The sequence below is a fragment of the Cibotium barometz genome, chromosome 29, assembly GCF_041138505.1.
Source record: "Cibotium barometz isolate CiBa-2024 chromosome 29, ASM4113850v1, whole genome shotgun sequence".
NCBI classification, from domain to species: Eukaryota; Viridiplantae; Streptophyta; class Polypodiopsida; order Cyatheales; family Cibotiaceae; genus Cibotium; species Cibotium barometz.
The window spans coordinates 55,175,927-55,248,015 of record NC_141074.1 but is presented as its reverse complement, the minus strand read 5'-3'; the positions used below and the strand labels follow the sequence as shown (position 1 = coordinate 55,248,015).

Sequence of the window (72,089 nt, the reverse complement as noted above, 5' to 3'; positions counted from 1 at the left end):
ATAAATACAAATTCCAAAATAGAGGGATGCACTTTTTCTATATTTTTGGTATTTTTTGCCTTTCCCAACTAGTGGATCTTCATTCAAGGAGGATGCGCCAATTGGTAGTACTGAATGAGTGTGAAACTTGTCAGTGTGGATGATGTAGGGGATCAATTGTGTGAGAACAACAAATCACGATGGCCCACATCAAATCATATGGTGAATAGCAACCAATGTTGATGCATATCTCTTCAATAAGTGTCTTTAAGGGAGAAACTCTGTGGGAAGCATGGGGGTAGGGTGGTCCTAGTCAACCGGGAGGCGGCTGTAATGTACCCCTAATTCTACCCAATTAATTAAATTAAATAATTCACCATTTCAATTCTAATAAGACAAGGATACAACACATACTGCAAATCTTGTAATCGAAAATGAACAATAATAAATCCCAAAAATAAACTTTAATCATCATCTATCTATTTGTCTATCTATATCAAAATTCATACATCTTGAGTTACATATCAAATATATAAATAGTAAATAAAATCTCTAGAGAGAGAAAGTAAAAATCACCAATCACAACAAAATAGGGTGTTCATCAATGCCTGTCCACCCAACCTCCACACTGGACATTGCGGTCTCCTTGGACGCACATCCATCTCAGTTTCGACCTCTGAGGGTTCTATGCATGCCTCCTGCTGTGCAGAGGTAAAAAATCACGATCTCTATCTAGCAGATCTGATGGCCCAAATCTTGTTCTAAGCATACAAAATCTCTCTCTCTCTCTCTCTCTCTCTCTCTCTCTCTCTATATATATATATATATATATATATATATATGCAAAATTCTTCTATTTTTCTCTTTGTACTCTCTTTTCTATAGTATCACAAAAATAAAAAAATAAGCAAAATTTTGACTTTTTCCAAAAGTAGCCATATTTCTTCTAGACACGTAATAACATGTCTTTAACCCATCAGCCAAGTTTCTATGTTTTCTCTCTTTTTTTTTTATAATACCAAAGGTGGTGTTGACAGTTCTATGCATGGCTCCCACAAGGCAAAAATCATGATCTTCGTCTAGCCGATCAATTTGGATCTGCAGGCACAAATCTTGTTTTAATAACATTTCTCTAACTCATCATCTAAGTTTCTAAGTTTTCTCTTTTTTCTCAATAACACTAAAAAGTGGTGTCAGAATTGTTTCTCATTTTCTGGCCAAACAACAGTGAGGAATCTCACCAGGGTATGAACATAAACGTTTTACCTCTCAATGAGATCTACATCTCCTCTATTCAACCCAAGATCTTATTCTCTCATCTACCTACTCAAACTGTAATGTTCCCCCCCTTCCACAATGGGGGAAACACTTAAGATAGTCCACTAAGTCTTAACTTGGAGAAAATTTCCTATTCATTGACACCTTGACCATGTAGAGATTCAAGGATACGATTCATAGGTAAGACCTAGCTCTATCTCGCAGGGAAAGCATGATCTTCTAAACATCAAATCACCCATAGGACAATTGATCATAAATTGGACAACTACTAGACTTGATTTCTAAAGGCAACGCTTTTTTCCTCATCTTATGCAAGGCACAGCCGCTGGCCTAGTCTTTTAGAATAGAGTTGCCCAAGAACCTATTTATCTAATGTAGGGCTTTCACTTAATCTGTTGGAAAGCTACCCGACTAATCGGGTCCACCCATCCATAGGATAGTGCCGTCGGGGCTTCCATCCTCCCACTTTTCACCCTACTCACGCATCAGTTTGTTTTCTAATTAATCCTACCACACTGTTTGACATAAATAAACATGTTCCTTAATTAAGGCCCTTTTTCACAAGGTTCGTTAAAACAGCCTTCTTACACAATACAATCATACCAAAGACAAGATGTAATTATATAAAAAGTTTATACATGAATCAATTCCATACAAGCCAAACTGGCTCTCTTATTCTTATTCTGCCGATGATCTAGAATTCGGCCTTCCAGTCTCTACATGCTGGGCAAAACCCTACGGGACCATACACCTCATCGTCAGCCGCTGGCAAGGACTCAAGCCGGCCTGTCGCCCTCTCAGACTCCATCGCTCGATCCTCCCGCCCCTCAGAGGGATGTCTGCGTACTAGGGTGGGCTAATTCACCGCACTAGCCTGGGCCCTCAGAACTAGGCAGCATCATCACAATCACTTGCCTCAATCGGCAAACAAGTCTCATCGAGTTTATTTGGACCAAAGAATGTGACCGTGCCTATGAGCTATTAAAGAAGGCCTTAGCGAGTGCTCTAATCTTGAGAATGCCTAACTGGGATTTACTCTTCCATATGCATATTGATGCATCAAACTTTGCTATTGGGTGTGTGTTGACTCAACCTGGAGAACACAAGCTAGACTACACCATTAGCTTTGCTAATCGCTAGTTAAATGATGCAGAGATGAACTACACCACTACGGAGCGAGAAGGGTTGGCAATGATATATGCACATTAGGAACTCAATGGAGTCTTCTTGGGCCCTTTTATTTGGCAGTTTAAGGGAGTCAAACCTTTTCTCTTAAGAAGAAACGTTTTCTAATTAGAAGCTTCAAAACGGCTACTTTATTCGAATTTGAATTTTGGGGGGAAAATGGAATTTAAAATCTAGCGAATAAAACCATATCATGTAACATATCTATGGAAAGCTCTTGATGCGTAGATCACGGATCTATAATATCCGCTCAAATCGGAGCTTGTATGTAGAAGTTATGGAGGTCCGAAAATTGTAAAATTGCCCCCTCCCCTTTTTGGGGGAAAAAGTGCACCCTTTGACCACTCTTACACCTCTCTTACAAACCATTGGTTTTTGCTTACATGGCGGGCTCCTATTTGTCAAAAAGTTAAACGTTTCCATAACCTCATGGCAAATTAAAGGGCCCAAGAAGACTCCATTGAGTTCCTAATGAGTAAGGAAATTTTGTTATTACCTCCTTGCCACCAAGTTTGTTTTCTATGTGGATCATCAAGCATTGTTGTATCTGGTAAACAAACCATGCTCCACAGGAAGAATCACACGATGGTTATTGATTCTTCTTGAGTTTGATTTCACTGTTGTTGTGAGACCTGGCAAAAAACATGTTATGGCTGATCATTTGTCTCGCATACCTAATGGTGAGGCTCCTACGGGGGTTGATGATGACTTACCTGACACTTTCCTATTCATGGTGGAGACAATGCCTGAATGGAGTGAGAAGATTGTTAAACTTTTGGTTAATGGCTTTCTACCCAAGGAGCTTTGTAAAGATCTAGCTTGAAAGCTAATCAAAGAATGCGAACCCTATTGCCTGATAGCCAGGACTCTTTATAAAAGAGAAAAGGATGACGTTCTTAGACGTTGTGCCCGAGAGGATAAGTATCTATACATTTTGCAAGAGGCACATATGGGCGTAGCCGGTGGGCACTTCTCAGGAGACTTAACTGCACGAAAGATCCTACAATCGGGGTATTGGTGGCCCACTATGTTCCAAGATGCATCACTCTTTGTGAAGGGTTGCGATGAATGCCAACGATACAAGAAACCCCTACGCAAAGATCAGATGCCCCTACATCCGATCAAAGTAAACCAACCATTTGAAAAGTGGGGTTTAGACTTTGTAGGTCCAATTAGCCCAGCGGCCCGCAACACACAATCTTGCTATATTATTGTGGCCCACTGACTATATGACCAAATGGGCTGAAGCGAAAGCGACACGTAAGGTAGATGCGAGGACAACAGCCAAGTTGCTCTTTGAAAATATAATCACACGCTTCGATTGTCCTTTTGAACTTGTGAGCGACAATGGTACGCATTTTATAAATGAAGTGATTAAGGAGCTCACAACAAATTTCATGATATCCCATCATAAATCTACTCCTTACTATCAGCAAGCGAATGGCCAAGCTGAGAGTACCAACAAGACCTTAATCTCTATTTTGACAAAGACAGTTGAAGCTCATCGCACGGATTGGGATCTAAAGCTTACAACAGCTTTATGGGCCTATCGTACTGCATATAAAGTGGCTATTAATTGCACACCATTCAAAATGGTATATGGCCAAGAAGCGGTCATGCCATGGGAATTTGTCATTCCTAGTCTTCGTGTTGCTACTCAAGAGAGTTGGGATGGTAATCCCTTAGTAGAGCATCTATATATCCTTGAGCGGCTAAATGAAGAAAGACAATTGGCTGTATACAATGCACTTATGGAGAAGGATAGAAGGAAAAAATGGTTTGATCGCCACCTGAAGGACAAGGACATCAAGGTTGGGGATAAAGTCCTGATGTATGGACAAGGACATCAAGGTTGGGGATAAAGTCCTGATGTATGGAGTGCATAACGAAAAGAAGAAGCTCAAATATGCTGGTAAGGGGCCGTATAGAGTATGTGAAATTACCCCGCAAGGTACCATCAGAGTGGAGACTCTCGACGGAGTTGAAACCATTGGATTCCTTAATGGGAGTAAATTCAAAAGATACTATGACCCCCTGAGCCAAGAGGAGTTACATGCAATCCATCAAAAGAAGGCAGCTAAAGAACAAGCTGAGCTTAAAAAGATACAAGCGTGAGTCAAAGCCAAAGAACGTCAACAGCGTGCTAGGTGACAACGAGAAGCCAACTTGGGAATTACGCAAGTATTTTTCGAGGAAGCAGAGGAGGATGCACTGGAATCTGACCCGCCTCTAAGATACCCAATTGAGTTACAGAGCCCTTACGGGGAAGTGCTGTATAATGCATTATTGGATACAGGAGCTCAACACAATTCGCTATCATATGGCGTGTGGTGTCAACTTGGAAAACCACCTTTATCCAAGAGTGCTATCCAAGTTCAAGGAATCAACAAGAAAAAAACCCCCGTCTTACGAGTTCTGCACACTCCGGTTGCCTATGACAAGGGGACCGTAATTCAAAGCTTTTTGGTTATGCTTGCGGGTACCATGGAAGGGACTATAAACTTAGGGCGCAAATGGATGATGGCCACCAAGTGCAATATCGATTGGGAAACTAGACGAGTCACAATGCAAGAACCAACACTAGGTCTGACCGCTCAAAATCCCAAACCTAAGTCATCCACTCAAATGCTAGATAATGAAAAATCACAAAGTCCAGTGGCAAAACCATCTTTGATTGTTGCCACCCCTCTAACGCTTCAACGCCAACAGTGGAAACATGCAGGGTGGTCTCTAAAGCTCCACTTACTATGCCAAAAAACACATACAAATGGGTCCCAAAAGCTTCATTAATAGCTACTTCCCCTGCTCAATCTCATTCAGCCACCAAGAAGCCTCGTAAAAGGAAAGCAGCTACCCACCCGAGAAAGGGCAATGTAACATTGCGATGGATCCCTAAAAAATTATTAGTAGCCCAAGGGTACTACGAGGGGAATGACCAGATTTGGGTCCCTAAACATAAGCTGAATCCCTCTACATCACCTGTAAAACCTTGCAAACCAATTGTTGCCACCCCAATGACAATTCAAGACTGTGGTAAGGGAAAGGTAACAGAGTGCTCCGCACCACTTCTTCCAGAGTTAGTTTGGATTCCCAAACGATATCGATCATTACCACCTAGCTTAGGAAGGGGGGAGCCACATGAAGCTTCTAGCTCCTCATGCCAGGCACACACTCATATAGAAGTTTCTACATGCTCTACACCTACTCTTGTCAACACCCAACCAAAAACCGATGAGTCTACGTCTCCCCTTGTAATAGTATCGTCAGGAACCATTTCCTCCATTCGTCAATGGGAGCGTACACTACCATCTCTGCAATTGGATGTGGCCCACAAGGGTCATAAAAAGCTATTTGCCCACATCACAACCTATGATCCGCTGGACAAATTGGTTCCAAGAGGCTGCAACATCATTGCAAATAATATGATCTACCCAAGGAAAGGGGGATCATGTACTCACGCTCGACATTCTAATGCTTCCTCCCTAACCTTCTCCCCTGACCATGTAATTGCTAGATTTAAGGGGATGTATACATATAGCTTCATACATAGAAAAGAAAAGAAAAGCAAAAAATAGTAAAAAGAGCAAGAGCACGTTAAGAGTAGAAATATCCGTATATACAATCAAGAACTAGATTGACCTGTCATAAACCTACTGATGCTATATCTCTATTTGCAGATATGGTAGATGCACGATCATCATACACTTCATCCACTCCCATCTTTGATGAGAGGTATCATCTGTACCTTTCTCAGATATTTCACATGTGCTATCCTGTAATTGAAACTGAATGGGATCATATAGATGTACTAGCCAGAGAGGAAAATGTTGAGGAGTTAGAATGGCTAATTCGCCTATTGACCATGACTAACCCCTACTCCGTAGAGGAAATATCCCCGATAGCCCAATGCTTTCCTTTTCCACAAGATGACTATCCTCGCATGGTTACATTCTTGATGAGTTTATGCGGATGGGAAAATGAAAAGGAAATATCTGACAATGATGAATGGACAGATGAAACTCATGGCACTACTGAGGTTGACTTTATTTATTTGGATAATGCGGATAGAGGCTTAGCCTTAGGGCTAGAGCCAGGACTATAACATCCTCTTACCGTATCCTCAGCAGTAGTAGTGTGGTGACTAGTAGGTAGGTTAGTGTTTTCAAGTTTTTTCTAGTTTGGATTTCTTAAACGAGTCTTTAATTTTTCACACTGATGTGCCTCCCGCCGAGGTATAGTGCTTGTTAGTTGGTTGTATAGGTGGAAAAGTTTGAGGTGGGTTTGCTTTCAAGTCCTGAGATAGCCGCAACGCTCATACATAAATATCTCATCAAATTGTAGGCATTTTTCTCATCGAATCAAGGAGATCTCCAAAATACAGGTGTAATTCTTCCATACCCACTCTCTTTTGTTTTTACTGTTCAATTAATTGCATGAACTATAATGCATGACCACATGGAAATTGTCAATGTACTACTTAGTTTTTAAAGTTGCCTGACGTGCTAGTGTGAATCATTAATGAGTTTAATCTTATTGGATATATTCTTGAGAATGCATGCAGTCTTTAGTTAACCTTGGAATACGATTGTCTTAGGTCTAGGGTCACTACTACATGTTAGCCTAATACCGGGGCTTGTACCGGCGCTATTTAACGGGGTCTAAAAAAGCCTCGTCATCGGTATAAGCGCCGGAACCACAGCGTCGGTATAAGTGTCGGGTAATAATACCGGCGCCTATACCGGTGCATATACCGACGCTCACCGGGGGTAATACCGACGCGTAAACCGGCCTCTATACCGGTTCATATACCGACGGATAAACCGGCCTCTATACCGGTTCATATACCGACGTAAAAACCGGCGTCTATACCAATGCATATACCGACTCCGGTACCGGGGCATATACCGACGCTGTAGCAAAAAATTTTTTTTGGGCAGAATAGTGCTGCCTGGCTATTGCCTAGCTGCCTGCAATGAGCAGGATCAACAACAGCAAACAGACAGCACCATTCTGTCTACAATAGAGCACAAAAACAACCGTGCTCGTTTGCATATTTTCCTGATCGACAAACAAGAAATTAAATTAAACATTAATACTCAAGAATGTTTTGATCATATTTCATTAGTTTGAAGGTCATCTTACATCATGGTAATGCCTCCCAATTGACGGTCTCTCCTTCTTCTTCAAGCATCTCAAACAAGGCCACAAGGCCATGTTTGTGAGCGTACTTCTCCTCTCGCCTACTTGGTGGGCGATTCATGGCCAACTCCTGCATATACGATTAACAATTATAACTTTTAGAAATCAACATTTAGCCCACATACATACATTTAAATAAATAAAATTGCTACAAACACTTACGAATTCATAGACACGCTATTCTCTCTTCAAGATTGAGAGGCTCCATCTAGCAGGATAACATGTATATGCAGCTCATTAAACACAAATCAGCTTATCTCCTCTCCATACAAAATTAAATAGAATTTGAACAAGGATGGAGAGAGAAGCTATATCTATTCATAAATAGCTGTTTATAAAGGCCTTATGCAATAATCTAAATGCATATTATAAGTATAAGCTTGCATAATAAGGCTGCAAGACTTATGCATAAGCTCTATGCATAAGCCTTATGCATAAGTCTTATGCATAAGCCATATGCATAAGCTCTATGCATAAGCCATATGCATAAGCCATATGCACACGCTCTATGCACAAGTCTTATGCATAAGCCATAAGCTCGGACCTAATCCCAAAAACCCTAGGACTAAATTAGGGTTTTGTAAATTCTGCCAGAGTCTCCTTTGTAATTGGAACCAAATCTCAAATGAAAATGCAACTTCTTAAAACTTGTATGCAATACTCTTTGTATCCCACAATGTCATGAAAGATCATATGCACTCTTTGTCCATCAAAGCATTTGCAATATCCACACAATATGACGGAAAAGGGGCCCCATTGCCCAAATGCATCCACAAAGTTGATGGTGAGGATTGTTGAGGACGCGCGTTGAAGCTTGCCGATCTCCCGGCCAAGCTCTTCTCACCCCTTCACCGAGTTTTCCTCCAAGGTGAAGGTTGAGGCCATTTCTTCACACCGGTGTACCTAATCCCCCTTTGTACCGCTTTACCAAGCAATCACGGCACAAAGAGTTCAAGCCATTCTCCCCTTGGCCTCTCCAACCAATGCCAAGGTACCCTCACACATTGCTAGATTCTATAGAAACTTGAAGTGGTAGCAATGGTGAGTGTAGGTACAAAATGATGTGGATAATATCAAATGATAGAACAAGTTTGTTGGCTTACAAGTATTGAGCATGACTCATGCCCTTTTACAATTTAGAACTCATCAATAAAGCATGGACTCATGCCTCAATCCATCATCCAAAAGCTTCAACACAAACCAACAATTCACAATGCCCTCACCATGGCATTTGCATAAGCATTTGTTAACCACAATCAAGGCATTTGCAATTGCATTTCAACAATCCCTTTCACATAAGCCTTATGCACACGCTCTATGCAATTACGCTCTATGCAATTACGCTCTATGCATAAGCCTTATGCACACGCTCTATGCATAAGCCTTATGCATAAGCCATATGCATAAGCCATATGCATAAGCCATATGCATAAGTCATATGCATAAGTCTTATGCATACGCTCTATGCAAGACTTATGCATAAGCTCTATGCTATATGCCTTATGCACTATGCTAACCCTTAATCCCTTTCACATAAGCCTTATGCACACGCTCTATGCAATTACGCTCTATGCAATTACGCTCTATGCATAAGCCTTATGCACACGCTCTATGCATAAGCCTTATGCATAAGCTCTATGCATAAGCCATATGCATAAGCCATGTGCATAAGTCTTATGCGTACGCTCTATGCATAAGCCATATGCATAAGTCATATGCATAAGTCTTATGCATACGCTCTATGCAAGACTTATGCATAAGCTCTATGCATAAGCTCTATGCTATATGCCTTATGCACTATGCTAACCCTTAATCCCTTTCACATAAGCCTTATGCACACGCTCTATGCAATTACGCTCTATGCAATTACGCTCTATGCATAAGCCTTATGCACACGCTCTATGCATAAGCCTTATGCATAAGCTCTATGCATAAGCCATATGCATAAGTCTTATGCGTACGCTCTATGCATAAGCCATATGCATAAGTCATATGCATAAGTCTTATGCATACGCTCTATGCAAGACTTATGCATAAGCTCTATGCATAAGCTCTATGCTATATGCCTTATGCACTATGCTAACCCTTAATCCCTTTCACATAAGCCTTATGCACACGCTCTATGCAATTACGCTCTATGCAATTACGCTCTATGCATAAGCCTTATGCATAAGCTCTATGCATAAGCCATATGCATAAGTCTTATGCGTACGCTCTATGCATAAGCCATATGCATAAACTCTATGCATAAGTCATATGCATAAGTCTTATGCATACGCTCTATGCATAAGTCTTGCATACGCTCTATGCAAGACTTATGCATAAGCTCTATGCTATATGCCTTATGCACTATGCTAACCCTTAATCCCATCACCCAATGGTGTAATAAACATGATCTTGTTTTACATGGATAATAGATCTTACCTTGATAACATATATAAACTCTATGAATAAAGAGAATACCTTATGCATAAAAAAACAGAGCATAAGACTTATATGTTATATGTATAAGAGAGTAAAAACATTCAAAAAGCTTTCAACAAGAAGGCTACGCAAGCTCTATGTACAATGTCCATGCAAGCTTTCAAGAAACCTATGCATAGAGATTTTATAAGCTTGTAAGAAACCCATGCATAGAGATTTTATAAGCTTGCAAACTCTATGCATAAAGCCTATGCATAGAGCTTATGCATAGAGATTTCACAAGCTCACAAGCTCTATGAATAGAGCTTATGCATAACGCTTGCAAGAAGGCTATGCATAGAGATTGCAAGCTTATTATAGGTTTTATGCATAGATATTAAATTAATCCTATGTGTAAGCTTACAAGAACCCAAAACTAACCCTAAACCATAAAACAGGGATGCAAAAATTCATAGAAAATAGCATAAACAAGAAAAATCGAAAGAGGATCTACCTCTTTTTTGCAAAGCTGAAGGAGAGGATTGGTGAAAGATTGGTGAGGTGAAAGAGTTGCAAAACAAAATATTAAACAAACTAATTAGTAAATTAAACACAAGAAAAAGAACTAATACAAAACCCTAAAATCTCTATGCATGCATTAGGAGATCTATACATACATAGAGAGCTCTCAACATGCATAGAGAGCCAAAAAAACACAAAACCCTAAACGTCCTAATTCTTAAATTAAAAAGTAAAAGCAATTGCAATAACATATTAGGAGAAGGAGAAGAGGAGAAAAGAAGAAAGAAGGAGAAAAGAGGAGAGAGGAAAAAAGAGGAGAGAGAGAGAAAGAGAAGAGGGAGAGAAAGAGAAGAGGGAGAGAAAGCACCTTCTTCGCTTGTTCTTGCGTTTCTTCTGCGAAAAAACCAGAAAATTGGCTCTCGGCTATGAAAAACTTACGAGCGCCGGTATATACTACGGAATATGCGTCGGAATATACGTCGGTATATGCTACGGAATGTGCGCCGGTATGGGCGTCGGAATATGCGTCGGTATAGGCGTCGGTATACGCGACGGGACACAAAAATTTAAAAAAACCCCGCCATGCTTGTCTCCTCCAACATTACAACGGACATACCGACGTTCGACATTTGCATCGGTATTTTAGCGTCGGCATGCCCTCAAGCTCTTGTAGTGGGTCAAACCATCTTAATGTTTGACACCTGGCCATGTGTGTGTTGACCTCTAGGACATAGCTTTTACCCCTTGTCGAAAGAATACAAGAACACATTACAGTTCAAGAGCGAAGATCAAAAGAAATTAAAAAAAAAAGGCCTACAATACAAGTCTATTATGTGCTCTAATGTTGACCTATCGCCTTATTGATACTTGGTAGGCGAGGAGTATTCTACTCCACACCGATGCCTTGGTTGGTAGGGGGTAGCCTTGCCTAAGGTGAACTAATAGATTCTTGGATAATGCCTTGTGTTAAACATAGTACCAGGATCGATGTTAGTTTTGCCTTAGGAAGGTCGCCATTGTGTTTAAAAATTATCACGTGCATAAAGAAATAAAGGCAAAAGGCTCCTGTAACTCTAATGTATCTTGTGTCCCTAGGCTCGTGGTATTAACTTGTTCTTAGAGTAGACACAAAGTGGTCATCTGTTTATTTATTAAGCTTGGTTATTTTCCTTGACTTAGGCCAGTTATAAACCTTGATTAACCTTTCACACCTTGCTAACTCTTGATTTACTTTCAATAATTTTAAACTCATGTTAATTTGATACACTAGCTCATTCATGTGACCCCTTAAACTAATTCTCATAGCAACATCCATTGTGGTCTAACATGCTTGAATTTATACACTTTATATCTTTTGAATTCCAGCAAACTTTCACTCTACTTTCCTGTTTTGCAGACGGTCTACCACAACAACCCTATCGAGCTTACCATACCATAGCTTCTGAGGACGGAATCTACATCAGGAAGGGGGGCATGTTAACCTATGATGGACAATGAGACGTACTGTGATGGACAATGAGACGTACTATGTTTTACGTCATGTAATTAGTTTAACTATTGTGAGTCATGGGCCGGGCTTGTCGGCACCATATGCAAAGGATAAAGGGATTGGGTGATCGCCGTGAGAGGCGCACCTTGAATATCAATAGGATAAGTGTTAGGATCGGCCGGCCATATATGGGCGCCCATGTGTGAACGGCCAAGTCACCTATAAGAGTCAAATGTAACCCTAAAACTCTCATTCTCATGTGTTGTGAATACAAGAGTGCTCTTGCCTTATCTCGTTGGTTTCCTTCTCCTGCGTGTGTGTGTGTGTGAGAGAGAGAGAGAGAGAGAGTGAGAGAGCGATCGAGCATTGTGTAGCGGCACGACGGCGGAGAGGCGGTAGAGCAGTGACGGCGGCTCCTTCTTCACTGCGACACGGGAATCCTTCAAGGCGGCGGTTGAGCGGTGATGAGTGACACACCTTTTGCATTCTGTTTGAGCTTGCCTTCCTGGTTGTATGCTTGCAGCCATTCGGTCGTGGCTCGCATACGGTGTTCGGTAAGTCCCCAGCTACGACCTGTGCAGCAAAAGCGCACAGATAGCCCTTGCTTTCACTAGAATAGCCAATAAAGATGGATTATATAGCCTTATCATCTAGCTTGTTCTGTTGTTGAGATGGCACATGTGCGTATACCAAACAACCAAACACATGCATGTGATCAACCGTAGGTTTATGATTGTACCAAGCCTCATAAGGTGTGATTATCTTCAAAGCCATAGTGGGGTACTTGTTTAAGACATAGGTAGCGCATAGAACTACTTCCATCCAAAATTTATGTGGAAGATGCTCACCTTTGATCATGTTTCCATGAGTGTGCGATTACACATCTCTACAACACCATTTTGTTGAGGTGTTTATGGCATGGTACATTGACACATTTTTTTGCCAAAAATGCTTTGACTTCATTAGGCATAAACTCCTACCTTGCATTAGAACATAGAGTCTATAAGTTGCATCTGGACTCGTTTTCCAGCATAGCAAAAAACTTCTTAAAATGTGAAAATACTTCTGATTTTGCTTTCATAGGGTAGGTCCACCCATGCTTACTATACTCATCAATGACTATGAAAAAATAAAAATTACCCCCAATGGAGGTAGTGCACATGGTTCTACAAACATCACTATGCACAAGCTTTAATTTACTATCAGATCTTAAAGTAGCATTCTTTGGAACAGGTTGCTTAGAGAGGTTACCTAGAATGCATCCTTCACACTTATATTTTTGTGGGGGATCCAAATGAGGCAAATCCTCTAATAGCCCATGCCTATGTAAATTCATGAGTCCACCAATATAAGTGTGTCCATTTTCTGATACTAACTCTAGAGGGGTTTCAAACCTGCAAAAAATATGTGTCTAAATAAACCTATGCACAACCTTACTAGTGATCCTGGATGTAGGCATATCTTCAGCCCACCTCGTCATGTAATCTACTCCCACCAAGATATAAACCTTGCCACTCTAAGTCCTAGTAGGCAGAGGACCAATAGCATCTATCCCCCACTTCTCAAAAGGTCCCATGGCTATTATGGGTTGCCTAGGTCCATAAGTCAACCTCCTGTCACCTAAAACTTGACAAGCATGGCATGTCCTACACCAGTGTTGTACATTTGCATGCATGTTATGCCACGCATATCCTGTTTGCAAGATCTTCCTCACTGTAAGGTCATGGCCAAAATGACCACCACAGACTCGGGGGGTTCACCTCAAAAAATGTTAATGTACCGCGTGAGTTCAACATGAGGTTTTTTAATTAGATACATTGAAATTTTTTTAAGACGATTACATTAACAAGAGGGGTTTTTTAATTCAACTTTAGAAAATAATCATTTAGTTCATAAGTAAAGAGGGGTTGTTTTATTGGAGGAAAATTTTTAGTAATGGGTTTTTTTAATACCTCTTGAATGCACATGATACCTAGGGTTTTCCAGTAGTGCACCCCTCGAGACCACAGACATCCTCATGTACACCCTTGAGTATCCTGGGAATCCTAGTAGCAGTAGGACCTCGTCTGACCCTTTCTGATATAGCATATCTTCTATCTAGATAAAAGACAAGGCCTTCTTTGCAAGCTTGTATCTCTCCAACTTGGTATAGCCATCTGGAAACTCCCCTATCTATAGATAAAAGACTATGTTATGTAGTTACTCCATCCCCTGATACTTGGGCTCTTGTAAAGTCACCTTAGACAGCACAAACTTTCTTCTTCCCCTTCTCTATGGACTATTTGGCCAACTTATCTCCATGAGGGTTGGGAATCCTTCAAAACAGGGGGCTATTGTATCATATTTTCAGATTTGGTATTCTTCCTCTCAATCTACCCTGGCTTTGGTACTGTCCTCCACCTATAGGGTATATTTATAGGTCTGCAACTCCATGAACCACTTGGCAATCCTAGAATAGGAATGGGTATATTGATGCATGATAGAAAAGATAGGCTCCACAATAACGATAACAAAGGGTCTGGGAAGCAAGTAAGATCTAAACTTCCTGACAGCAAAGATCAGTGCCAAGTAAATCTGTTTCACCTCAGTGTAATGCTTTTCACATTCTATCATGACTTTTGAAGCAAAATAAATAGGCCTAAGCATGGATGCTACCTTATCTTTTTGCAAGAGGTCTACTCCAACAGTGTTTGGGCCAGTACTGGGATTCACAAAGAAGCCTTGTGTCTAGTCTGGGGGCATGATTGTGGGTATCTATGCCAAAACCGACTTAGTCTCTCTGAAAGTCTCCTCAGCTTCTTTAATCCACTCGAACTCCACCTGGTGACTAAATCTCTGAAGAGGATATAACAACTGGGCCAACATATAAATGAACCTTGCCAGGTACTCGAGTCTTGGTCTTCTAAATGAAAGAAATAATCTCCCTACCTATGGTTGGTGAAGGCAGATCCAACAAAACTTTGATCTTGGATGGGTCCACATCTATACCTACTTCTGAGACCTTATTTTGTGGTAAGATAACCTTCTTCTCAGCAATATGGCACTTCTCAAGGTTCAACTAGCCATTCAAACCATCCAGTCTCCTCAGTACTTCTTCCACCTTAGAGCAGTGCAACAACCTAGAACTGTAAATACAAAAGTCATCAATAAGTATTCTGATACTCTTACCCAAGAAAGGATGAAAAACCATATTAGTGTATTCTCTAAAAGGTAGTAGGGGCATTGATCAGGCCAAAAGGCATGAGTCTGTAGGCAAAACATCCCTAGGGTGTAATGAAAGTGGTCTTCAGCTGGAGCTATACTGATCTAAAAGTAGCCTGAATATCCATAAATTATGATGTATCTCTCATATCCTACAACTTCATTGAGAATTTCATCCTGGAAAGGAAGGATAATGATCCCTCTTGGTAGCTGCTACATTCAGGGACTTGTAATCTACACGGACCCTCCACTTCCTATTCTTCTTGGGAGTCACAACCATAGGAGAAACCTAGTCACTGTTCTCCATTGTGTAGATAAAACCAGCCTCCAAGAGTCTTGTCACCTCCTTCCATAGGGCATCTAGTTGAATCACATCTAACATTAGTAGGTTTCAAATCTATATGATGCTGGACCACTTCAACCCCCTAATCTGAGTATACTCTCCAATAAACAAATCTGGAAACTGGGACATCATGTCTATGTATTAGTCCCTCTCCTATTGCTCCAGGTATTTTTCCACTGTCTTATCTGACATGGCTCTGTACTCCTCTCTATCTACAGGCTCTGTACTCCTCTCTATCTACAGGCTATAAATTCAGGGTAGCTTGCTGGGCTGAACCTAAACTCACCGCCATAACCTCTAAATCCGACTCTTCTTCAATTCTAGAATACTCTTCCTCCTCCTTAGATGATTCAATATCAAATTAAACCTCTTCCTTTGTCTCATCCAACTCATTGTAGCGTACCTGATCCTTCAAATCATATACTACTTTGTGATCACCCCTCCTCATGATAAGTTGTCCCCTAGGCCAATTGTGGATAGCTCCATCTACCAGTAGCCATGGCCTTCCCAAGATAAGGGAGTAGGTATCCCCCTTGCTTGTCATGACATAAAAATCCACGTTTTCCCTTATCCCACACACTTCCACCTTTATATGCTTATTAACCATTGCCACACAGTTGGCTTTATTATTGTTTGCTATCTTTACTCTCAGCCCAAGCTTGTACATAAGCTCCTCATACATAATACATATATGTGCTCTCCAATCAACTAAAGCCCCAGGTATCACTGTACCTTTGATGATGGAGTCTATCAAAGGATGGAGGTCTTCATAAACACCAACTGGGGACACCTCCACCTCTATCATTGTCTGTGGAATAGGCTTGTGGGACCTTACACTCACACACCTGGAAAACTCTCCTTAGGGCTGGTACTAAATCGAGGAGCTGGGGAAGAGAAATATTTGGGCATGAACTGCTCGAGATCCTGTTGAAGATTATAGGGCTCTATCCCTTCTCCCAATGAGAAACTCTTTGCTATGATCTTTCTTATTCTTCTCGAGATCCTGTTGAAGATTATAGGGCTCTATCCCTTCTCCCAATGACTCTTTGCTATGATCTTTCTTATTCTTCTCGAGATCTTGTTGAAGATTATAGGGCTCTATCCCTTCTCCCAATGAGAAACTCTTCGCTATGATCTTTCTTATTCTTCTCCTAGTACCCGACCTCCCTTCTTCCTAGCTTCCCTCTAGTACTTTTGGCACCCATAATATCCATAACCATAGCCTTACCTGGCTTCTCCAATTCTACCATATGTACTGTTCTTTCCACTATCTCCTACTTAGGCCTTTGAGCCTGTGGATCTGGGCTTGGAGTTGCACCCTGAACATTGCCTCTGGGTTGAGGTCCTCCCTGTACCTGTTGGTTTCCTCTAGCTCAGAGTTGAGGTACCTATGGAACATTTTGGGGATAAGTAGGAAAACCTCCTCTTGGCTCCATCCTTGGCCATGGACAGTTGTACATTCCATGCCCAATCTCTCTACAGTTCTAGCACTGCAACCTTCCTACTCCTCTGCTGTTGAGATATCGAGCTCGTCTAGTGAGGCGGTGGACACTAATGACCCGCTTGGGGAAAGGCCCCACACTTACACCACTGGCATGGTTGGTGAGATCTTGGGTGATATGCGGCCAGTGGGATCACAGGCTATGTGACAGCCATTCTAGAGACTGGCATAGTTATAGCGCCAGCTCATTTTAGTTGGGTTCACACTATAGAGAACCCGTGTATGTATTGGTTGAGTACCTTTCATATTAAGTGTACTCTTATCTTTGTATATGGTGTTGAGTGTTGAGTGAAGAAGGAGAAGATATTCAGCCTCTCACCTTGTGTGTTCTCTATTAGGGTTTTGTGATTGTGTGTGTGCTTGAGCTCAAGCTCTCTTCCCCCCTGCATCTTTTCATGGTATCAGAGCCTGGTTCGTGCTAAGGGCTGAGTTGCAAGCAAGAGAACCACAGGAAACGGTACGAGGGTAAGAGCTTCAACTACTCTTCCCTATTTGTGTTGGTGACTACACCCTTGTCGGGAGCTCTACGGGAGGCACCGGCAAACGATCTCTGATTGAGGAGCTTTCTTCGCGGGAGCAAAGCTATAGGGTAACTATATTGTCCTATTAGACATCATTTTCTAGGCCGAAAATGCGTTTCGGGCGCGTCTGGACCTACATTTTTCAAAAAGCAGGCGATTTCAAGCACTGCGGGTAAGTCATCGATTCTCTGCAGAACTCTGTTTTAAGAACTGCAGGAAGACAGATTGACTGTGCAGACACTGTGGGTGCTGCAAAGAGGTCAACAGTTGCCATTGGGTGTATGTATGCACATTGAATTCACTGGTTGTGACATTTGAGAGTACTACAGTACCGCTGCAGAAAATACAGCAGTTTGTGCAGAAAAACCAGAGTGCTGTTTCTGGTAAAATTGTGTGTGGCTGACAATAACTTCCATGCTTGGAGGTTCAGGTTGACAAATTTCCTGATGGGAAAAGGCTATTGGGACTACATAGAAGTTGAGCATGAAGAGGCACCAGAGATATCGGACATAAATTCGACTACTGCAGATGTGAAAGAGTTTAAAGACTGGAACCAAGGAGCCAAGAAGGTTATGTATTAGCTCTCCATTTGTATACAGGACACCATGATTGGGCACATTCAGGATGCCAAGTCCCCCAAGGAGACGTGGGACACCTTGGTTAAACTCTATGAAACAAATACCAAGGCACGCAAGATACAGTTGAAGAATGAACTTCATACTGTGGAGAAAAAGAGCATGTCTGTGAATGACTATGCGTTGAAGATAAAGGGTATTGTGGAATCCCTTGCATCTATTGGGGTGTCAGTAGATGATGATGATAAGGTGGAAGTCTGTCTACGTGGCCTCGGGCCACAATACAAGGCATTCAAGACGTCTATTCAGACTAGGGAAAACATTCCCAACTTTACAGATTTGGAGTCTATGCTGATTATAGAAGAGAAGAGCTTGGGTGAAGACCAATAGTCTTCACAAAACAAAAACAGTTCAGAGCAACAGGCCTTTTACATAAGTTCAGGAAGAGGATGAGGTAGAGGAGGCCATGGACGTGGTCAAGGAGGTGGCTGAATAGGTAATCAGAATTATGGCCAGCAGCAGCAACAACAACAGTCCCAGAATACACAACAACAACAACAACAACACGCAGGTGGAAGAGGAAAATTCAGAGGCCGGGGGAGTCAAAGAGGCCGTGGAAATTGGCAAAGGCAGTATAATGATGCACGTGAATGCTATTATTATGGTAAGCCTGGACATGTGCAGGCAGAATGTTATAAAAAGCAGGCTGACATGCAAAATGGAAAAGTGCAGCAAAACAACTATGCATCCTCAAGCAGAAATAATGAGGATAATGAAAGATTTTTTGTTATGCAGCATGTCGTGAATGCCATGTCTGAAAATGTTGAAGCAGCACAAAAAGATGATGTATGGTATATGGATTCAGGTGCTTCGAACCACATGACAAGTCATGGGGAGTGGTTCAAGGAGATGAAAAACCCGAAAAGACCAGGTTTTGTGGAAACAGAGGATGACACTCCTCATCCAATTGCCCATGTTGGAGATGTGCCATTGTCTATGCAGGATGGCAAAGTGAAGTACCTTGCAGATGTACTTCACGTTCCAAACATAACAAAGAATCTGGTTTCAGTTGGCCAGATGATTGAGCAGGGTTTGCAGGTTCGGTTTAACACTGATGTTTATTATGTTGAAGACTTTAAAGATAAGTGCAGGTTGGTTGCAAAAGGCAACAGAGTGGGCAGAATGTTTACGTTGAATGTAGACATGCCTGAGATGAGTGCTGCGATGTTTGCAAATGGTTCAAGAATTGTTGCAGACACAGACATTTGGCATAAAAGGATTGGACATGTGAATGTGCAAAGATTGAAGTCTATGCAGACTAAAGGAATTGTGACAGGGCTGCCAAAATTTAAAGTGGAAGGTATGCGGAAAATATGTGAAGCATGCCAATTTGGGAAGCAAATAAAGCATGTGTTTCCACGTAACAGATATGTGAGCAGAAATGCACTAGATATTATGCATTCAGATGTATGGGGTCCTACGAAGACCATATCTATGGGAGGCTACAAGTATTATGTGACGTTTATTGATGACCACAAAAGGAAAGTGTGGGTATATTTCATGAAGGAGAAGAGTGAGGTGTTCACTCACTTTCAAAATTTCAGAGTTTTGGTTAAAAAGCAAATAGGGAAATATGTAAAGTGCCTAAGGTCAGATGGAGGGGGAGAGTACTTCTCCAATGAGTTCTCTGAATTTTTGAAGAAGAATGGTATTCGGAGACAGTTTACATGCAGATACACTCTGCAACAAAGTGGAGTTGCTGAGCGGAAAAATAGGCACATTGCTGAGATTGCGCGAGCATTGATGGAAGAGAAAAATATGCCGCATAGCTATTGGGCTGAGGCTGTTTCTACAGTAGTATACATCATGAACAGGACTCCAGCTGTAGCCATACATGATGTAACTCCAGAGGAGAGGTTTACTGGCAGAAAACCAGGATGCATTGCATATGTGCATGTGCCAAATGAGTTGAGAACTAAGCTAGATCCAAAAGCTGAAAAATGTGTGTTTATTGGATATTCCCTTGAGCAAAAGGGATACAGGTGTTATAACCCTACTACACGTGAGTTGAGGGTAAGCAAGGATGTTTTTGATGAGATGAGTAGTTGGTATGCTGCTAAAAAAGAAGCTTTTGGGGCTGATGTGAGTGGAAGTGTGGTTGCACAGAATGCAGGTCAGCAATCACAGTCTTTGAGTGGTCCAGAGGAATCCTCATCTAGTGGGTCTATTGATAGACCATGAAGTGGCAGGCTGCGTCATAATACCAGTCCTGCAAATGTGATTAGTACATCACGTAAAGGGAAAGAGAAAGTGGTTGAGCCCCTTGGTATGCCTGACATTTCTGCAGGACATTCTCATGTTGATGGAGAGTCTAGTGGCTCAGATATGAGTGAGGAGCTTGGGATCCCAGCTATGAGAACACCTGGAGTAAAGAAGGCTATGGAAGCCATGAATGAAAAGCTGCGAAGATCTGGGAGAGTGAAAAATCCTGTGCAGAGATTTACCTATGATGGTTATGTGGCACATCACTATGCATATATGGCAAAGGTTGTGCAGGTTGTTGAGCCCACATGCATTGATGAGGCTGTTGGAAATGTGTGTTGGGAGAAAGCTATGGATGAGGAGATGAATGCACTATATGGAAATGAAACTTGGGACTTAGTGCAATTGCCTGAAGGCAAGAAAGCCATTGGATGCAAGTGGGTGTACAAAGTAAAACATAACAGTGATGGAAGTATAAACAAGTATAAGACTAGGTTGGTAGCCAAAGGATATGTGCAAACATATGGCATTGATTATGAAGAAACTTTCAGCCCAGTTGCCAAGATGGCAACGGTGAGAGTTGTGATAGCAGTGGTTGCATCAAAGCAACGGTGAGAGTTGTGATAGCAGTGGCTGCGTCAAAGCAATGGTGAGAGTTGTGATAGTTGTGATAGCAGTGGCTGCGTCAAAGCAATGGTCTTTACATCAGATGGATGTAAAGAATGCATTCTTGCATGGGGATTTTCAAGAAGAGGTGTATATGTTGCAGCCACCTGGCATTCTTGCATGGGGATTTGCAAGAAGAGGTGTATATGTTGCAGCCACCTGGCATTGATTATGAAGAAACTTTCAGCCCAGTTGCCAAGATGGCAACGGTGAGAGTTGTGATAGCAGTGGCTGCGTCAAAGCAACGGTGAGAGTTGTGATAGTTGTGATAGCAGTGGCTGCGTCAAAGCAATGGTCGTTACATCAGATGGATGTAAAGAATGCATTCTTGCATGGGGATTTGCAAGAAGAGGTGTATATGTTGCAGCTACCTGGCTATGAGGATGTGAATCACCTCGAGCATGTTTGCAGGTTGAAGAAAGCCTTGTATGGCTTAAAACAAGCACCAAGAGCATGGTCTGACAAGATTTCTTAATATCTTGTCACTATTGGCTTTCATATAGCCAATGCAGATTTCTCGCTGTATGTGAGACATGGTGATAGAGGGGTTGTGCTTGTTGTCATCTATGTAGATGACTTGATCATTACAGGGGACCATGATGCAGAGATCTTTGATGTAAAGATCTTGCTTAGACAGAAGTTTGAGATGAAGGATCTGGGGGAGCTCAGATATTTCTTGGGCATTGAGGTGATTAGGTCACCACATGGTATTGGATTACTGCAGAGACAGTTTGGACATGTTGTCCAAGTATGGTATGACAGGCTGTAAGCCTATGTCCATGCCATTGGATCAGAATGGCAAGTTGAGTGCAGTCAGGAGAGATCTTGGAGGATCCTACTATGTATAGACGCATAGTAGGAAGTTTGATCTATATGACGATCACCAGACCAGATTTGAGCTATGCTGTTGGGTTGGTGAGTCAGTTTATGCAGGTTCCACGAAAACCACATTTGGATGCAGTGAGACGCATACTGAGGTATGTGAGGTCTACTTTGCATTGTGGACTATTCTATGAGACTGGGACAGAGATATGTGTACATGGGTACACAGATGCTGATTGGGCTGGTAGTATCTCAGATAAAAGATCTACTAGTGGATTCATGTTTTCTTTGGGGAGTGCTGCTATGACTTGGAGCAGCAAGAAGCAGCCTACGGTTGCCCTATCCAGTACAGAGGCAGAGTACAGAGGAGCTGCATGTGAGGTAGCTTGGTTGAGAAAGCTACTTGCAGATTTGGGTCTATCAGTGGATAGACAAGTTGTCATTTTCTGTGACAACATTAGCAGTATACACTTGGCCAGGAACCTAGTATTTCATGCTCGTACAAAGCATATAGAAGTCCACTACCACTTCGTCAGAGAGAAGGTCTTGGCAGGAGACCTTGACCTTGTTTATGTCACCACAGAGGATCGGGTAGCTGACATCTTCACCAAAGCATTGGGTACAGAGAAGCTCCGCAGATTCAGAGCTTCACTTAGTGTACATGAGATGGAGTTGAGCTCGAGGGGGAGTGTTGAGATATCGAGCTCGTCTAGTGAGGCGGTGGACACTGATGACCCGCCTGGGGGATAGGCCCCACACTTACACCACTGGCATGGTTGGTGAGATCTTGGGTGATATGCGGCCAGTGGGATGACAGGCTGTGTGACAGCTATTCTAGAGACTGCATAGTTATAGCGCCAGCTCATTTTAGTTGGGTTCACACTATAGAGAACCCGTGTATGTATTGGTTGAGTACCTTTCATATTAACTCTTATCTTTGTATATGGTGTTGAGTGTTGAGTGAGGAAGGAGAAGATATTCAGCCTCTCACCTTGTGTGTTCTCTATTAGGGTTTTGTGATTGTGTGTGTGCTTGCAAGAGCTCAAGCTCTCTTCCCCTCTGCATCTTTTTATTTGCCCATACTAGCTCTTCCTCTACCTCATCCTCCACCTCCTAGTTCTCTTTGCTCTCCTCTTCTGGTTCTCAGTCCCTGGGCTAATTTTATGGTGACCACATTCTCCAAGAAGGTCTGTGCATCCTCCCTTTCTTCTCCAAAAAATAGAGGAATCCCCAAATATGTGGGCATATACATGTTCTCCATATCTATTGCTACTCCAACACAAATCAAAGACTTGATCTATAGCCCTACTGAGTGGGGGAACCAATCTAACCTGCCCTCTGAGGAGAGACTAGTCTTGTGTGTATGACTTCTGATAGGAAGTGATAAATATCCAAAAGCATCACCCAACTGTGCACACTAGTCTATTGAAGATGGGCAAAAATCTTATTTTTCTCCCATGTCTTCAGCTATCCAAAACAGCCTATGGGCCCACTACTGTAGGCTATAGACATGGTTAATCAACTCCAAAACCTCCAAGATTTGATATGGGTGTATTATATTTTTTCTTCTACCCACATGAAGTATCAGATCCCCAAAAGAACCCCTCAGCTACACATAGCAATCAGCAAAAGATGGCCCAAAATCAAGATTTGCTAATCCAAAACAATGAAAACCTCTCCCTTCTGTCCTACTGTAGGTACTTCAAACCCTAAACCAGGGGTTTGCTCCCTTCTCCCTTCTTTGCTCCAAACCCTAATCCAGGGGTACAAATCTGAAGTACAAGTGATGTACTTGCCACAAGTGTAAGGGTTCCCTACTCTCTCCAGATCAGGTGCTATAACCCTATAGTAAGATGCAAACCAAAATGTTTCAGAGATGCAAACAACCCTTCAGGCCTTCTTTCGAACCTTCTATAGATCAACAAAAGCATCTAGATCTACCCCAGAACATGTATACATCATATATCATGTGCAAACGCCAGGAAAAAAATCACAAAACTGATGAAAAAGACAATTCACAGGAGCCACACAGCCCTCTTGAAAATAGGGCAACCAACACTTTCTTGATAGACAAGACATCTTGCATGAAACACCAGTAAACTCCACTACTTTTGGTGAAAACCCTAAACACAAATCATCTCCCATACACCAAACATCAGAAACACAACTCTCTCAGAGCCCATAGGCTATTGTCCACTACAATTACCAAAAAGCAGGGAGAATATAACACACCACAGGAAAAATTGAAGAAACTTATGGAAAAACCAATGAAAACAGATGAAAGCCTGATGAATTACGTGCTCAAAATGAAGACCTCAGTGCTCTGGTGGGTTGATCTATGGTTGAAGTACAAATCTGGCTTGTTCTTTCAAGTGTGGGGATTTTTCAAGCTCCATACTCAAAAAATAGCAATTTTTTATAGTAATAGGAGAAACTTTTGGACTTCTCATCTAATATTTTCCACTTGGACTAAAGTGAGTGGACAACGGACTTTCACATGGGTAGGGACAGTGCTTGTGAATATATTCATAAAAAACAGACTAAAACTAATAAATATTAGCTAGCCTAGATACATGGCCATAAATATGAGTATGAAATGATGACAAAAAACTACTAGATGGGTGAGGGCTAGACTATAGCCACTGTCTAGGGAAAAAATAGGGTATTAGAAAAAATTGCATCAATGTATGTATGTATGTGTGTGTGTGTCTGTGTGTATGCACACACACACACACACACACACACACACACACACACACACACACACATATATACTTATATACACAAGGGACTATTGACAAGTTTCTATATAGCAAATGCTACACTATCTAGCAAAATTTACCCAATTTACTATTTAGATATTATCCTAAATAGGAAACTCATTGTACATTTAGAACCTAGGGACTAGCTATATAATAATAAATAAAAGGATTCTCAAAAATTTACCTTCTACTACTAAATAATTGACAATTTCTTTGTAGCAAGAGGTCAATTTCTCTTTACAATATATTTAACAAGTACCCATTTTTTGTACTATCAATTAATTAAGTAATGGATATTTGCCAAAATTTAGTATACTTTTCTTTTGAAAGTACCTTTGAAAAAAAACTAATTCGAAAATATATTGTGCCATGTTATGTGAATCTAGTTATGCTTGCATTGATTTTCATGGAGGTGCTCCATCCAAATTTTCCACGGAATGCTGCACAACCATGTACATCTGCAATGGATTGCAAGCATACTCGATTAGACAAACGTTGAACTGTCCCTAGGCCATTTTCACGAAGCAAACGTCAGGATAGATAAATAGAAGATAACAATGAAACGCTAGTTTCCACTACCTAGGTCCTAGGCTTCAGCGTCTTCTCATCGTCCCTGGATGAAACTTGAAACTCTGTTTCTTTAGGGTCTTTACACATATGTACTTGGCCAACTTTATGGAGAAATCAATAGCATGTCCAAGGCCCATCCATCCACAAATATAGGTTAGGTGTGTAAAGAATCTTATGACATGTTGAGTTTTAAGTTTTAGTCAATGCTCACATAAAACAATTTCTATATTGAATCATAAAACATAGAATCTACACAAGAAATCCACCAAATTGACGAGTGATGTGATTCCCACCAGGCATATATATTTTTTGTAAAAGAAATCATTAGGGGGTAGCAATCAGAGTTGGTAAGTTGCCTATTTAAGAGTTAGGGGAGAGTCGTGAAAGGAGAAGAACTAGAGGAGGAGTCGGAGGAGAAGAAGGGGAGAGGAGGAGAAAGAGGAGAAGGGGAGGTCAACAATGGGAGGGCCCATGGAATAAACTAAGGTAATCTCTACTTTAAGTATTAAGGTATCTTGTAAATTAATTGAATTTAATTTTAATGAGCGACACGATTTCCATGGGGTAGATATATTTTTTCTAAAAGCAATCATAATCACGGGCTAGCAATCAAAGTGGGTAAGCTACCTATATAATTAGTGTGAGGGGAGAGTAGACGAACAAGAAGAAAGAGAAGAGGAGGAGTAAGAGGAGAAGAAGGGGAGAGGAGGAGCAAGAGCATAAGGGAAGGTCGGCAATGGGATGGAAAAGGGAGAGAGATAAACCTTAGCTATTCTAAGGTAATCCCTAATTTAAATATTAAGGTGTCTTATAATTTAATTTAATTTAATTTTAATGAGAAATTAGGGGGGGATTTAATTATGATCTATGGAATTCAATATAAAACAAAGACCAAAAGTGACATCTATCATACATAACAAAGCACTATCACTAAGCTTTTTGAATCTTCAAAAAATAGAGATATGTCTTTAAGGTTGAGTAGATTTTGAGTGCAGAAAAGGTTCTAGATGAGCATCACTATACTCCACTCAGATTAAATTCTTTTGATGAACACTCATGTTAAGAAATAAATTACACTCTATTGCCTATAAATATATTATACATTGCTACATGTTCACTAATATTCAGCTAGTGACTATATGGTTGTGTCATAACGACTCACCATGTGGATTAACATATCTTAGTTTCCACAAATACTCTAATAACTTATTGCATTTAAGCATTCCAATCAAAATATAGCACTTTAAATAAGAGATTTGTGTTGGATTTGACCCTTATGACTAACACAAAGATTTAAATTGATAAGAAAATACTAAATACATCCATCTCTTTAGGCTCAAAGATATGTTGTTCACTCCTTAAGTTTGTCACCATTTCCATGTCTCTATCATGTCCTCATGTACTCATTGACCATTGCCTTATACTTTTTTTTAGGATTTTCTTACATTTATCACCAATAGATAGGTTGTTAGCATTACAACTTATTCACAAGCAACATACCTTGCGAAACTTGAACAAGGTGTAAAAGTGTGTATAATAACATAACTTGAGCTTGTGATGCCTTGCATATAGCAATGGTATATATGCAAGCAACTAGATGAAGAACTTTCATAGATAGCAAATCGAGGGAACCATGAACCCTTTAAAAAAATTCCAACCATGAAATCATTTCCATTTGGGAATAGGTTTCCAAAGTTACAATAATGGTGCTAATCATTGCATAGCTACATTGCTACATGCGTGCATGAGTTCCTATAGATGTCAAACATGGTCAAACACTCTAATAGGCACATAGCATGCAACTTGTGACTTTAGGATCTAGCCCTTGAATTAAAGAAACTCTTGAAAGAGTGGGTTAATGGAATCTTCTATACTTCTTGTTTGGCATGTAAAAAGTCCACCATTTGATCCTTAAATGTGCAAGAGGATAAAACTTGGTTCAATTACCTTATTAGGAAATAGCCTAAGCGCCTGATTTCTTGATATGCTCATCTCTTAAAGCGGATATCGCCTCACTTCTTTCAAGCTTGCAAAGACATTTTCAAAGTTCCAATTCAAAGATATAAAGTTACAAATTGCACCACGCAGGGGAGCATGAGAAGCCCATAGGTGAATGTTCCTAGCCCCACCATCTTCTTTCATAGCAATGTGGATCCACAAAATTTTCATTTTATGACTTATTCGATCTATCCAAAAGGGCATATTGAATTGGATATTTTTAACACAGCTTAGGGCATTAAGCTTTTACCATTTCTCTATCAGAATGCTATTAATTTCTCATTAAACCTTGATGATTATGTTATCAAGATTTATGTTCAATGCAAGCAACCACCCTTTCGACATAGGAATTGGATTTATCCATAGGGTAGATGCCTTACAGACTAAAGTGTGGCCTCCCAAAGTTATTCTTTCTCAAATAAGCCTTTATTTTATTCTTCTTGGGTTTGGATGCTTGTTGCTTTTTGCAACCAAATCATAAAGATTCATATCTTAGAAATCATGTTGCAAAGAAACTCATTCTCCATGGAATTCAAATTTAAATGTTTTGACTTATATGGATCCCTTTTTGTGTTTCCAATTTTGGTGTTTATTTTAAGTGCTTTGGAAATTTCTTTATTGTTTACATTGTTAAGAATGCATCACACATGGGTAAGAATGCATCGATATATCTCTTAATATTGAATTCGGTAAAGTAATGAAATAGATTTGAATCCATGGGTGTCTTCATGATACTTCCTCTTAGGCTCTTGAGAAGTACCTTCTTCAATTAAAACAGCCTTCTCAATGAAGCTAGATAAGGCATTGGTCCAAGTGAACATAGTACCTTATTTTCCCATTGCTATTCCTTTAAGAGTGTGTGGTAGGTAAGGAAGATTACCTATGCCTTCAAAGCTTCCTAGACTTCCCCTTGGAACCATTTTTGAAAAGGTTGCATAGTTTGCTTTAAAGTGTCTTCCTTAAAGAAATCTTCGATGTAGTGTATAATGAACCAAAGGCCATGATCAAACCAAAGGATATTGTTATTTTTGCAAGTTGACTTTTTGTCGGCCTTCTTACACCTACATTTGAAATAGGAGCGATGATAATTCATCACTTGAGAAAGATATAAATCATCCCTTTTTCCTTTCAAGCTCCGCATATTTGTTGTAGCTATAAGGATGCCTTGTGGAATGCCACACTAGTGAGGCTCAAAATTTGTCATCCTAAATGGGAAAATAACCAGAATGGGTCAATTGAAGTTAGTTACATTTTCACTAGCAAGGAATTATAGAGCAACAATGATAAACTTGCACTTAAAGGAGAAACTAGAGCCATATTGTAATAGGCCCATGCTCTATGATTTGTTTCTCCTAGCATGACCTCAAGCATATGGTTAGGGATAAAGATGTCCATATAGATATCTATAAACCATTCGTGAATGGCTTTAGGAATAACAAAGTTGATGCATAGCACCTAATCTTCCTCTTCAATAAGGGATCCAAGTATCAAAGAAGAAGATATAGCTAAGGACACAGAAGAATCCAAAGAGGCATTATAAAAAGCCTAAGCCATAGGCCTAGTAGGATTTCCTCATAATCATGGGGTATTTGGTAGTCCACTCCTTCCTCATAATTGACTAGATTCAAATGGGTTTTTTTAAAATTCATGGTTTCTAAATCTAATTGGATGAAAACCCATTGTTATATTGGTGAGACTGGTCTTTTGCCAAAGCAATACTCCACTCACTCTTTTGTGTGATATTAAGGGGGTAGGGATTTTTCAGGGTTATGAATGTTATTTCTTTTCCATCTCTTGGAAATCATATTCTCACATTATTGTAATCATAATTGTGAAAAATAAAATTAGGCCTCTATGAGATACTCAATTAAATTTACATAGATGTCCTTAACTAATCCCCCTCTACACTATATTGGATATATTTAAATATCACATTGATTTGTGTTCAATGTTTGGCCCCTCGAGCATATACTCCATTGTACTTCAAAAATTGTACTTCACAAGATATATGTGTTGCTTAACATGTTCAAGGTCTTGCATTATTATCTTCAAAGAGGCTTCATCTCAAATGCATTTTACTACCCTAGGAATTTTTTGGCATTTTCGTTGTAGAGGGAGTTAGGCATCCTTGTTTACTATTGTTGCATACACATGGATTTGTGTTCACATCTTTTAATCATTCTAGAGTGGCTTAGCCTTTAGTGTTTTGAGTGACTATATATATAAACTAGTGGTTATATTTAATGATGGGATTAAAGTAAATAATTCATAAAATGAACTCTCCATGAGCATGTAATCTAGGGATTATCAACTCCTATTTGACTCTTATTAAGGGAAAAAATAACAACTCTTATTCTATGATTGATTTCCAAGATCTATTTTCAAAGAAATTGTGAATAAATTTCCTATCAAGTCAAATAATAATATGAAGTGTAAGGTAACAATAAATGTATTAAATGACACAATTATATGAAACAATAATCCCATGTTGTAGAATATTAAAGTGGCACATTTAGAATGCATAAGGGATGTCTCCACCTAGCACATCATCACCATCATAGTAAGAATTATAGAAAGACCCCATCATGTCTCTCCCTTCTCTTCCTTCCATTATATATATATATATATATATATATATATAACTAAAAAACATAGATTTTTTTTCTAAGTTTACTCTACCTCTGACTCCTTATCCTTTTCTATCTCCTCTCTCCTCCTTTTCACTTCCCTCTTCTCTCTCTCTCTCTCTCTCTCTCTCTCTCTCTCTCTCTCTCTCTCTCTAGGCAAATAAGTTCCCCATGTACTATTGTAGTTCCTAGAAACAAAACCCTAGATCATTTGACCATGTGTGTACACTATGAATGTATGTATGTACATTAGGTGTGTATACTATGCAAGTATACACATTGCACATCCATATCTACAATACTATTCATCTAATGTTTGACTAAAAACATGAGTATACACACATGCAAATCTTTATTAACTTAGATACTTACTCACACACATATGCACACATATACACACATACTCACATCCATATATCTTTATTAACATATACACATATACATGAGTATACACACATGCAAATCTTTATCAACTTCGACACATACTCGCACACATATACACATGCACATGTACATAAAGAAATGCATGAAAACACACAGACACACACACACAAACAGACACAAAATCTTTATTAGTTGCACGTGTACACACACACACACACATAGCTTTATTAGCATGGACACATATGCATGCACATATACACATACACATGATGTCTTATTAACATGGTATAGATAATTTGCCAATATCATATACACACTCATACACACATAAAGAAACACATGAACATACATACATGCACACATACACCTTTATTAACATAGATATAAGCACACATACATGCACACACACACACACACATCCATATATCTTTATTAACCTATTTACACACACACACACACATCCATATATCTTTATTAACCTATTTACACACATACTCACATCCATATATCTTTATTAACATATACATATATACATGGGCATACACACATGATCTATGAAAGCACTCATAATGATGTTGTATTTGTGTACTATGACTTCCCCTTTTATTTCACTTGAGAAATTATACTTTCATTCTTGGGATTATTATTTAGAAATAGAGAGATAGATAGATAAATACACAAGGACTTTAAGCATATGTATAATGGATAATTATACTTTCTTTCTTAGGATAATTGTTTATGAATACTAGAACTTGTAATATTTTTATTTGTGTATCATGAATCCCTCTAGTGCATCACTTAAAGAAAACCGTCAACTATGCTTTATGCTTCAGATAATTATCTAGGAGTACACCATATAAAAAGCACTCATAATTATGTTTATTTATGCACCATGACTTCCTCTTGTGTTTCACTTGAGCAATGATACTTTATTTCTTGGGATTATTATTTAGAAATAGAAAGATAAATACACAATGACTCTAAGTATATCTCGAATGCCTCTAGTGTCTAATTAAGGAAAATCTTGAAACATAATTTATGCTTTTGATAATTATTTAGAAGTACTCTAGCATATAGAAGGCACTCATCATTATGTTATTTGTGCACCATGACTTACTCTTATGTTTCACTTCACAAATCATACTTTCATTCTTGGGATTATTATTTAGAAATAGAGAGATAGATAGATAAATACATAAGGACTCTAAGCACATGTATAAAGGATAATTATACTTTCTTTCTTATGATCATTATTTAGGGATACATATATTATACATACACACATTATGCATACTCTATAAATCATACATACTCTATACATACATAATCTAAATGTTTGTATATATGTGCATATAGTACCATATAGACTACTCAATTAATTGCACTTTACTTTATAATTATGACTTGTAAAAATCTCTCTTTGTGAATTGTACCAATCATAAACTTATTTATAAATAAGAATAGAGTGATACATAGAACACATAGAGAGAGAGAGAGCGAGAGAGAGAGAGAGAGAGAGAGAGAGAGAGAGAGAATTTTGAAACTTATTGTTTTGCACATTTTTTAATGTATGTTTTGTGTTACATATATATGGTGAGGATGTCTTTTGAAGTTCTTGAGAATTTGAAGGAGGTTATACATAGGCCACTTTTAAAGCCAACACTCATTTCAAATTGTATCACTTCTTTTCTTCCTAGTGTTCTAGCATGCGCCCAAACACCTTTGAAGCCCATATCCGAGAGCATCTAGGGAAAATTAAAGTTAGTGTTATAGATAAAGTGGGAAAGAGAAATTATATGACCTATAAGAAAGTCTTAGATGGTGGAGAAGAGGACTCTAGTCTAGCCATACTTGACCAAGCCATTCCACAAGGAAATCCCGTAGTGAAAATTCTAGAAGGATTTCCTAAGTTTAGGGATGATGTATATCTTGATTTTCTTCAATGCATTGGGAGAGGAAAGGGTGATTCAAATGTGTGCACTGTTTACACAAACAAAGGGTTCTATAGTGCATCACATGTAGATCCTATGTGCACTATGGGTTGGATGGGGTTGGTTGAAGGGAAACAAAATGATATTTTTGGGACCCTAATGACATTAGCAATATGACTGATTGGAAACAATGTACGCTAGAAGGAAAGCATACATTACCTCCAGCAAAATATCACTTTGTTGTTGGCAGAGGTAGGTTCTTTAGTCTTCATTCCTCCAGGTTGGCCACATGCTGTCTACACATCGGAGAAATCTTTAGGGATTGGGAGCTCCATGCTAACGTATGAGAGTCTTCATCAAATCCCTCATCGATGTAATTGGTTAGTGGAGATCTATCATGAAGATAAGATTCCTTTGTTCAAGGACATTAAGAGCTTGCTTGGAAGATTATGTTGCTTTTTTTTGACTCAGAATTACTGCTTTGTGATGCATTTTTTGATGAGTGGTTGAAACAAGATGATAAGTAATCACATAATGTTGCATCATAAAAGTTTAAGAGAGGACGCAAGCCAAGGAAGAAAAAGACCTTAAGGCCTAAGCTTGTGACTACATTCGGAAAGAAGACACATGGAAACAAGGAGTGCCTAGACCCCGAGCATCATCCTACAAAAGGAAAATCTTGTGGAAGAAATTACTCTTCATATGCTTATGGGTTTCTTATATCTCCTGCTTATGGAGCATGTTATAAAAATAATAATAAAAACATGCATTTTCATGCTTCACAGATTATCACATGGACATATTGTGTTCTTTGTTAATGTTCATTTCTCATTTACTTAATTTTATTTCTCACATGGACATGTTGTGTACTTTGTTAATATTCATTTCTCATTTACTTTTATTTGGAAGCATACCAATGATATATAAATAAGGCATAGTGGAACATCATATGATTAAAAAGGCAATGAACATGTGGGTGTGTGAGTACTAAATGGGTTTATCAATGATTGAGATTATAAGACGTTGTGCATATAGATAGTAGATAAGAGGTGCAATTGAGTTATTATTTTGTTCATGGGAATTTGTTTTCTAATTTTTCAAGTGTGGGGCTTGGGTAGATGTGAAAAATATAACCTAGGCGCTTGTTGATCTATTGACTAGGGAGACTTCACATGTGGTATTAGAGCTGAGGTTGAAAATTGTCTTGAAGCTAGTTCAAAATTATCTTGTACTGCTTCCTTTTGAAAATTGTTTTGTGATATTATACTCTTTACTTTTTAAAAGTGAGAATTGCTTTTGGTTTGGTACATATCCTTCTTGTGTTACACTAAACTATTTTTGCTTCATTTCGACAATTATTTTGTAATGCTATACTCTTTAATTTTTTAAAGTGAGAATTCCTTTTGGTCTGGTATATATCGTTCTTGTGTTTCACTTAACCTTATGAGTCTTGTGATATTTCATTGAAGAATATAGTGTATTGTGAAGTAAGCATGGACTATTGCATAAACATTTGTGACAATTTTTTACTATCATTCCTTTGATCAATGTACACTTGTGATGATGTATGCTTTTTCATCCTCATGAATTTGTCTTGTGTTTCACCTTGACCAAAATTTTCATCCTTATGTATTCAAAAAGTATGTAATCAATTCTATGAGTGGTGGCATATGTTATTATAGGAGTGTCTCAAGATTTAAATCATACATAAGGTTAACTAACATGTTATAAAATATTAAACAGGGTTGTTATTTAACATGGAATCTTCAAGCGGTATTGACCTTATGGCAACTCTTCAGCAAATGATGAAGAAGTCTCCAGAGAAAGTATTAAAAATCCAAGAAGACCTAAAGGATTCTTGTGGAACTTCAACAAGTAACTCTAATGACAAGCTTGCTTTAAAAGAGAGTGACCCCCCTAGGATGTGTCATAATGTAGTGTCTAGTAGTACTCAACTCGATACTCCTACCTATGAACAAATATATCATCCTCCTAGGCGTGTGGATCGCAATAACAATAAGCTATATGGAAAGTCTTATCTTATGAAATTTTATCCTCACCAAAGTCTTCAATAGTAATTATCAACTTGTTCTTCATGGTTGGTTTTGAGATGTCCAAGGCATTGATGATTTACGTCACAATGTACAAGGAAAGGCCTTAATTTGTTCAATTATAGAACAACATTGTGATGAAATTAAACCATTATCTTTTCTGTAAGATTCCTCCCCCAACCCCTTTTGATGTCTAGTATCTTCCCCTATAATCAATCCCTCTTCAGAAATATAAAGACCTTGTTTCTAACTGTTTTAACCTAGAGAGAGAAAATTATTCTAGAGAGAGAATATTCAGATTTTGAATATTTTTGGATAGAAAAATATCTCATATAATTAAGATGAATTCCCCTGAAATAAAAATTCAAAAAATAATTTTTCAATGTACAATTGGAATTAATTAGAAATAGGTATAAAGAACCTTAGTCTAAGGGTCTAGATTTTCATAAATCTTTGGATTATGGTCTAATTAAGGTTCCTATGGGCCAATAGCATCAATCCATGTGTAGGGAGGAGATAAATCCAAATTGTAAAAAGAAGATACCCAAAATGAGTAAATGCTCACATAAGATGAAGAGTTGAAAATGTACAAGGTTTATTAGTAAAAAACTATGAGCAATATTAAAAATATGAAATATTTTGGGAATAATGATTTTATTATGACACATATGTAAGGAAGGGGAGTCCCTTAAATGCTCACATAAGATGAAGAGTTGAAAATGTACAAGGTTTATTAGTAAAAAACTATGAGCAATATTAAAAATATGAGATATTTTGGGAATAATGATTTTATTATGACACATATGTAAGGAAGGGGAGTCTCTTAAATGCTCACATAAGATGAAGAGTTGAAAATGTACAAGGTTTATTAGTAAAAAACTATGAGCAATATTAAAATGATTCCATTATGACACATATGTAAGGAAGGGGAGTTCTTTAAAGGAGGTGCATATTTCACATAAGATGAAGAGTTGAAAATGTACAAGGTTTATTAATAAAAAACTATGAGCAATATTAAAATGATTCCATTATGACACATATGTAAGGAAGGGGAGTTCTTTAAAGGAGGTGCATATTTTACATGCTTGAATAAGTTTTAAACTCATAAAAATTGAGATATTTTATCTCTCCTCTCTCCTCATTCAAGTCTAGTTCCAAAAAGTTAGCTTAACTGACCTAAAAATGGTCAAAAAGTGACCAAACTGACTTGGAAAATTCTAGAATCGGTTTGTTTGGTTAGGAGCTCAAATTTTCCTATAAATAGAAGCCTTCCCTTGTTGAAAAAAATATAGTGTCTTATGCATTGTTACTCTACTCCACCTAAGCCAAGAACTATGAATTCTTTATTTAGATATAGTGTCATGCATTGCTACTCTACTCCACCTAAGCCAAGAACTATGAATTCTTTATGTAGATATAGTGTCTTATGCATTGTTACTCTACTCCACCTAAGCCAAGAACTATGAATTCTTTATGTAGATATAGTGTCTTATGCATTGTTACTCTACTCCACCTAAGCCAAGAACTGTGAATTCTTTAATAATTCACTAGTTTTTGATACTTCTCTCTTTCTTCAATCCCCATTGGTGGCTCCATCAACATACTAAACCAATTGATTGGTTGGGGGCCTCTACCGTGAACAAAGAATCAAGCAAATTATAAGATAAGTATAGTGAATTATGATCTTTTCTATAATTTCTCAATGATTCTCTCTTCTCAACCCCTCTCAAGCTTGAGAAGCTTAATTGGTATGGTTTTTGAAATGCTATTGAAGTTAATTAATTAATGATAGTAAAGAATTACATAAAGTTCTATTTATATTTAATTCTAATGGTTTTTCTCTCTCTCACTTAAGAAATGGTCATACTCATGACCCTTTTCAATCCAAATGAAGCTTTTCATAAGGCTTTTCCTTAATCCAAGATTAAGCTATGCTTGAGGCCAAATTAATGGTTTTTTTCTATGCTTTTAGTTTATGTATAATGATGATTCAATCCATTATGGATTGATGATCCAATTAGAGACCATTCTAATTATTTCCTTAATGATAAGCTTTATCCCTTAGAAAAAAATTGAGATTTATCAGTCATAGTAGCGGAGCTATGGCAAAATTTTTATAGAAATTACGCATAAAATAAATTCATTCAAAGCATAAAAAGAGGACTTCCTACCATATTCTAGGAACTATCATCCTAGATTAATTAAAATAATTTTATTATGCATGGAGATGTGGATGTTTGCATGTAGATGTAGATGTATGGATGTGAGTGTGAATGTGAAGGTGGATGTATGCATGGAGATGTGGATGTATGCATGTAGAAGTAGATGTATAGATGAGGATGTAAATAGAGATGTGGATGGATGCATGTAGATGTAGATGTATAGATGTGGATGTGAATGGAGATGTAGATGTATGCATGTAGATGTAGATGTATAGATGTGGATGTGGATGTGGATGTATGCATGTAGATGTAGATGTATAGATGTGGATGTGGAGGTGGATGTATAGATGTGGATGTGGATGTATGCATGTAGATGTAGATGTATAGATGTGGATGTGGATGTGGAGGTGGATGTATGCATGTAGATGTAGATGTGGATGTGGATGTGGAGGTGGATGTATGCATGTAGATGTAGATGTATAGATGTGGATGTGAATGTGAATGTGGATGTGGATGTGGATATATGTATGGATGTGAATATACGATATGTGATGTGAAGGAATATGAAGTGTTGAGATGGAAAATGATGTGATGGGATGAGTATACATATAAATGGAATATGGAATAAGTAATGTGGATTGATGAGGGATAATGTGGAAAAATGAAAGTAAAAATAGAAACTGTATTGTAAACTGTTTGTAAATGCTGTTTGTAAATGACTGTTTTATGTCAAGATTGCTGGGGGAGCATTGTGACCATCTTGTGATTAAGGTCGTGGAGACCTAACTGATAATGTTGCAACTGCTGACGGAGAGTCAATGAAGGACGTCTCGCGTAGCAAGGTCGGCCGAGGTCTTGACCAGCCTCGGTGCGATTAAAATGGTGAGCTTCCGGTACGGTGGATGAGGGGCCAAGGAAGCGGCCTATGAGTGAAGCGCTAGGTCACCTGCGAAGGATCCTAGAGGGTGCTGACCATACGGTGCTCGGGCTCTGGGTCGCCTAGGATACCCACGCGTGCGTCGAGGAAGATATTGGAACAAGAGTAGGAGTTGTTTTCTGAAATCGGGCATGGATCTGGTTGATTGACCTTGCTGGTCTTCAATTGATGAGTCCATGGCTCTTTATATGGATCTGTTGGTTGATCTTGCTGATCTTCAACGAGAGTCCATCTTGATAAGTGATTATATTACCGAGTATTATGGGCTAGGGATTAGGAAACGGCCCCTGAGTGGACAGGTGGTGAGCGTCCTAGTTGCCAATGATGCCATAGATACTCTGATGAAGGAATGATGGGAAAATTGAGAATCAACTGGATAAATTGGAAGATGGTGATCAGTGATACTATGGTTTTATTAAAGGATTATTTTAAACTGGTTGAATCTGTGAAAAGGCAATTTCATATTGGGGGTGTGGGAGTGGTGTGACTAGTTTTATTTTTGCATGAACATCCGGCTAGGGGGGCCTTGGAACTCTTTTCCTTGGTACCCGGGACAAAACCTAACCAAATTTTTAATTGGATCCCATCACTACAGTGGTTGGGCGGTTGGCTAACCCATGGGATCGGGATGGGGTTAGGCTGGACTGATGGATCCGTAAATCGAGACTCAAACTTTTGTTTTTACGATAGAAAAAAATAAATCCCGGACAGTAACTGTTCTATGGATAGGAATCAACGGCTGTGCCTCTTGAATGGGGAAAAAAGCGTTGATCCCAATGATCCAAGTGCAAGTTTCTTCCTTGAACTGACTAAGTATCTTATAGATGTAATTGGATCATCTCGATCAGAAATGATCTTGACTACGTTAGAATAAAAAGTTATCTTGGTGGAATCGCCCGTGCTTTCCGGTAAAGGAAGTTTTTCCGGGTTCGGTTTTGGAACAACCGACGGATTAGTCTCTTATCCGGATATCCGTGGGCGAGGCCTCGAGTGTGGGACCCCTATCCCACGCGAGAAGCGCTACTTCCGCTGCCAGTACCCCGAATCCGTTGCTCGGTGGGAACAGGGGGATCTTACAGTTGGTATCAGAGCCTTTGGTTAATAAAGATCAACTGAGAAGACAAATATGTCAAAAATTTATCTAGAAAGACAAAAAGGTTATAATTGTGTGATATAATTCATATAATTTGATATTCAAACTGAAACTCGTAATTTGGTAATTGGGTCTTCAAATGGAAGTACCGCAATTATATAAAATCCCTGACTTGCTTGAGGCCTAGACATGATGGTATTTACCTTATAATTCCAAGGGCCATGACTACCCGTATATACAGAGAGTATACTACAGCTCTTTACTGACAGTATATACGAGTAAATCTAAGACTTGAAATTATAAGCGTTAATGCTATCCAGATGATGATTTCGAATGTGATTGATATGATTTTTAATTCTGTTTGAGAATTGATGAATTGATTTGGATTCTTGTTGAAAATTTTGATTGAAAAATGATGATTTTTAAAATTTAGTTAAAATATAATGAAACTACAATGAGGGGGAATGAGACGAATCCCTGTGATAATATTCATAACTAGAATGATGATAATGAATTCAACAAATCACTATGAGATTAGTGGGTTGTGCTGTCAGATTGCTGCTATTAATACTTGACCGGTAGATCAAGTTAAGGGATGTCAAATTGAGAACTTGCTTGACCGAAAATTCCGTGGAGGAATGTTCCGAAGGAAACTTTTCGGTCTAATGGACCATTATCATGTTAAAGATATGAATGATATGATCTGAATGAATTGTTATTTAATGATGAGTTCTATATAAGGGATATTTATCCCAGTGTTCTGTTAGGTTGACCGGAGTATAAGGAACCCCAGAATAAAATTGGATCTTAAGAAAAAGAGCTGTCCTCTACCTTGCGAGATGAGGACATCTCGCACTTTTTATGTGGGATAGAATGTAAGATTTCTCCCCAGCCTTCGAGGTATACAGGAGTAAGAATCTCCCTTTCTAATCTTATAATTATTCCCTCTCTAAAATAAAAGAAAGTTTCTGTTTAAAAAAAGGAAGACCCTTTCCCTAGAATACTCTCAGGAGTCCCACCTGTTTTAAGGATTTAGAACAATGAGTTTAGAAGTGAGAATCGGTGTTTTGGATACCAAGGTTTTGGTTTTCATTCGAGTACGGCCCAAAAGAAGTTCTTTATCTCTTGGGAAGTATAAGAAGTTATCTCCCAGATATTGTGAGCCTTATATCTGAATTCAATGAAAGTAGGTGACTTAGCCTACAAGCTTCTTTTATCTCCTCATCTCAAAATTCCTAATGCCTTCTATAGAAAAATGTGTCAAACCCAAATCATGGAAAGACGGTAAAACTTCAGTGGCAAGTTACCATTGGCTTCTAAGTTACGCTCGCTCCTTCCTTTATATAGGTCGTAACCTTTAACTGTCGCTCATCACAGTAATCTTACTTCCATCGATCTCCCCTCTTCTTAATCTCCTTCATGGCTTGGCAACAGGAATTAGTTTTATCCATGATGATTTCAGCCAAGAACTATGAATTCTTTATGTAGATATAGTGTCTTATGCATTGTTACTCTACTCCACCTAAGCCAAGAACTATGAATTCTTTATGTAGATATAGTGTCTTATGCATTGTTACTCTACTCCACCTAAGCCAAGAACTGTGAATTCTTTAATAATTCACTAGTTTTTGATACTTCTCTCTTTCTTCAATCCCCATTGGTGGCTCCATCAACATACTAAACCAATTGATTGGTTGGGGGCCTCTACCATGAACAAAGAATCAAGCAAATTATAAGATAAGTATAGTGAATTATGATCTTTTCTATAATTTCTCAATGATTCTCTCTTCTCAACCCCTCTCAAGCTTGAGAAGCTTAATTGGTGTGGTTTTTGAAATGCTATTGAAGTTAATTAATTAATGATAGTAAAGAATTACATAAAATTCTATTTATATTTAATTCTAATGGTTTTTCTCTCTCACTTAAGAAATGGTCATACTCATGACCCTTTTCAATCCAAATGAAGCTTTTCATAAGGCTTTTCTTTAATCCAAGATTAAGCTATACTTGAGGCCAAATTAATGGTTTTTTTTCTATGCTTTTAGTTTATGTATAATGATGATTCAATCCATTATGAATTGATGATCCAATTAGAGACCATTCTAATTATTTCCTTAATGATAAGCTTTATCCCTTAGAAAAAAATTGAGATTTATCAGTCCTAGTAGCGGAGCTATGGCAAAATTTTTATAGAAATTACGCATAAAATAAATTCATTCAAAGCATAAAAAGAGGACTTCCTACCATATTCTAGGAACTATCATCCTAGATTAATTAAAAGAATTTTATTATGCATGGAGATGTGGATGTTTGCATGTAGATGTAGATGTATGGATGTGAGTGTGAATGTGGAGGTGGATGTATGCATGGAGATGTGGATGTATGCATGTAGAAGTAGATGTATAGATGAGGATGTAAATAGAGATGTGGATGGATGCATGTAGATGTAGATGTATAGATGTGGATGTGAATGGAGATGTAGATGTATGCATGTAGATGTAGATGTATAGATGTGGATGTGGATGTATGCATGTAGATGTAGATGTATAGATGTGGATGTGGATGTGGAGGTGGATGTATGCATGTAGATGTAGATGTGGATGTGGATGTGGAGGTGGATGTATGCATGTAGATGTAGATGTATAGATGTGGATGTGAATGTGGATGTGGATGTGGATATATGTATGGATGTGAATATACGATATGTGATGTGAAGGAATATGAAGTGTTGAGATGGAAAATGATGTGATGGGATGAGTATACATATAAATGGAATATGGAATAAGTAATGTGGATTGATGAGGGATAATGTGGAAAAATGAAAGTAAAAATAGTGAAAGTAAAAATAGAAACTGTAATGTAAACTGTTTGTAAATGCTGTTTGTAAATGACTGTTTTATGCCAAGATTGCTGAGGGAGCATTGTGACCATCTTGTGATTAAGGTCGTGGAGACCTAACTGATAATGTTGCAACTGCTGACGGAGAGTCAATGAAGGACGTCTCGCATAGCAAGGTCGGCCGAGGTCTTGACCAGCCTCGGTGCGATTAAAATGGTGAGCTTCCGGTACGGTGGATGAGGGGCCAAGGAAGCGGCCTATGAGTGAAGCGCTAGGTCACCTGCGAAGGATCCTAGAGGGTGCTGACCATACGGTGCTCGGGCTCTGGGTCGCCTAGGATACCCACGCGTGCGTCGAGGAAGATATTGGAACAAGAGTAGGAGTTGTTTTCTGAAATCGGGCATGGATCTGGTTGATTGACCTTGCTGGTCTTCAATGGATGAGTCCACGGCTCTTTATATGGATCTGTTAGTTGATCTTGCTGATCTTCAACGAGAGTCCATCTTGATAAGTGATTATATTACCGAGTATTATGGGCTAGGGATTAGGAAACGGCCCCTGAGTGGACAGGTGGTGAGCGTCCTAGTTGCCAATGATGCCATAGATACTCTGATGAAGGAATGATGGGAAAATTGAGAATCAACTGGATAAATTGGAAGATGGTGATCAGTGATACTATGGTTTTATTAAAGGATTGTTTTAAACTGGTTGAATCTGTGAAAAGGCAATTTCATATTGGGTGTGGGAGTGGTGTGACTAGTTTTATTTTTGCATGAACATCCGGCTAGGGGGCCTTGGAACTCTTTTCCTTGGTACCCGGGACAAAACCTAACCAAATTTTTAATTGGATCCCATCACTACAGTGGTTGGGCGGTTGGCTAACCCATGGGATCGGGATGGGGTTAGGCTGGACTGATGGATCCGTAAATCGAGACTCAAACTTTTGTTTTTACGATAGAAAAAAATAAATCCCGGACAGTAACTGTTCTATGGATAGGAATCAACTGCTGTGCCTCTTGAATGGGAAAAAAAGCGTTGATCCCAATGATCCAAGTGCAAGTTTCTTCCTTGAACTGACTAAGTATCTTATAGATGTAATTGGATCATCTCGATCAGAAATGATCTTGACTACTTTAGAATAAAAAGTTATCCTGGTGGAATCGCCCGTGCTTTCCGGTAAAGGAAGTTTTTCCGGGTTCGGTTTTGGAACAACCGACAGATTAGTCTCTTACCCGGATATCCGTGGGCGAGGCCCCGAGTGTGGGACCCCTGTCCCACGCGAGAAGCACTACTTCCGCTGCCAGTACCCCGAATCCGTTGCTCGGTGGGAACAGGGGGATCTTACATTTTCAAGGTGTCTCATACTTATGTAAGTTTGAAGATGTGTACTCATTTTGTCTCACATCTTTACAATCTAAGAGAAAGAATGTGAAGAAAATTGTATCTAAGTCGACACCCAGCACAACCATGGATGAGGTATGAAACTAAAGTTTTAATATAATATTTTATTTTATGTATTTTTTTGGGTAAAAGTATGCTAATAATGGTTGATTTGCATGCTAGGCTGAGAAAGAACAAATGGGTGATGTTTATGCACTCAAAGACATAGACACAAGTAATGCTTGAACCTTACAGGTATCATAAGTTGTGATAGCTTCTTTGAATATTATTTTATTTTGATTATAGAGTCAAATCCTTGTTCTCATATCACATTATATTTTAATGATATCATTTTCTAATATATATTTATAACTATAGGATGCAAATGTTCAAGTATCTTCTCTAATGATGCTAGCAAGAAAAACAAATGGAGAGGACGTAATATCTATAATGTGTATAATACTCTTTGTGTCTAGTTTTATTTCATAGTGTGTTTATTTCATAGTGTTGATTATTATTTTATACCACAAATTAATAATGAAAGTGTATAAATTTTTCTGACACGACTCTTCTTATGGAATCCAATAATGTGAATGAGATTGTAATATATTTCTTGGATTGTTAACCATGATACTCTTACCATAACTTTTAACGAGTGAGCTGATTTGCTACAGAATACTCTTTGAATCTATTATTTTATATATGTGCTTATTTTATAACATTGATTGTCTTTCTTCTCTTTCTATTATAGATTAATAATGAAAGTGAATATTATCTTGATACGACTCTTCTTATGGAATCCAATAATGCAACTAGGTATGCATTTCATATTTGGTGATATTGTAATATCTTACTTGGATTGAAAGATCCCTGCCCCCTCTGCGCAACGAATTCTAGGGTGCTAGTAGGCAGAAGTAGCACTTCTTGTGTAGGACATAGTCTCTCACTCGCGGCCTCGTCTCCCAGATATCCAGACAAGAGACTAATCCCTCCGTTTTTCCAAAACCGGAACCTGGAAAAACTTCCCTCACCCAGCAGATATAAGCGATTCCTCCAGGATATTTTATTCTAACGTGGTCAAGGTCTTCACTAACCAAACTGAAATTGAGGGTTGGTTAGAGGGTCTACCTCTAGGATTTCTTTGATTTGACAGATTGGAACCTGATTACTCTGGAAGGAAGGAGCTGGAGTTTGGAATCTTGGTCCCTGACTTTCCTGCCTCGAAAACCTTGATCCAAAAGGAGTTGGGAAATCCATGCAGTGATGTCCAATTCCTTGACAGTAGTTATAGCATTTCACTTCTTTGTTCAAGGGTGGAACTTCTGAAGTTGAGTTCCAGGGAGGAATTGATTCCGGGAAAAGGACCTTTCTTCCATTTTGGAACTTCCCATATCTTGAGTTTGACTTTGTTGTCTCTTAGGTGGTGGAAAGTTGGAATCAGTACCTTTCGGAGCTAGAAATCTTTTGAAAGATGATGGTGCTGGCTTTGGGGGGACCTTGACATCAAAGGCCTTGGCAAAATCCTTCGCCATCCGCACTGCTTTGGCCACAGAAACTGGCTTGGCATTCTTCACTAGGATATTCAAAGGTTTGTTCAGTCCCCGAATGAACCTGGACATCAGTTATTCTTCATCTAGTGGTGGCGAGTACTTGAGAAGGAGAGTGAATGCATGATGATATTCTTCAATAGCCCGTGGGTTAACTCGCAGAATTCGTTCATCTTGGTTTCCAAAAAGCCGAGAGGACATAATTTTTTCCTTAGGTAAATCTTGAGATCATTCCATGTCTAGGTGTTCCAATCCAGACGGTTTGTCTCGTAGTTGTTTCTCCATGCCACTGGCTGTTTCTACTATCTTCAGCCTTGCAAGAGCTGTTTTACTTTTCTCGTTGTACCCAGTGACATCGAAGTATTCTTCCATTTCTTCGATCCACTTCTCCACAGCCTCACCCAAGTCTTCCTCTTCACCCTTGAAAGGTCCAGGCTGCGACGATGAAGAGTTTTATGAACATCCGGGTGGTCAAGCTCTTCCTCAAATGAGTTACGGGTTAACATTCCTACCACGACGACCACAATCCATGATCCTATCAATACGAAAATTCTTGTTAAGTCCCTTTTTTTCCATATTAACCAAGCCAAAAGACCACTTTATTTATAATTCAAATCCAACTTATTCTCGGGTTCTTTATAGTTTGGTCAGCCCCCCACAGAATCCTGGGATAAAGATCCCTTCTACAAGAGGAACATACAGAACTCATTACCAGAGAATAATTCATTCATATTTTTATCACAATAATGGTCCATCAAACCGAAAATTCCATCTGAACATTCCTCCACGGGAATTTCAGTTATGCAAGTTCTCAATTTGTCATTCCTTGCTAGGTCAAAGGTCAAATAGCAACAATCTGTCAGCACAGTCCACTAATCTCATAGTGATTTGCTGAAGTCATAATCGTCTTCCAGTTATACTAATATCATCACTGGGATTCGTCCCATTCATCCTCATTGTGGCTTTGTTCAACTTATCTTCTTTCAACTAGAATTCAAAATTTATCATCTTTCAATAAGAATCCAAATCAACTCATCAATTCTCAACCAGAATTCTAAAATCATATCAACCACAGCATTCAAATTCATCATCTCGATAGTATTTTTGCTTATAATTTCAAGGTCTTATATTTACTCGTATATATTGCCAGTAAAGAGCTGCAGTTATACCCATGGTATATACGGGTAATCATGATCCTTGGAACTATAAGATAAATACCATTATGTCTAGGCCTCAAGCAAGTCAGGGATTCCACACAATTGTGGTACTTCCATCTGAAGACCCAATTTCTAATTTATGAATCCTCGTTCTGAATATCAATTTGTATGAATTTCATGACACAATTACAATCTTTTACTAGTACTTCATAATTTTTTGACATTTTTGGCTTCTCGGTTGTTCCACTTTAGCCAATTCGCTCTGATACCAACTGAAAGATCCCTGCCCTCTCCGTGCAACAAATTCTAGGGTGCTAGCAACAAAAGTAGCAGCACTTCTTGCGCAGGAGAGAGCCTCTCACTTGGGGCCTTGCCCACGGATATCCGTACAAGAGACTAATCCCTTGGTTCTTCCAAAACTGAACCCAAAAAAACTTCCCTCACCTAGCAGACATAAGCGATTCCTCTAGGATATTTTATTCTTACGTAGTCAAGGTCTTCACTAACCAAACTAATCCAACAGAAACCGTAAGTCTCATGGTCAGATCAAGGAAGATACCTGCACTTGGATTATAGAGACTAACACTTTTTCCCTCGTCAAGAGGCACAGCCGTTGATTCTTTTTCATAGAACAAGGACTATCCGGGATTTACTTCATCTATCGTAACATAACAGAATTGAGTCTCATTTTAAGGATCCATTAGTCCAGCCTAACCCCATCCAATCCCATGGGTTAGCCAACTGCCAAACCACTGTAGTGATAGGATCCATTTAGGAATTTGGTTATGTTTTGCCCCGGGTACTAGGAAAAAGAGTTTCTAGGTCCCCTATCTGGTGCTTCAAGCAAACTTCAAGATAGTCACACCACTTACACATCCAATATGAAATTGCTTGTTTCACAGATTCAACTGTCTTTAAAACAATCTTCTAATGAAACCATAGTATCACTGATCATAATCCTCTAAAATATCTAGCTTGAATTCTAATTTCCAATCATTCCTTCGTCGATGTACCTATGGCATCACTGGCAACCAGAACGCTCGACACATGTTCACTTAGGGGCCTTTTCAATAGTTCCTAGCTCATAGTTTTCGAAAATATAATCACATAAGAAAAATCCAGATGGACTCTCCGTTGAAGATCACCAAGATCAATCAACAGATCCATATAAAAGAGTCATGGACTCATCTGTTGAGGACCAACAAGGCCAATCAACCAGATCCATATACGAGTTCAGAAAACAACTCTAACTCCTTATTCCATTTTCTTCCTCAATGCATGCATGGGTATCTTCAGCGACCCTGAGCTTGAGCACCGTATGGTCAGCACCCTCTAGGCTCTTTCGTAGGTCACCTAGCGCTTCACTCATAGGCCACTTTCTTGGTTCCTCATCCACCATACCGAAAGCTCACCATTTAAATCGAACCGAGGCTGGTCAAGACCTCGGCTGACCTCGCTATGCGAGACGTCCTCCATTGACTCTCCATTAGCCATTGCACCTTAATCACTTAGGTCTCCACACGACCTCATTCACAAGATGGTCAAAATGCTTCCCCAACATTCTTGACATAAAACAATCATTTCAAAACAGGTTTCATAAATACAATTTCTAACAAACTCTCATCTTTCCACATTGTTCCACATCATTTCTCGTTATTCCACATTCTTCTAAATTAACTCACATTGCTTATTCCACATCCAGTCATATGTATTCCCATCGTCCTTCATCCATTCTCATCCAATCACATCATATTACATTTCATCACATCTATCCACATCTATCCTCATCACATCACATCACATCACAACATATCCACATCACATCTTATCCATTCATATCACATCACATCCATCTACATTCATTCAGATCCACATATCATCACATGTATTTACATCACTTCACATCCATTCACATCTACCCAAGTCCACATCACATCACATCTCATCTATCCACATCAAATCTCATCCATTCATATCTAACCAGATCCGCATCACATCACATCCATTCACATCTCATTACATCACATTCACATCTCACCACATCCATTCACATCTCATCACATCCATTCATATCCATCACACCCATTCACATCCCACATTCATTCACATCTCGTCACATCCATCCTCATCTTATCACATCTCGTTCACATCCATCCACATCACATCTCATTCATTCCATCCACATTACATCACATCCACATCTATCCATATCAAACCACATCCATTCATAGTTCATCACATTCATCCACATCCATTCATTCATTCACATTCACATTTATCCACATCCATTCATTCATTCACATTCACATTTATCCACATCCATTCATTCACATTACATCACATCCACATCTATCCATATCAAACCACATCCATTCATAGTTCATCACATTCATCCACATCCATTCATTCATTCACATTCACATCTATCCACATCCATTCATTCATTTACATGCACATCCATTCATTCATTTACATTCACATCTATCCACATCCATTCATTCATTTACATGCATATCTATCACATCACATCTCATTCTCATCCATTTACATCACATCACATCCTTTCACATATCATCACATCTTATTCACATCTCATTACATTCACATCCACATCCATTTACATCACATTGTATCTCATCCACATCTCATCACATTCACATCCACATCTATTTACATCACATCACATCTCATCACATCTTATCACATTCCACTTTTAGTATCGTTTTTTACTTTCGAGAGAGACTAATAGGACTTTTCTAAGTTTCTGCCAATTACTTGGCCTAGTTAAAGGTACTTTTTCTCGATGGATATTTTCATATTATTTCTCAAATTTCTCATCTGAAATATATTCAATATTCTTCTTTTTTAGTAAAAGATTCATGGGATTTAAAAAAATCAATTCTACCCATATTTTTCAATAAAATTAATAATGCTCAAAATTCTACTTTTTTAATAAAAACTCATCATTTGAATTATGCCAAAAATTCCTTTTTTTTACCATTTAATTACTTGGATCTCAAATATCATGGGAATTTCTCTTTTTGTATAAAATTTTTTTGACAAAAATTTCTCTTTTTGCATAAAAATAAATTTACCAAAAATTCCTCTTTTACCATTTAATTACTTGGATCTCAAATATCATGGGAATTCCTCTTTTTGTATAAAAATAAATTTACTAAAATTTACTCTTTTCTCATAATTAATTATACATATTTACAAAAAAAATTATTTCTCATGAATATGATGAAAGTTATTCTTTTTGCATAGGATGTCCAATCCTAAAATAATATGGTAGGAAGCCCGCTTTTAGCATTATGCATAAAAATAAGATATGTATTATTTTCTAAAAATTTTGCCATAGCTTTGCTCTGCTATTACTGATAATTCTTAATTTTTTTCTAAAGAATAAAAGCTTGTAATGAAAATATGATAGTAGTTCCTCTTTTATACTTAAAATCAAACTATGAATTTAAATCATAATTTTAAACATAAAATTAAACATAACAATGATTATCCCACTAGATTAAGCTAATTTCAACATTCCTCTTTTCCCAAATTGTTAGGATAATCCATTTCTCATTTAGAATGAATTTGAGTAGTTTTCAACTACTCATAAACAATCTAAAAGAATTTACCATTATTTTAATAGCACAAAATCATGAAATTATCATTTTCTTAATCTCTAGCTTATCAAGCCTAGAGTTAAGCTTTGAATTAAGACACTATCATTGAGAAGAATCCTTTTCCAAGGGATTTAGCCATAAAGATGGCTATTCTTTTAGAGAGAGGGTTCTACTTAAAGAAAGCATTATAATTTAAGCATAAAGATTAACTTAATGCTAATTAAACATCAAGAAACTTAGGAAAAGCTTGATTTGAATTAAAACAATCATTTTGAAAGCTTCTCAAGCTTGAGAGGGGTTGAGAAGAAGAAAGTTATTGAGAAAACTAGAAAAAAACCATAAAAATCAATTTAACCTCCAAGTTTGGCTTGATTCTCTAATTGCAGTAAAGCCACCGACCAATCAATTGGTCCACCAAGAGGAGAAGAGCAACTCCAAGAGTTGTTGTAGAGAGAGAGAGAGAGAGCTCCAAGCTCCCAAGAGAGAGAAAAATTTAAGGGATAATAGAAAATATGATTATTTTAATATAATACTGGCATGGTATAGCTCCAATATCTAATTAAAAATGACTGAGGGTCTATTTATAGGTGAGGGAGGCCACTAACCAAGTTCAGCTGGGTTCTAGAATTTTGCAGATTCAATTTGACTCAATTTGGACAAGATTTGAACCAGTTTGGCTTCCTTTTTTATTTGGTTTGATCCAGGAGAGAGGAGAGATAAAAATATCATAATTTTTTTGAATTAAAAATCCTTCCACACATGTGAAAGAGGTTCCTACCTCAAGAGTATCCCTTTCCTTACCAAGGTGTCAAAAATGCATCATTATTCCAAAATATCTCATTTTTTTAGTAATATCTCATAATGTTTAACTAATAAACCTTGTCTCAGTCAACTCTTCATCTTATGTGAGCATTTACTCATTTTTGGGTATTTTCTTTTATTCTTTGGATTTATCTCATCCCAACACTTGGATTAATTCACTTGGCCCATTGGAACCTTAAATGGACCATAATCCAAAATTTTTTGAAAATGTAGACCCTTAGGTAGCTAAGGTCCCTTATACCATTTTCAATTAATTCCTAATGCACATTGGAAAGTTCATTTTGAACTTTTGTATCAGGGGAATCCATTTTAGACACTAGGAGGATTTTTATATCCAAAGATATCTCAATTTTGGATTATCTCTCTCTAGGCCAAAACAAGGTAAAACAAGATCTTTCTTCTATTTCAGAGAGGGGAATAATTACAAGAACAGAAGAGGAGATTCTTACACCTTTACACCTCAAAAGCTAGAGGGAGAAATCTTACATGGATTGTTAATGATGATGTTCTTACTATAACTAGGCTTTTAATGAGCAAGTTGATCTACTAAAGGATAATACTTTTGTAGAGGAGGATATCTATAATCCAAGAAATAACTCATTTTTGGAGCTACTAAAATAGAATACATCCTCCTCTAATGTTATGCATTTGGGTGATACAACCATATATCATTCGTCGCACAGGTTCAATTATCTTATCTTTATTTCTCTTATAATCTCAATGTACTAACTTCAATAGTAGTAATATCTTTTAATACTTTTTTTTTCTTAAACTAAAATAAAAGTAAAACTATCTCACCAAATCTTGAAACAAATATATGAAAAAGCTCACAAGCATGTAAGGTAATTTTCTATTATCTCTACTTTTTGTATTTAAAAAGAGAAGATGATATCTAAAGTTTATTATTATTTGATATACATGTTAAATTCCATATTGGCTTGTTAGATGAGAACTAAGCAATAAGAGCAAGCAAAGGAGACTGTGAAACTTAACAAGTTCAAGGTAAAGATCCTCAATACATCCATTATAGTATACATAATTAGCTTTTATGCCTTCATCAGGGAGTTCTCTTAATTATTTAATAAACTTTAATATCTTTAAGAAATTAACAAGTATGCAGTTTAGATATTACAAATTCCTTTTGGTTTCACTTAGCCATATCATCCATTTTTATATGTATCAAAGAATATTTATGTCTTATGAGTATTGGGTAAAACTTGAGAATAGATGTTACATCATTGTACTCTACCCTTTATTGAGCTCACATAAAACATTCTTTTACACATTACAAATCTCTCACATGTTCCATTTGGAGTTTAGTAAATTATGTTTTGGTATGGTTTTCTATACATTTAAAACTTAGGATAATTATTTACAACTAGTCTACTCATTATGAATACTTGTAGATGTAAGGAAACTATTATGTGTTTCACTTGAGATAATTCATTAATTATCATATGTTATGCATAGTATTTTGTTTTTTTCAAATATACTCATGATGAATTTATGAATTTATTATATTTTAGATCTAAAACTTTATACTTTTTAAAATGTATCCTTATATTCACTTTTAACTTTTGTATTTCTTATCTTTTGGGTGACTTTTAAGGTTTTTTAATATGGATGATGATGTAGTGTCTACAAGCGAACTGTTCAAGTACAAAAGTAAGAGCATGATGTTGTTAATACTTCTTGTTTTGACATTGAAATAAGAATATATATAAATTTTATTAACATATTTTATTCTAAGACTATCTTCTTACTTTTGTTTATACTTTAGGTAAGCACATATAGCAAGGAAGATCAAGAGACAATACTAATGAAGTATATGGGATCGAACAACATTGGAGAAATATATATGGCATTAAAGTTGACATATACAATGATGCAAAAATAAAAAATATTTAAGGGGCGGAGAAAAAGTGATGCAAATTCCATGAGAGAGGATGTTTTGGCTTGGTTTCTCCAAGAAAACCGAGTATCTATCATAAAGCATGTAGATCATCCATTATTTTTAGATAATGTGAACATAATTAGCCCTTAGGCTTGCAAATCTTTGCTTTTAGGATCTATATCTAAGTTGTTGTTGTACTTATTTTTAGTATTCATTGTGAACTATTTTATGTTCTTTTTAGGACAATTATTTGAGACCGATTCATTAGTTATTGAGCTCTTGTTGAGGTTTTTATTTATGTATTAGGAATATCTCTTTCTTAAGCCAACTCAAGCTTTATTATATATTTCAAATGTTATATGTTTATAATGTTAATAAAATCATATGATAATTATTTAATACCACTCCACCAATTATTTATGGATAATAAAATTATCTATTTGTGTATATGAGTGTTATTTAATGTGACACTTAAGCTAAATGCATCTTTCTTTTATGAAATAATATTTATGTGCCTATGTGCGTGCATACACATACATGTTCAAAAATATAACATAGCTTGTAATTTTATATTTATGTATATGAAATTAATAACACTTTCTCAATTACTCAATTTTCATAGACAACATTCTATCTGAGATTTAAAATGTAGAAAATTTTTCTATATGTACATAAAGAAAAACTAATTTATAGCATTTGATTATGATTTTAATAAATAGACTACTATAATGTTTATTTATTTCATATAGCACTCACAAATAATTTCATATATTAGTTTTTTACATTTTGATTTATAATTTCATTCTATCTACATTAATTATTCTTAAAAATTTACTATATAGCAAATTATTTTATGTCATATTACTATATAGGAATTTTATTTCTAGATAGAATTGTGATACTTATCTAGTATAATTAAATCTAGAAAATTTATACCACCTATTACTCTACATAGTAAAGTAATTCTCACCCATATTACTATATAGAAATTTATTTCCTATATAGTAAAGTGATTCCCACCCATATTACTATATAGCAATTTATTTCCTATATAGAAATGCCTGGTATACTATCTAGTAAATTATTTATAGATAGTTCTCTATCTAGTAAATCATTTCTAGATAGTTCTCAATCTAGTAAATTACTTCTAGATAGTTCTTTATATAGTAAAATTTTGCATGTCATTTTACTATATAGCAATATTTTTCCTAGATTCAAGATCTAGAAATGGTCCCATTATGTCTAGATCCCAAATTTGCTAGATATGTTCATTCTTTCTAGTAAAATATCTAGAAAAATCTTTTTTTTTTCCTATATAGAAACTTGTCAAAACTCCCTTGTGATATATATATATATATATATATGTATGTATGTATGTATGTATGTATGTATGTATGTATGTATGTATATGCACATATATATGTGTATATATATATATATATATATATTTATATTTATATATATTTATACACACACACACATATGTATGTATGTATATCTATACATATACATATATATATATACATACATACATACATACATACATATATATATATATATATACATACATACATACATACATACATACATACATACATACATACATATATATAATACATACATACATACATACATACATATATGTATGTATGTATGTATGTATGTATGTATGTTTATGTGTGTGTGTGTGTGTGTGTGTGTGTGTGTGTGTGTGTGTGTGTGTGTGTGTTACATAACTCATCCCCATCACACTTGAATGAAGAACAATACCAACACATAATGAAGGACCAATTGAAATACATTACTAGCCAAAAGAACAACTAAATTATTTCTCAAGAGACCTATGCTATTATATTACAATTGACACAATTGGTCATATCCAACCATGGTTGGAAGTGAGTAGATTTGTTGAGAAGTATATCAAGAATCTTCATCAACTCCATAACGATGAAGGAACATGGAGGGAAGATAGGTGTCAACATTTCTCCCCCCTTGTATTTACATGCAGGGAAGATAGCTGTCAACATTTCTCCCCCCTTATATTTACGTGGAGGGAAGATAGGTGTCAAAATTTCTCCCCCCTTGTTTACATGGAGGGAAGATAGGTGTATTTACATGGAGGTAAGTTATATTTACATGGAGGGAAGACACATGTCAACATTTATCCCCCCTTGTTATTGGAGTCACATCTTTATAGAATATACAATGACCTAGATCTACTCAAATCTAGTGAAGGAACAATAATTCAAATAAATTACACCAATGATGGATTTGTGTTTAAAAAAATTAAGGGTGGAATCCTAAGGTTCAAAATAATTATTTATTAAAAAATCACGAACTATAATCACCATAAAAACAATGCTTAGTACCATAAGAAACATAGATCATCAAGCCCTTGGAATCATAAGTCATTAGAATTAAAACGTGTAAAAGTTGGAGTGACTAAGAGATTATGCCACATAGCTTTAGAAGAGGAAGCTCTAAGTAAGAGAATTATTCAAAAACCCATGCATTGTATATTCAAAAAAGAAAAGAAATCTAAGTGTCTTTAAGTGAAAGAAATAGCTTAGAGATAGAGGTTTAGAGGAAAAGACCCCCAAATGAATATTTTTCCACAAGGTTTGTTTAGCAATTGATAATTTATCATAACTAGAGCAAGGGCATATGTTGATATTTATTGAATGAGTAAGAAAAGTACTCACAAGCAAACGTGACATTGTGAGAACGTGTCTTCTATCCCGTAGGTAATACCACATATTTCCATTGTTTTAATCAATTATGTAGACTCACCCCAATGTCAAAGTTAAAAGGTAGGTTATATCTTTAGGTAAATGCAAAAAGAGCATCATATATTTGTTGGTGAGAAATAAGAGACCTTGATGTATTCACTTCCATGGTATAAAAACCAATGCATGAGTCAAGAAGGAAAAACGTAATGTCAAAGTAAAATTTTGTCAAACCAAGAAGGCACAATTGAGCAACACCGAGCAAGAGAGAGATTGTTTGTGGGTGCCCTCAAGTTTTATGTTCTTGATAATATCTTCTTTGATGACATGAAACCAGGCATTGCGCAAAAGTGGAGAGGAATGACCAACAAATGTGCAGCGGCCATAGCACTACAAACGAAGTAACCTCAAGGAGGGAGTCGAGTTGTGTGTAATGAATTTGACGCTCGTATGAGTGAAGAGGTAGAGCTCGAAGGGGAAGCAAGAAATAGATGTAAATTATGAGAGAGAAACAAGAGAGGGGTGAGGCATTAGAACTACTTAAGGAAGCAAGAAATAGATGTAAATTATGAGAGAGAAACAAGAGAGGGGTGAGGCATTAGAACTACTTAAGGAAAATAGAAAAGTAAGGAGAAAATACATTAGAGGATTCCAAGTAAAGCTCCATAAATTATGTAACAAAAGGAAAAACATGGCGATAGAAGTTGACGGAAATGATGGAGAGATTTGGGGCCGATGGCACACTTCCCACACATCGATATATATATATAATGAAAACCAAAGAGAAAAATATAGACGATCAAGGGAATCAATTAAAGTTGTAATGATGGCTATCAATCCAAGGTACTATCAATCCAAGGTGGTATCCTAATTATGCTTAGCTTGGCTATTGGCTCTTATTTATGCTCGGCGGGCATCCATTGAGTAGATCATGATGCTCAATTTGAGCAAAAATTACAATAAATATGGATGTCTGGGAAATTCCACTGTGTCTCAATGATAGGAAATCGGCCGATAATGGAGCTACAAAATTGGTCAATTAGATCATAAGCTGCCACCATGTTCTCCTCCCTGATAAGAGTGTCAGCCTACAAGAGAGATGACTATATCATAGTAGATGGGCACATCATTGTATATTTGCTCATTAATGAGCATGCTAAAGGGTTAGAATGAAGGGTAACCACAATAATTATATACTTAGTAAAAGGATACAACGTGCTGTGCATATTGCTGTCAACAATCACAACTAAGATCTTTCACAACAGAAAACTTGCCATTAATGATGAGCATACTTTTAGCTAAATGAAGATAAATTACATCGTTGCTATTACAATAAGCATAATCAATTAGCCAAACCAAGATCGATTTACTTTCTCCAATCATTTCAATATTATTACCTTAATTAGCATACTTTAATAAATTACATCAATAAGATTACCCATTAATGATCATAATTTGCCATCAATAAAGGGCACTACATTCAATCTTAATAATTAGCCCATTATTGCAGAGATGTTAGCTTTACCTTGGTAGTGTAAACATGTGCATCCTGCCCTGATTTGAGGAGTTGGGCGATCTCTCTGCGCATTTGCTTGGCTGTGATGCTCTTTTTGTTTCTTAATAGTTTGATCCGTGAAGTTGTGAGCTTAAGGAGAGTTAAGCTGTTAAAAACCATCAAAGCACAGAAAATAAAAGGGACTTATGAGTAAACAACCTACTGTAATCAATGCATAATCCCACATTATTAATTAGAGCAAGCAAGCTACATCATCTCAGATCAATAATAACAGCAAGTCATGCGTCTGGTTGATGCATCATATTTAAGGTAAACACAGTTTAATCATGGCTAATCTCAGATCACTTCGAACAGAAAGCTATGAAAAGAGCAGCTGGAGCGTGTAGGGCTGGAGCACGGCTCCTCTGCATTAATGACGATTCGGCGCCTTTTGTATTGATGGCTGCTCGGCGGGTGAAAAAATGGGCGGATACCTCTGTTGACTGCCAGCGTGGCTGATGTGCCATGTAGGCACCACATCAGCCAGCAGCCCGAAATCTAGCTTCAGCCTGGATTGATAGCCGTCATCATTACAATCTTAATTGATTCCGTTGATCGTCTATATTTTTCTCTTTGGTTTTCATTCTTTCTCTCTCTCTCTCTCTCTCTCAATTCGTGGGCAGGTGCGCCATCAGCCCCTAATCTCTCCATCGTTTTCATCTTCTAACGCCACATTCTGACTTCTTTTACATAATTTATGGAGCTTTACTTGGAATCCCCTAATGTATTTTCTCCTTACTCATCTATTTGCCTTAAGCGATTCTATTGCTTCACCTCTCTCTCATCTCTCTCCCTCCCATTTAATCTCTATTTCTTGCTTCCCCTTCAAGCTCCATCTCTACACTCATTCGAGCGTCAACTCCAGTACACACAACTCAAGTCCTTGCTTGAGGTTACTCCCTTTGTAGTCTTTGGCCGCTCCACTTTTGCTAGTCATGCCACATTTGTTGATCATTTATTTATACATACATACATACATATATATATACATATATATACATAGATATATACATGTATGTATTTATGTATTTATGTATGTATGTATGTATGTATGTATGTATGTATGTATGTATATACATATATATACTTAAACACACACACATATGTACAAATGTATACACTACAAAATAATTTGTAATTTGAACGTCCCTAGTACTTCCACCACCTTATTTTATTACCTTGTCCTCATGTACACTATTGAAATTAGAATCTCACAAATTCTCAATCTGTAGTCCTCCCTTTCAATTTCTTCTCGCTTATGTACACTATGGAATAATTTTAATTGAGACTTTGAGAGGTCCTAAAATATCTTCATCCAATAAGAACTCTCACAAGTGATTCTTGAACACTTCACTTGTCCAATTTTTGGTCCCCACTAATAAACCATTATATATATATAAATTACACACACATACCCACACACATATGTATATATGGATCATTCATTTATAAATAAATACATACATACATACACACAGACACATGTAACATGCGTCTGTGTGTGTATGTATGTATGTATGTATTTATAAATGAATGATCCATATATACATATGTGTGTGGGTATGTGTGTGTAATTTATATATATATATATATATATATATATATATATATATATATATATGTATGTATGTATGTATGTATGTATGTATGTATGTATATATATATATATATATGTATGTATCTCTTTGCTATTTCTTTTACTCAAAGACACTTAAATATCATTTCTTTTTTGAATATAAATATATGGGTTTTGGAATAATTCTCTTACTTAGATCTTCCTCTTCTAAAGTTATGTTGCGTAATCTCTTGGTCACTCCAACTTTTAGATGTTCTAATTCTAATAAGCTATGATTCCAAGGGCTTGATGATGTAAGTTTCTTATGGTACCAAGCACTGTTCTATGGTGATTACAATTGGTGATTTTTTTATAATTATTTTGAACCTTAGGATTCCACCCTTAATTTTTTCAAACTCAAATCCATCATTGGTGTAATTTATTTGAATTAGTGTTCCCTCACTACACTTGAGTGAATCTAGGTCATTATATATTCTATAAAGATTTGACTCCGATAACAAGGGGGGAGGAATGTTGACACCTGTCTTCCGTCCATGTAAATACATGTTCTAACCTTTTTTTATATGTTGGATGGTGATAGGTAAGACTTCTTTCCCTTCACCTTTATGGAGTTGATGGTGATTCTTGATCTACTTCCCAACAAATCCACTCACTTCCCACCAACCATGGTCGTCTATGACCAATTGTGTCAATTGTAATCTAATAGGATAGGTCTATTGAGAAATTATTTAGTTGTTCTTAGGCTAGAAATGTATTTCAATTTGTCCCTCATTATGTGTTGGTATTGTTCTTCATTCAACTGTGATGGGGATGAGTTATGTAACACACACACAATTTTACTCCCCAGAGACCTTGGTTGGTCTCACACAATCATTGACATCCTACATCAAAGATATTACTTTCGTTTGATGTAGGAACCTCACTTGCTCTCATCTTTGAGAGTTCATTGGACCTAAATCACTAGTCACTCATTTATGATCATTTATATGCAGTTGATAATCTCCCTACTTTGACTCATTTATATGCAGTTGATAATCTCCCTACTTTGACTACTCTCCCACAAACCCTATTGACACTTTTGGGTAGACAGTAGGTCATCACACTAGGTGATGACCTACAATCTCACCTAGTGTGTGAAACTACTGGGGTAGAGGTTGTAGGTGATGACCTACAATCTCACCTACTGGGGTAGAGGTTGTAGGTCATCCCCTAGTGTGTGAAACTACTGGGGTAGAGGTTGTAGGTGATGACCTACAATCTCACCTAGTGTGTGAAACTACTGGGGTAGAGGTTGGTACACACACACACACACACACACACACACACACACACATAGAGACACTCGCATTTTGCCTCACAAAATTTATTTTCTTAAGACCTATTTATTTTCTTCTCTTAAGATGGATGAATATGTACTTTGATTAGTTTAATTCAAAACTCATTATAAGAAGAATTGTTTGGAGCCCTACTCACACATTGAATGTGGTAAGAATTGTTTGGGCCCCCTACTCTCATTCCATAAATCTTTGAGAATTATTCCTCCATATTGTGTAACTAGCCTCACTAATTCCTAATTTTATCTTCCATGCTACTACTTAGTTTATTTTGATTCATTATAAAATCTCATCTCACCTCATGGACCTTCATATGCACATGGCGGTGTCTTCATTGCATTGGATTGATAGCACCTTGGATTGATAGCCATCATTAAAACCTTAATTGATTCCCTTGATCGTCTATATTCTCTCTCTCTCTCTCTCTCTCTCTCTCTCTCTCTCTCTCTCTCTCTCTCTCTATGCATGGCAAGTGTGCCATTGGCCCCTAATCTCTCCACCATTTCTGTCAATTTCTATCGCCATGTTCTCCATTTTTTAAATGTAATTGACGGATCTTTACTTGGAATCCCCTAATGTATTTTTTCCTTACTCATCTATTTGCCTTAAATTGTTCTATTGCTTCACCTCTCTCTCGTCTTTCCCCCTCCCTATTAACCTCTATTTCTTGCTTCCCCTTTGAGCTCCAGCTCTGCACTCATTCAAGTGTCAAATCCATTACACACAACTTGACTCCCTCCTTGAGGTTACTCCCTTTGAAGATCTTTGTCGCTCCATACCTCTCCACTTTTGTGGAATGTTTGGTTTCATGTCTTTTAAAAAGAGATTACAATGAACATAAAACTCCAAGACTCTCTCTCTTGCTCAGTGTTGCTCGACTGTGTCTTCTTGGTTCAACATTACTTTTTGCCTTATTGACTCATGCATTGGTTTTTATACCATCAAAGTGAATACACCAAGGTGTCTTATTTCTCACGCATAAATTTATCATGATCTTTTTGCATTTACCTAAATATTTAACCTACCTTTTAACTTTTACATTGGGGTGAGTCTAAATAATTCTTTAAACAATGGTAATATGTGGCATTACCTAGGGGATATAAGATAGGTTATCACAACGTCACGTTTTCTTATGAGTAATTTTCTTACTCATTCAATACATATCAATATATGTCCTTGCTCTAGTTATGATAAATTATCAATTGCTAAACAAATGTTGTGGAAAAAAATTCATTTTTGTGTCTTTTCCTCTAAACCTCTATCTTTAGCTATTTCTTTCACTCAAAGACACTTATATTTATTTATTTTTTTGAATATAAATGTATGGGTTTTGGAATAATTCTCTTACTTAGACCTTCATCTTCTGAAGTTATGTTGCATAATCTCTTCGTCACTCCAACTTTTAGACATTTTGTTACCACTAGTCTTGTAATTGAGCCACAAAACTGGCTCAAGAAGGATTTCTTATATTTCATGATAGCTTCTACATATGATATCGGAAGGGTCATATCATTACATCATTGTAATCTTTCAGTACAATGAAAAATTTGGGTACTATTTTGAATCAATTTTGGCTTATTTCAAAATTTCAAAAAGTGCCCAAAAATGCTCGAAATAGCTCAACTTTGAGGGGTTCAAATACTTGTCAGCTTCTATCTAATTGTCCTCACATATCCATATGTATGTATCCAATACATATATATGTATTTTAAAAAAAAATCAACTTGCTAGAAAATTCCTTGAGAAAGATATGGACCAAAAATTGAGAGCAACCAAATGTTTTTGAAAATGACTCCAAAGATGAATCTTCAAAATTAGGTTTTTCAAACCTTCTTTTTCCTTACAATTCTTTTTCAACTACATACTTGTGTTAAGTAGAAATTTCTTGAAGGATTTTCTTTGAAATAGTATAGCTAAAGATAAATAGAATTTCTACAAACATGTCCAACTAGCCACACAAGTGGCTTTTTTTAAACAAGACTAGTATTTATTCCAATAACTTATGATTTCAAGGGCTCGATGATCTAGCTTTTTTATGGTACCAAGCGTTGTTTTATGGTGATTACTATTGGTGATTTTTTTATAATTCTTTTGAACCTTAGGATTCCACCCTTAATTTTTTCAAACACAAATACACCATTGGTCTAATTTATTTAAGTTGTTCCCTCAGTACACTTGAGTAGATCTAGGTCATTGTATATTCTATAAATACATGACTCCGTGTAAATATAACCTTGTTCTAACTTTTTATTTATGCTGGATGGTGACAAGTAAGAGTTATTTCCCCTTCGCCTTTATGGGGTTTATGGTGATTCTTGATCTACTTCTCAACAAATCTACTCACTTCCAGCCATGGTCATCTATGACCAATGGTGTCAATTGTAATCTAATAGCATAGGTCTCTTGAGAAATTATTTAGTTTTTCTTTGGCTAGTAATGTAATTCAATTGGTCCTTCATTATCTGGTACTATTGTTCTTCATTCAATTGTGATGGGGAGACAAGTTATGTAACACGCACATAATTTTACTCCTCGGAGACCTTGGTCGGTCTCACATAGTCATTGACATCCTACATCAAAGATACTACTTTCTTTTGATGTAGGAACCTCACTTGCTCTCATCTTTGAGAGTTCATTGGACCTAAATCAACTAGTCACTCATTTATGATAATTTATATGCAATTGATAATATCTCTACTTTGACTAGTCTCTTACAAATCCTATTGACTTTTTTGGGTAGATCGTAGGTCATCACTAGACTAGGTGATGACCTACTATCTCACCTAGTTTGTGAACCTACTGGCGTAGAGGTGAGTACACACACACACACATATGCATTTTGCCTCATAAAATGTTTTTTCTTTAGACATATTTATTGTATTTTTCCTAAGATGCATGAATATGCACTTTGATTAGTTTAATTCAAAATTCATTATAAGGTTACAATTCATTGAATGGTAAGCACTATTTGGAACCCTACTCACAAATTAAACCCCTTGGCCTCATTCCATAAATCTTTGAGAATTATTCCTCCATATCGTGTAACTAGCCTCACTGATTCCTAATTGTGTCTTCCATGCTACTACTTAGTTTATTGTGATTCATTATAAAAGCTCATCTAACCTCATGTACCTTTGCATGCACATGTTGGTGTCCTTGAGCCATATGCAAACTTCACCAACATGCCTGTGATCTGATGGACAAAGAGCATGGAGATTGGTTCCAAGGACAGGAAGACCCAAGATAATTCCAGGATATGTGGAAGACATCCACAAGGAGGGATGGACACCAAAGGAGGTCTTGTAGACACCATGGGACCTCTTGCATCATCTCCTGTGCTTAACTTTGTGTAATTAGCCATGCGTCATTTATCTTCAATTTTACTTAATTGCATTGCTTAACATGTTGATCAGGAATTGTCCCCTTCACATGAAAGAACCCATTGCAAGCTTAATCTTTGCTGCACCGAGGTGTGTGGAGCTAGGAGAATTGATTGAGATCAAGGACATGTTCACAGCAAAGTATGGGAAAGAATTTGCAGCCACTGCCGCTGAGTTAAGACCAGAGTGTGGTGTTAATAGACAGGTAGATACTCCTCTTACATATTGCTTACACCATGGGATTAACACTTACTAAATTTTCTTAGTTAATCCACTAATGTATGTTTAGTATGCTGTTACAGATTATTGAGAATTTGTCGACACGCCTAGCAAGCGGGCAGATGAAACTGAAGCTAGTGAAGGAGATATCTCCCCCATCCATGGCCATGATCTACACATGCTAATAGGGTGAAGAATGGTGTGTAAAGGCCCTTGCTTGGATTAATGATTGAGCTGATTTCGCCATTGAGATAAGCTAGGCAAGTGTGGCTAAATGTGTACTTAATTGTTGCTTTCCAGGATGGATCTAGTCAAAGTGTAGAGGCAAAAGTAGATGGGGCTATGTCGGCCACAAATGCAAGGAGTAGGCTTCAGCCTGCTTCATCAGGGTTTGGCACAAGACATGGCTCATTTTTAGGGGAAGAGGCTGCAAGAGTCAATGTGAGAGCCTCAGAGAGTTTTCAAGGAGTCATGGATGAAAGGGTTTCAAGCTCTAATGCAGGACTTTCGGGCAGTTTGAAAGGAGTGACAGAATATGAAGCAGAAGCCCATGAGGAGAGAGTTGAATATCACTCGAGTCTTAAGACAGGCGTCATTGAGAGCAAGCAGAGATAGTAGCTCAAGTATGGAGAGCTCACATGAAGGCAACTCTCTGACAGCAAGCACAGAGAACATGGAGGAACTGTCACAAGAGAAGTATTTGAGTAAGAAGATGTTGGTTGAAGAGCGGTCTTTCAGAGCAAGTAGAGAGAACAGTCTGAGTAAGAAGAATCTGGCTGCAGAGAATTCTTTCAGAGCAAGTAGAGAGAACAGCTTGAACATGAAGAAGCTGGCTGAGGAGAGGTCTTTCAGAGCCAGTGAAGTGAAAATGGCATCGTCTGACGGTACAAGGGAAGAGTTGAATAGTCTGCCCATATCACAGATGCAGAAGGCGGCATCTTCTTCTACCAGAATGTATGTTGAACAGACATCTTTTCGAGCTAGCAAGGAAAATTGCTTGAATCTCAAGAAACAATTGGACTTGTAGAAGTTCTAGCCTCATCCACACCACGGGCCATTGCAACATTTGTAATACTGGCTAGAGGACACCTAGCATGCTTAGTAGACATACCAGCACACAGAAAGCAACACACAGAGACATAGAAAGAAATACACACAGACAAAACGTACACAAAGAAAACACATAAATATAAACATACAAAAAGCAACACATAGACACAGAGTAACACATATAATCATAGCACCTGGCACCCTAACAAAAAAACATAGACACAAATCAACATGACCGACATAGACGCACACCCAAACTAATGAACTGCAATAGACACACATAGAGCACAAAGATGAAGGATAACAGATAGACAAAGAGAAAACAAGACCCAAATGACGTTATAAAGGCGCCTACTCACAAAGTGAGGTGCCAACTACCACACGACCCCACTCCCTTCCATGAATGCAACAAGATTCACTCACATAGCCAAGTACCAACCCATCATGACCAAGAGCACGAGCATGCAATGTGAGATGCCAAAGCACCCATCTATAAAGCAGCACGACCAAGACCATGCTACCTTCATACAACCCCACTCCCCCTCCATCACCAGCCTATAACCAGCTACAGTAGCACAAGGACACATAGGCCAAGCAATCCACATACACGAGATACATAGGCCTAGTGAACCTAGCGAGCATAGAGACCAATGCTAACCAAGACCGCATGACCACAAGTAACAACATGCAATTCCACTCTCCTCAAAACTAGAACATACAACAACGGAAGAAAAAAACCCACATGTTATGTTCATGCAACCTGACCAAACACCAAGAGATGCCCTAGGCCGAGGGAGCCATAGAGAGGCCTAGTAAGCACGAGCACAAGGTAGGCCGAGCAAACCACAGATGCCCATGAACCTGAGGCATGCAAGAAGACGGTGCCTTGAAAAGAGGAGCCCACTCCTCCTTATTATAGCTAAACTTTTATAGCCTCACCGCTTGGCACATTCTCCCTATTCTTTGTCCTTTGCTGCTGCACCCATGCCTACATTGCAATGGCATCTACCATAATGCTTGATCTTTGGAAAGCTGTGGGCATTGCCAGTTTTACTTCCTGGCAAGCAATACTAGCAGTCTGATTACTGGCTTTTCTTCCAATTGCAGTACTGGTAGAGTTCCTAGCTTCTTTCTAGAAGGATCTAACATTTCAAATAGTTTTACTTACACACAAACAGTTATACTTCTAGGACTTAGTTACTAGTAAGTAAACTAGTATATGCATATGAGTTCATTAAAAATAAGTAAATTAGGATCGGATTTCATGCTTGATGCACCGATTTTGCTTGGTGTCAAAAATTGTGCATACCTTGCACTTCCCCAGCGAGAACGACAAAAATGATTTCTTCCTCCACTCGCTTTGAGCTTGAAAGAAATGAGAAAAAAACCTTTGTGTGCTGGAAAAACCTTAGAGCAAGAGGTTTAGGAAAAACCTCATAAAAAGGTTTAAAGAACCTTTAAAAGAAGGCTTTTTTTTCTTTAAAAAAAGACCTTTAAAAAAACAAAGGTTTGTAACCTTTGAAAAATAGCCCTTCTTGAAAACGCCGTTGATGCGTCTTGCACGGCCGCTCGAAAGGTTTGTAACCTTTCGAAAAAATGCCCTTCTTGAAAACGCCGTTGATGCGTCTTGCACTGCCGCTCGATGATGAAGCACTTGTTGCCTTGCTTGCTTTTTGCACAGTGTTGCTTTGAGTAATAGGGAGATCTCAGCACAAGATGATAAGCGGCAGCTTGTTGCTGTTGGACGGACGACGACGATCAGTAGAGCGACGGACGACGGTGGACGTTGACGATGTTATAGTTGCAGTAGACGGACAGTGACTGGCCGCTTCTGAGATGGACGGTTGTGTTTTGTTTTGACGTTGCGTTTTTTTTAATCTCTGTAAAAAAAACGCGGCTGGTTTTGTTGTGGGGCTGGAGCACGGCTCCTCTGCATTAATGACGATTCGGCGCCTTTTGTATTGATGGCTGCTCGGCGGGTGAAAAAACGGGCGGATACCTCTGTTGACTGCCAGCTTGGCTGACGTGCCATGTAGGCACCACATCAGCCAGCAGCCCGAAATCTAGCTTCAGCCATCAATCCAAGGTGGTGATTGTAGACGATCAACAGAATTAAGATTGTAATGATGACGGCTATCAATCCAAGGTGGTGATTGTAGACGATCAACGGAATGAAGATTGTAATGATCAACGGAATTAAGATTGTAATGAAAATCCAAGAGAAAAATATAGACGATCAACGGAATTAAGATTGTAATGACGGCTATCAATCCAAGGTGGTGATTGTAGACGATCAATGGAATTAAGATTGTAATGAAAATCCAAGAGAAAAATATAGACGATCAACGGAATTAAGATTGTAATGACGACTATCAATCCAAGGTGCAATCAATCCAAGGTGGTGAAGACACTGACATGTGCATGCAAAGGTCCATGAGTTTAGATGAGCTTTTATAATGAGACAAAATAAACTTAGTAGCAGCATGGAAGACACAATTAGGAATAAGTGAGTCTAGTTACATGATATGTAGGAATAATTCTCAAGGATTTATGGAAGGAGGGCATGGGGCCCAATGTGTGATTAGGGATCCAAACAGTGCTTACCATTCAATGAATTGTAGCCTTATAATGAGTTTGGAATTAAACTAATCAAAGTACATATTCATGCATCTTAGCAAGAAGACATTAAATAGGTCTAAAGAAAACAAATTTTGTGAGGAAAATTTCAAAAGTGTGTGTGTGTGTGTGTGTACCCACCTCTACCCCAGTAGGTTCACACACTAGCTGAGACAATAGGTCATCACCTAGTGTGATGACCTATTATCTACCCAAAAGCGTCAATAGGGTTTGTAAGAGACTAGTCAAACTAGAGAGACTAGCTAAATAATCATAAATGAGTGACTAATTAACTCTCAAAGATGAGAGCAAGTGAGGCTCCTACATCAAAAGAAAGTAGTATCTTTGATGTAGGATGTCCATGACTGTGTGAGATTGACAAAGGTCTCTCGAGAGTGAAATTGTGTGTGTGTCACATAACTCGTCCCCATCATAGTTAAATGAAGAACAATACCAACACATAATGAAGGACCAATTGAAAGAAATTAGTAGCCAAAGAATGACTAAATAATTTCTCAAGGGACCTATGCTATTAGATTACGATGTCAACATTCCTCCCCCCTTGTTATCGGAGTCACATCTTTATAGAGTATACAATAATGACCTAGATCTACTGAAGTGTAGTGAGGGAACACTAATTCAAATAAATTACACCAATGATGGAATTGTGTTTGAAAAAATTAAGGGTGGAAACCTAAGGTTCAAAAGAACTATAAAAAAATCACCAATTGTAATCACCATAAAAATAGTGCTTGGTACCATAAGAAACATAGATCATCAAGCCCTGGAATCATACGTTATTAGAATTAAAAAATCTAAAATTTGGAGTGACCAAGAGATTATGCAACATAGCTTTAGAAGAGGAAGCTATAAGTAAGAGAATTATTTATATTCAAAAAAGAAAAGAAATCTAAGTGTCTTTAAGTGAAAGAAATAGCTAAGAGATAGAGATTTAGAGGAAAATACTGCCAAATGAATTTCCACAAGATATGTGCAGTGATTGATAATTTATCATAACTAGAGCAAGGACATATGTTGATATGTATTGAGTTATGTATTGAGTGAGTAAGAAAAGTACTTACAAGAAAATGTAACATTGTGAGAACCTGTCTTCTATCCCTTAGGTAATACCACATATTTCTATTGTTTAAAGCAATTATGTAGAGTCACCCCAATGTAAAAGATAAGGGATGTTATATCTTTAGGTAAATTCAAAAAGAGCATGATATATTTGTGTTGGGGAAAATAAGACACCTTGGTGTATTCACTTCGATGGTATAAAAACCAATGCATGAGTCAATAAGGAAAATATTAATGTTGAAGTAAAACCTTTGCAAACCGAGAAGGCACAATCAAGCAACACCAAGAAAGAGAAAGACTATTTGTGTGTTCCCTCGAGTTTTATGTTCATGATAATCTCTTCTTCAAAGACATGAAAACAACACTATGCAAAAGTGGAGAGGTATGACGAGAAAATGTGGAGCAGCCAAAACACTATAAAGGGAGTAACCTCAAGAAAAGAGTCGAGTTATGTGTGTAATGGATTTAACACTCTAATGAGTGAAGCGGCAGAGCCTAAAGGGGAAGCAAGAAATAGAGGTTGACTGGGAAGGGAAGACACAAGAGAGAGATGGGGCAATAGAACTACTAAAGGCAACTAGACGAGTAAGGAAAAAATACATTAGGGGATTCCACGTAAAGCTCCATATATTACGTACACAAAATGTAGGGCATGGTGATAGAAGTTGATAGAAATGGTGGAGAGATTAGGGGCTGATGGCACACTTGCCATGCATTGAGAGAGAGAGAGAGAGAGAGAGAGAGAGAGAGAAGAAGAAGAAGAAGAAGAAGAAGCTCTTTTAACATCGTAGGAACAATCCCAAGAGACCAAATATGATCTATCCGATGGGAGTGAGATTCGAACACAAGATGTGTTGAATAACAACTCCATGAGCTAACCAATCTACCACACATTGTGTGATAGAAAGGTTAGCCCATTTTGTTTATTTACCCACACACTTGTTTGAAGAAGCTCTTTTAACGTCATAGGAACAATCCCAAGAGACCAAATATGATCTATCCGATGGAAGTGAGATTCGAACACAAGACGTGTTGAATAACAACTACATGAGCTAACCAATCTATGGGTGATAGAAAGGTTAGCCCATTTTGCTTATTTACCCACACACCCGTTTGAAGAGAGAGAGAGAGAGAGAGAGAGAGAGAGAGAGAGAGAGAGAATGAGAACCAAAGTGAAAAAATATAGAAGATCAAGGGAATCAATTAAGGTTGTAATGGACGATTATCAATCAAATGTTTTATCAATCCAATGCGGTGGTGACACTAACATGTGCATTCAAAGGTCCATGACGTTAGATGAGATTTTATAATGAATCAAAATAAACTAACTCGTAGCATGGAAGAAACAATTAGGAAGATCAATGAGGCTAGTTACATGATATGGAGGACAATTCTCAAAGATTTATGGAATGAGGGCAAGGGGCCCAATGTGTGAGTAGGGTTCCAAAGCGTGCTTACCATTCAATGAATTGTAGCCTTATAATGAGTTTTGTATTAAACTAATCAAAGCATCTTAAGAAGAAGACGATAAATAGGTCTAAAGAGAACACAAATTTTGTGAGCCAAAATACCATGTGTGTGTGTGTGTGTACCCACCTCTACCCCAGTAGGTTCACACACTAGGTGAGAAATTAGGTTATCACCTAGTGTCATGACCCATTTGTTGTCTATCCAAAAGCATCAATAGGTTTTTCAGAGACTAGTCAAAGTAGAGAGATTATCAATTGGATATAAATGATCCCAAAAGAGTGACTAGTTGATTTAGGTCCAATGAACTGTCCAAGATGAGAGCAAGTGAGGTTCCTACATCAAAAGAAAGTAGTATCTTTGATGTAGGATGTCAATGATTGTGTGAGACAGACCAAGGTCTCTGAGGAGTAAAATTGTGTGTCTGTTACATAACTCATCCCCATCACAATTGAATGAAGAACAATACAAATACATAATGAAGGACCAATTGAAATACATTACTAGCCAAAGAACAACTAAATAATTTCTCAAGGGACATATGCTATTAGATTACAATTGACACAATTGGTCATAGACGACCATGGTTGGAAGTGAGAGAATCACCATCAACTCCATTAAGGTGAATGGGAACTAAGTTTTACATGTCACCATCCAAAATATAAACAAATTTAGAACTTGTATTTACATGAAGGGAAGAGAGGTGTCAACATTCCTCCCCCCTTGTTATTGGAGTCACATCTTTATAGAATATAGAATGACCTAGATCCACTCAAGTGTAGTGAGGGAACACTAATTCAAATAAATTACACAAATGATGGATTTTTGTTTGAAAAAATTAATGGTGGAATCCATAATACAATGCTTGGCACCATGAGAAACTTAGACTATCAAGTCTCTGGAATCATAAGCTATTAGAATTAAAACATCTAGAAGTTGGAGTGACCAAGAGATTATGCAACATAACTTTAGAAGAGGAAGCTTTAAGTAAGAGAATTATTTAAAAACTCATACATTTACATTCAAAAAAGAAAAGAAATCTAAGTATCTTTGAGTGAAAGAAATAGCTTAGAGATAGAGGTTGAGGACAAGACCCCCAAACACCTTTTTCCACAAGATTTGTTTAGAAATTGATAATTTATCATACCTAGAGCAAGGGCATATGTTGATATGTATTGAATGAGTAAGAAAAGTAGTCATAAGAAAAGGTAACATTCTAAGAACCTGTCTTCTATTTCGTAGGTAATACCACATATTACCATTGTTTAAAGCAATTATGCAGACTCACCCCAATGTAAAAGTTAAAAGGTAGGTTATATGTTTAGGTAAATGCAAAAAGAGCATCATAAATTTGTATGTGAGAAATAATAAAACTTGGCGTATTCACTTGGATGGTATAAAAACAAATGCATGAGTTATTAAGGGAAAAATTAATGTGGAAGTAAAACCTTTGTAAACCGAGAAGGTGCAATTGAGCAACACTGAGAAAGAAAGAGACTATTTGTGGGATCCCTTGAGTTTTATGTTCATGATAATATCTTCTTTGAAGAAATGAAACCAAACATTGCACAAAAGTGGAGAGGTATGACCAGCAAACGTGGAGTGGCCAAAGAGCTGCAAAGGGAGTAACCCCAAGGAGGGAGTTGAGTTGTGTGAAATGGATTTGATGCTCAAATCACTGCAGAGGTGAAGCTCAAAGGGGAGGAAAGAAATAGAGGTTCATTGGGAGGGGGAGAGATGAGAGAGAGGTAAAGCAACATAACTACTTAAGGTAAATAGACGAGTAAGGAAAAAATACATTAGGGGATTCCATGTAAAGCTCTATATATTATGTAAAAAAGGTAGAATGTGGCGATAGAATTTGAGAGAGAGAGAGAGAGAGAGAGAGAGAGAGAGAGAGAGAGAGAGAGAGAGATAATGAAAACCAAAGAGAAAAAATATAGACGGTCAAGGGAATCAATTTATGGTTGTAATGATGGGTATCAATCCAAGGCCCTATCAATCCAATGTGGTGAAGACACCGACATGTGTATGAAAAGGTCCATGAGGTTAGATGAGCTTTTATAATGAATCAAAATAAACTAAGTAGTAGCATGGAAGACATAATTAGGAATCATTAAGGCTAGTTACAGGGTATGGAGGAATAATTCGCAAAGATTTATAGAATGAGGGCAAGGGGCCCAATGTGTGACTAGGGTTCCAAACAGTGCTTCCATTCAATGAATTTTAGCCTTATAATGATTTTTGAATTAAACTAATCAAAGTACATATTCATGCATCTTAGGAAGAAGAGAATAAATAGGTCTAAAGAAAACAAACTTTGTGAGGAAAAATGCAAGTGCGTGCATTTGTGTGTGTATGTGTGTGTGTGTGTGATTGTATATATATATACACATATATAACTATGTGTGTGTGTGCATACATACATAGATTATATTTATACACACAGACACACACACATATATTTATGTATATATATATATATAATATACATATATATACATAAGTATAATATATATATATCAATGAGGGTGAGGGAATTGGAGCCTTTATCTCTCATTTAAAGGGCCTTATGGCTCAACTTGCATCAGTGAATGCAAGAATGGATGAAGATGATGCAGTGGCTATTTTGTTAAAAGCGTTAAAAGCAGTCAAGAAGGTGTACCCCACCTTAGTCACCACCCTAAAGAACATACCTATTATAGAAGGTGTACCCCACCTTAGTCACCACCTTGAAGAACATACCTATTCCCAACCTTGAAGGAGTCATTCAATCTTGTCTTGATGAAGAAAAGAGGCCAGATGGAGGAGCTGAATCTTCAAGTGCAACAACTTCATCGAATATCGAACAAGCTTTGTCACATCAAGTGATAAGAGTAAGGTGTGTCCATTGCAAAAAGGTGGGTCATTTGGAAAATAATTGTTGGATAAAATATCCCGACAAGATGAAATGTAACAAGTGTAAAAAAATGGCACATATCACTTCTAAATGTCCTAACAAAGAGTCAGAGGCTAACTTTGCATCAGCCTCTAACTCCACTGAGCACTTATTTTAAATCTCAATGTAACAACACCTATATTCCTAATCTTGTACGCCTAATGTTATAAAGGCAACCTATGTCCAATACCACCTATTCCAATTCTTTCATAGTTGGTATTGAGGGGGGGTATTAAAAGACTAAGGTCATGTAAAAGGGTAGGAGAAGGGTGTGTGTGTGAATGGACTTATGGTCCACTAGCTCACCTATTTAAAGGCAAAGCTAGAAGGCATTTGGTATGGTGCAAAGGCCAAGTTGTATGTCTAAGAAACTTAATAAGCAAGATCTCTTCTTGTATTTTTGGGGTCTCTCTCCTCCACATGTTT

At 37.6% G+C, this 72,089-nt stretch overlaps 1 pseudogene; it reads left to right on the top strand.

Annotated features, from left to right (window-relative positions):
• Positions 1-32,332: 32,332 nt before the first annotated feature.
• LOC147622378 (uncharacterized) lies at positions 32,333-56,462 on the top strand (annotated as a pseudogene).
• Positions 56,463-72,089: the final 15,627 nt, after the last annotated feature.